The following is a 72089-nucleotide window of genomic DNA, read 5'->3' on the forward strand; positions in this document are numbered from 1 at the left end:
AAAAAATAAAAATTCGTGAACTTTGACCCCATAACGAACTTTTTTGTTTGACCTTTGACCCAATTGCTGTAATTGAATAAAAGTTAGTCTTTTATACGATCTACATAAAACATCAAAAATATTTGCTGTATCTTAAACGGTTCTTGAGTTATGGATGTTTTAAACTTTTTAGGTATGACGTCATGGCGGCCATCTTGGATTTTTGACCTACTTAAAAATGTTGCGGTCACCCCTTCAACTCATGCCATACAATATAACAATAAGGCCATTGACATACCTCTTACCATTTTGAAGATCTTTTGGACACAAAAAAAAAGTGTAGAATAATAATTATTAACTTACATTATATATAATAATAATAATAATAATATTGTAAGAGATATTTTCATAATTCCAATTGTTCTGAAATCAGAACGACTTTTTAAGTGTTCCAGCAAAATTAATGTAGTGTAACTTGGAGAAAATCGACTTTTTGTGTCCATATTTCCCTGATACAAATATTCACTGTTGTCATACTTGAAAGGTCTTTATCACTTCTGTGTTTATTCCCGTTGAAATCAAGCGTTCTGACACCCTTCGCGGGTTAAAATCATTTCACGAACTTAAAGTCAACAAAACAAGCGGAACAATATCCAGAAACAATGTATTTTCAGCACTAATATCGACATAAGTCGGGCACAGAACTCGATACCGGATAATAAGAAATTCCTGTAATAGTTGTTATATGAAAATATTACGATATCAGTAAATAAATGTTTGATTTCTTTCGTTTGATTCAATATCTAAATTTGATGACTTGATCTCGAACATTCCAGTGACGTCACTTTTAGTAGGAGTGAATGAAACGGCGATCAGTCCCGCCAAACAATGACGTCACAATCATCGGAATGACGTCGCTTACATATTTGCCATGGTAGTAAAAAGGAGTACACACTCATTCCGTTGAGTGAATGCATCTTTTCTTGATCGTCAAAGAAGCATTTCGCTTTGAGCGATATTGTGTAAACACCATCTTCTGTATGTATAATGAAAATGTTGCAGGATAAACGGTATACACGGTCACTATCTTACAATACAAGTTTTATTTTGGTGTCGACAGGGAAAACCGAGACGACTCGGCAAAACCTCCTCATCTCACCTCATATTAATTATAGCAAAATAAAAAGGTCCAACGTTGGAAATATTGCAAGTACATTCATTATTTACATAAACCAGTAATAAGAATAATCATTTATTTCATCTAGACTAAACAATTTGCAAATCCCATACACCGCCTGCAAGGAGACGTCTTTGGCTTATCGCTACACACGATGCTCTCGATCGTGGTCTTATATGATGTAACTTTTCATGGGATATTAAATCTAGATATATCTGTTTTCGACAGTTAAATTTCTATGAACATGTGTAAAACACGCAGTCTCAACTGCTATTCCGAGACCGTAAAATGCAATTTTGGTCAACTCAGCCAAAACACAGGGGCACGCAAATTACATGTATGACAGAAACGTTTACTAGTAAAATGATACGTATGTCATTTAAAAGTATTGGAGACCTTTTGATATGCACGTGTATATCATGACGTTTCAAGTGGCTGCCACTTTTTTGTGAAAAATGAATGGTGAAAAGCCCTAAAAATCATTTAAACGCAGAAAAACTGCAAGTCCCACCATATTATCTTATCAGCATTAGATTGGGTCAGATTCACCATGCGAGATTCAGGGGTTAGAGTGCAGTTTACTTAAGGATCATCTGCTCTGTAGGCTACGGTTACATGTAGGTTGATGAAAATAACGAACATTTGTTTCTTCGTTATCGTTGCATTGGTGTCCTAAATATCCTATTACGACAGAACTTTTACTCTTTGGCATCAATAACTTAACTTTTGACGAAAATTCTTTGATTTTTACATATGTCCAACAGTTTATTATCAGCTCCGCGGGATTCGATTGATTCCATGATTCAATTCTGTATGTATCAGTTCACAGTTGTTTCATAAGGAAAATCTGCGATTTTCTATAAAACTTATATTTAATTAAAAATCAAATTATATTCATTTAAAACTTTGTTTTTGAAATAAAACACAAAATGTTATTTAGCAAATCAATGTTACAAATTAGAATTCTATTTTTCTCTGTAATTTGCTAACGATTACATCGTATTAGTGTCAGCTTAAGTATATAGAGTAACCTTTTTCTTAATGTATCTTTTGTACGCGTCACTTTGTGGCTTTTAACCATGACAAACAAGTTATTGTTTACGGCCGTTGAGAACGGACTGTCCACGCTACGTATTATGTAATAAGCCAGTACGCTGGTCAATTAAGCTAAAGGTGTTAAACCCACGCGGTCTTATGATAACTGACCAATCAGATTCTCACCTGACGAAGATAGCAAGTTTGTATATACGGGTCCCTGGCCGAAATACTTCACTTCTTACCAGGACGCCAAATAAATTACATCAAACTTAAGAAGCTGTCTTGCTGTATTTTCAGGTGAGCATTTTATATTTTTTATATGTACATTCCTTATGATTTAAACTTTGGTACAATTTTCTATGTAATCTCTTTTATTATTATTTGATTGTTCTAGTTGTGTGTTACAGATACTGTATTTAATGTACTGTATATAAATCTTTCTTTATTTTTCTTGTCGAATAATTAATTTTACTATACTTGATTGTAAATCATAGCATTTGATATTGTTAAACAATTTCTCAGTTAGAAATTGTTCAAGATATAAATAATAGGCTTAGCATTAGTTTAAATTGATATTCAGTATTATTCAAAAATACATATTCCAAATTATTAATGTGCTTCAGTGAATTACTGTCGCGCGCCCTCAGAGTTATCTATTAGTACTAGTGGAATTGTCTCCCTTGCATTTCCGACTCGAAATTGAAACTGATCAACAATGTTGTATTGTGACCAAAAATCACCAATCAAACAATTTACAATGCATGTCACCTTCATCGACATGTTAATTATTATACAGGTAATGATTAATTTATTCCAAATTTGATCCTTATGCGCAAAGCTGTTCTGATTGCTATAAAATGTTATAAATTAACCTTTCGCACCTTGATTCGCATCAAGCATGTTTTTCATAATACAGATTTACTCTAGACCATTTTGATATTATAGTCTATAGGAAATAGTGCATTTCTATATTCCAAAGAGTAAGCATTTATTCTGATTCCTGTAAATACTTTTATTGTATTGAATGATAAATTTTTCATATCTTTTTATTATGATTTTATATGACGTTTCAACTCACTTTCCATTTATACTGTGACCGGAAGTGGTCCTTATTATGTCAACATTTGATCATGAGTGACCGGAAGTCTGTCTCTAATGTAAACAAACATGGCTGCCCCCATGACAAACATGGTTGGCCCATGCAATATTATTTTGTTATTGTTGTGTATTTGTATTTCTATATGTGTCATTATTTGTCTGTTGTTTCCATATAATTTAATAGTCTAGTATTACCTTTCACATGCCAAGTACAGTTCTACCATTTAACTCTGTATCACTTAATTCTATGTGATAAAGCTAATTTTCCCCCCTGAGAATTTATTTGTATATTTACATATCTTAAAGTTCTGTCTTATAATGATTCAGCTAATTATTCCCCATTCTAATGTACATTTCTTTAATTGTGTAACCTCAATTCTTAACTTTAATTGTAAAGTTTCATACATTCTCTTTGTACATCATTGATCTCTATTGTAGTTCATTTCTCTGTAAATGGTACTCATTGTATTAGTAGGATATCTGCTATCCCAATACACTAATATGTTAGAGATCTTGTGTAAATGTGTATTGTGTCATTTATATTGTACTTGTGAATGTTGTGACTTCTTACCAGGACGCCAAATAAATTACATCAAACTTAAGAAGCTGTCTTGCTGTATTTTCAGATCAAAAAGCAACATAATAACTTGGTGGAGTTTCCAAAAGATCCTGGAGACCATATATGGACAACAGACCCATAAACTATGACATCACAGATCGTCCAGTAACAAGGAGTCAGGGACTTCATGACCTTTCGTCCCTACAAGACGAACAACAACCGGATGCCATCATAGAAGTACAGCAAGTGGAAGATACAGCACCCATAAATACAGGCATGGCATCAGCAAACATACCTTTAAAGAAATACAATGGCGAGGAGTCTCCACATTTATGGCTTTCAAGTATGGACGCTTGGCAAAAAATGCATGGGTATGATAACATGAAAATGCATGGAGCCTTACCGTTACTACTAGAAGGACCCGCCGCATTGTGGTTAGAGACAGTGTCAGATATAACATCTCTGACAGACTTTAAGTCTGCTTTCATAGAACGATTTGGCAGAAAACCTACCGATATGTCGTTTATGCAGTTGAAACAGGACATATCAGAGAGTCCTTTACTGTTCATTCAACGTGCTGAAAAAAATGGACTTGGAACACGTGTCGACGAAGTGATTAAGGTTCAAGCTGCACTTCAGGGACTACTACCCCAAATCCAATCATCATGTATAGGCAGAGAACCTAAAACATTCGCTGAACTCCGAAAGGCTGTGGAACTTGCTATGGCACAGCAATCTTGTCAACAGAAACAAACTGACACTGCTAGTGTCCATGTGATCCAGGACATGTGTGAAGCCTTTAAGCATATGGCCAGTGAATTTAAAAACACAATAAACCAACAGTCACTGCAATTATGTTCAATTATGGACAGACAGCAACAAGAAGCATCATCCTTCCCACAAGGACGCTGGAACAAACTGCAAAACCGGCCTCGTCACCATCAGCAACAGCAGTTTCCACGACAACACCACCACCAAAGGAGCGACCACACAAACTACCAAAAACCTCATTACCAGGATGATCAACAGCAGCAGACATACCGATGCAACGGATGTGGTAAGTCATGTCTAAATCGTAAACAATGTCCTGCACAAAATAAACGTTGTACACACTGTGGTATTTGGAACCACAATGCAGATGCTTGCTATAGGAAATTAAATAACCAACCTCCAACTTATTATAACAACCTTCCCTCTACTAACAGTCACTAGGGATACGCGCCTATCCCTAACAAGGATAGGCACCATAGCAAAGTTGCTGACAAACAAGATAGTAAGTCCTATACTAAACCTACTACTTCTAGTGCTAATTCTAGTGATACCACCACACAACCAAAAGTAGTCAATCTTGTAGCCCCTATAGAAGGAAACACTGTCAGTGTAGATATCTTAGGTACTCCAGTAAGAGCCCTTATAGATACAGGTGCCTCTATCTGCTGTATAGCACAACCACTACTTGATAGGCTAAAAGTTGATTTGTCACTGCTCCAAAAATGTGATATTGTTAGTGTATTTGTAGCCGGAGGAGAAAATCACTGCAGCTTAGGATCTATATCCCTCCCTATCTCATTTGGTGACCATGTTATTTCACATAACTTTCATATCTTTGAAAAATTTCACCAGCCTCTAATTCTAGGCATAGATTTTCTACAGGCCAATTCAGCCATCATCGATGCAGCATCTCAAACTCTGCAATTAAAAGATAAGGCAACAGAAACAATATTTTCTGTCAATACCAACATTGGCATTGCTAGATCTACATCTCGCTTGACTGTTCCTCCTCTTTCTGTCTGTAACATTCAGGTTGAAGTTTCGAGTCTTCCTATAGGTTCCAATATTTTACTCGAACCCCTCCCAGACCTACCAAAGATTGGCTTAGCAGGTGCTAAATGTGTATCCGTAGTTCAAAAAGGCAAGAAATGTGTATTACAAGTCATGAATCCTTCAGACAAGGATATTGAAATTTTCAATAACAGAGCCTTAGCATCAGCATCTGTCATTGACAATGAATTTGTCAAACCTTTGGACTCTTCTTCAGAATCACCTGATAAGAAAAAAAGTTTTCAAAATGAAAACAAAGCAACGGACAACAAAACAGCTGACATTTCTTTTGATTTTAGTGCTTCAGAACTTTCAGAAAACCAAAAGCAAATTCTACTCAAATTTCTTAACCAAAACAGATCTATTTTTGCTTCAGATATTTCTGAGTTAGGTCAAACAGATGTCATGTATCATTCTATTGACACAGGTGATTCTGCTCCTCTACGTCAGAGATTCTACCGTCAATCACCTGCAGTTAGAGCTGAAACAGAAAGACAAATACAGGAAATGTTAGAAAATGATATCATTACAGAATCCACTTCCATGTGGCAAGCCCCTGTTGTAATGGTAAAGAAACGCAATGGTCAGCTACGTTTTGCTGTTGACTATCGCAAGCTCAATGCTGTTACAAAACAATTCACATTTCCTCTCCCTCGTCTTGAGGATGTCTTTGACTCCATTGGTGAAGCCAAGGCTCAGTATTTTTCAACCTTGGATTTAGCCTCAGGGTTTTGGCAGATACCAATGGACCCACAAACAGCACATAAAACTGCTTTTGTGACTCCAACTGGTGTATATCAGTGGCGACGTATGCCATTTGGCTTAGTTAATGCACCAGCCAGTTTTCAAACTCTCATGACAAAAGTTCTCAAGGATCTAAACTGGAAAACATGCCTCATATATGTTGATGATGTTTTGGTATTTTCTCGTACTTTTGATTCTCATCTCAAACACTTACAGGAAGTATTTGATAGACTACGAGAAGCCAACCTCACCCTCAAAGCTAGTAAATGTACGTTTGCCCAGTCTCGTGTCTATTATCTAGGACATGTTTTGTCAAAAGATGGTGTTGAGGTTGACACTTCCAAAACTGATGCAGTGCAGTTCTTTCCAGTTCCCAAGAGTCAAAAAGAACTCAGATCTTTCCTGGGACTCTGCAATTATTACAGGAAGTTTGTCAAAGGGTATAGCAAGCTAGCCTCCCCTCTCACTAGTCTCACAGGAAAAGACAGAAAGTTTGAATGGACGGCTCAGTGTCAACAAGCTTTCGAAGCTCTCAAAATAGCCTTAACCTCTTCTCCTGTTCTTGCCTATCCTGACCATTCTAAAACTTTTCTTCTTACAACTGATGCATCTGGTGAAGCAATCAGTTATGTGCTTGGTCAACGTGATCATCACAACAGAGAACAAGTCATTGCTTATGGAGGACGTTCACTAAATCAACATGAACGTAAGTATACCGTCTCAGAACGAGAAGGCTTAGCTATTGTAGAAGGTATTAGGCATTACCATGTTTACTTAGCTGGTAAACATTTCAAAATCTATACTGACCATGTTGCTTTAAAATGGCTCAAAGATGTCAAACAAGAGTCAACAGGTAGACTAGCTCCTTGGTCTATACTTTTACAAGGATATGACTATGAAATCCTTTACAAGAAAGGTAAGCACAATGAAGTTGCAGATGCTCTGTCACGTCGTACCTATTCCAACTCTGACTCTGTTCCTATAGAAGATTCTATTCCTAGTGCTAATGTATTTTCTGTAGAAGAAAGGAACACCAACTCATCAGTAGAGCACAGTGAGTCCACACCTATCTTTCAGGTAACCTTTGAGTATTCTCCTGACTCATCTTCTAGAGAAGTTCCCCCAGCCACTGTCACAGAGATTACAGATCCTGTACCTTTGAATGATTTACCAAACCTGCAATCTCAATGTCCTGATTTTTTCTTTATCTATCAATATCTCCTATCAGGCATTCTTCCATCTGACAAAGTCAGTGCTGATAAGGTACTCTATCATTCTAATCAGTATGTCTTGCTTGACAATACTCTGTACCATCTCTACTATCCTCGCTCTACACATCGTAATCAACCTCCTATACGACAAGTAGCAATACCTCGTGTATTGAGAGATGACGTCTTAAAGTCATATCATGATAGTCTAGCAGGCGGAGCTCATCTTGGCCTTGATCGCACATACCATGCGATACAGCTGAAATATTTTTGGCCGCGAATGTACCAAAATGTCGCAGACTATATCAGAACATGCGACACATGTCAACGCATTAAGAAACCAACAAACCTGAAGCATGCTCCCTTAACACCTATGCCAACAGTGGATACATTTTCTCGCCTACACATGGATATCTTAGGTCCAATCACCACCAGTAAAGAAGGATACAAATACATTCTGTTAGTAGTAGATTCTTTCAGCAAATGGCCAGAAGCATTTCCACTAAAGACTCAAGATTCCAAGGAAATTGCCCGAGTGTTGTTCACAGAGATTTTCTGTAGATACGGAAGTCCCCGAGTGATTGTAAGTGATAGAGGACAAAATTTCCTCAGTAAGCTAGTCACAGCTGTCTGTGAACTCTTTCAGGTAACTAGACACTACACTAGTTCATACCACCCACAGACAAACTCTACTTGTGAGAGAATGAATAGTACTCTTGCACAATGTCTAAGAGCTTATGTTGATAAAAATCAACAAAACTGGCCCGAAATCTTGCCAAGCATAATGATGGCATTTCGCATGAGTCCATCTACTCAATCATCTGAACATTCTCCATATCAACTCTTGTATGGTAAGGAAATGAACATACCTTTCGATACATCTCTAATTCCTAAGGATGGTCTTAACAAAGATGCAAAGACACACGTTGATAATCTCATGTCTCATCTGAAATATGTAAAAGACATAGCCAAGGAGAACATCGCACAGGCCAAAGCAAAACAAAAGCAACGTCATGATCAAAAGTCAGCTGAACCCCAGTTTGCTCTCAATGACCTTGTCATGCTGCATTCGACAAAGGTACCACAAGGTTTATCTCCCAAACTGCATGATCCTTGGGATGGTCCATTCTACATTACTGACAAAGGACCAAATCATACTTTCAAGTTACGACGGTGTTCAACACATAAAGAACTGAAATCACTTATTCATGCCAATCGCTTAAAGATCTATGTGAATCCAAATTCTAGACAGGATTTAAATCCAGCACCCCCACCAAACCAGTTGCCCCCTCCAAATCCAGCACCCCCACCAAACCAGGTGCCCCCTCCAAATCCAGCACCCCCATTAAATCAGGTGCCCCCTGCAAATCCAGCACCCCTACCAAATCAGGTGCCCCCTCCAAATCCAGCACCCCCACCAAACCAGGTGCCCCCTCCAAATCCAGCACCCCCACCAAATCAGGTGCCATCTCAGAGTCAAGCACTTCCTTTACATCCAAATCAATCTAATGTTCCTCAGCAACAGGACAAATCTCCTGCTTTTTCTCAATCATCTCAAGGAAGACAACAATTACAGGCTACTCCTGATACACAATCATCTACACAGGATGACAGAACCTATCCCATCGAAAAACTCATATGCTATAGAGTTCGCAATGGTATTAAAGAATTTCGTGTCAAATGGGTAGGTTATCCTAACAAAACATGGGAGCCTGTACATTATCTTCCTGATTGGCTCGTTCGGGAATTTCACATTGCTAAAACACAAAGTGGGAAAGCTCGTAAACGGAAACAGTCCAATTTGACTTGTTTTACATAGCTATAAAATACAACAGTATTAGGATATTACCATTTTCAACCATACTTAACTTTATACTCTTCTTCTACCTTTAGTGTATGGTGTGCTAAGACTTTAATAGTTTTCTAAACTGTTACTGTAGTGCTTCGAGGATTGATCACCCTCCACCAGCATACAATATGCTTATGCTCTTTTACTCTCCTCTTCCATAGGTCTGAATGGTACTAACCTGATCTGGTATTTTGCTGTGATGATGCTGTTCTTCTCCTGTGTGCAATGTGAAACCCAAACACCAATTCAGCGACTTAATTATGGCATTCTATTTGAACCTACAGCAAAGGTTTATTTGGGACAAGAGTACTGGGCCCATACCTTCAAGATGCCAATGCCCAAAAGGATGTATTTACCAGAGATCCCTCCATGTCGACGACAAACGTGCAAAATGGCCGACACTGTCATCAAATCTTTGAACAATTTACGCATGCAATGCATGTCGAGTATCAACGCAACAGTGATGCAAATTCATCATCTCGTTCCTCATTCATACTTCCAAAACACACTTGCATTAAGTTCTAGAAGATCCAAACGTGGTCTTTTCGACTTTATTGGACAAATTTCCAAGTCTTTGTTTGGTACTGCAACATCAAATGATGTTGAGAACCTTAAACGTCACATGCAAGTATTAAACAACAACAACGTCAAACTTGCCAAGGCAATGGCTCAAGAAGCTCATCAACTTACATCTTTCATGTCTACAGTGAATGATCGCCTGGATAATGTTGTGAAAGCTGTACAAATCAATCATGATCAGACAATTACTCTGTCAAATCAGTTTGCAGCTTCTCTTGATGGTATTGAACATGAATTTGTTTTATTAGAGAATATGATGCTTAGCCAAATTAATGTCACTACGGTACTAAACAAGCATTTAGAACATGCTCAATTAGCTATTCATGATCTTGTTAAAGGAAAGTTATCTCCCTTTCTCTTTTCTCCACATGACCTTAAGTCAGCCCTAAAACAAGTTCAAAGTATTATGACAAGAAAACTTCCAGGATTTCGTATTATTCACAATGATCCCATACACTATTACTCTTATGGTAACTTTGTATTTTCCAGACATGATTCATTTTTGTATGTCATGCTTAAGATACCAATTTCATCATTCACTCATCCACTACCTTTGTATAAAGTGTACTCAGTGCCTGTATCCATCAATTCTACATCAACACATGCTACTCAACTTTTGGATACACCAGACTATTTCTTACACACAAGTGATAATCAGCATTTTGCATATATGTCAGCTGATCAATTACAAAATTGTTTTGGTAGTGATATTATTTATTGTCCCTTCCACATTGCACTATCTTCAGTAGCAAAACACACATGTTTGTCATCAATTTTCTACAATCAAAAAGAAATTGTCAAGGATACTTGCGATTTCAGATTTATTCAGAACACATTATCTCCATCTATCAGAGAGTTAGCTCCTTCCACCTTACTCATGTATAAAATTTCTATGCTAGCTCTTGATTGCCCAACTGGTCAGAAAATTATCAAAGGTTGTGATTTTTGTGTGGTAAATGTACCTTGTAGATGTACTGTTACTTCAGATTTTTTATTTGTACCAACAAGAATAGGACTATGTAAAAATTATAGTAATGATATTTCTGTCATACATCCAGTAAACCTTGCTTTGTTGCAAGAATTTTTTCCAACATCAGAATATTCGTCTATTTTTGGAGATACTGCTTATCCAGATTTTGTTAAAGTCAAAGTGCCAGATTTCAAAATTTATAATAATTCATTTTCTGAAACATTAGCGAAAGATCAACAACATCACCTAAGTCTTAAGAAAATGGTTAAGAAAGCTCGTAAAGGTGAAACAATTTTTACATCTTTATCGGAATCAATGTTAGAAGGTCAAATACCCTACACAACAGGAACCTGGCCTGACACAAGTGGTGTTATTGCATTAATTGGGACTGTTACATCAATTATAGCTATTATTTTAGTTGTGGTACTATATTCTAAATTAAGGAAACTGTCAGCTGCTTTGCTATTGATGCAAAAACTATCCTCAACTCGTGCACTCACACTTCCCCCTAACGTTCCCAGCTTTCACTTCCAACAGCTTGTTGAATCTCCCACCTCTCCCTCTCTTACTGACCATGTGTATAACTCACTAATGACTCCATGGCCCTATGTTACACTCTCATTCTTAACTACTGTTTTTATTCTTTTTGCTATATACTTCCTCTGGAGAAAGTTCCGCTCCGATAACAAAACTACTGTATGTCTTGAAATAACAACAGCTTCGGACTGCGAGTTAGTTCGGGTCACTTCTCTTCCCCTCTGTCCACAAAACTGGACCATACTACCACCTACTGACATCAGTAACATCCAAGTGCATGGTAACCTGTTACCTGTACTAACAGTATCCTGGGATAATTTCTCTATCACCAATAACTACACTCAATCCTGTATGTACATACCTAACACAATGCGTATTTCCCTTTTGCAAGCACGTGCCGTTAGGAAACTACTTAAGCAGCCATATGCTGCTTATCTTGTTTTGACTCATCATGGATATTTCCAACTATTGCAATAGTTATCAAATGCAAGGACATTGTAATACGTACATTCTGACATGACTTCTTATAAACAATGATGTAATTTTTCTGTACAAAGCATTGTATTTCTGTGTTTTTCAAGTGTCACTTGATGTAAACAAGCCTTGTATAGGCAGTGTTATACCACATGTACATGTAATATTTTGAAACTTCGTCTGATATGCTTATCAGAATGTGGTATTGCCTTATTTTTTTTTATTGTACAGTACAACAGTTATCTCCCTTTCATGAGATGATTATTTTTTTTTGCAACTGTTGCTTACCATTTCTTGTTTCCTTAACATGTTCAATCTTTGGGGACAAAGATTTTTTTCAACCAATAGGGATATTTCATAAGGAAAATCTGCGATTTTCTATAAAACTTATATTTAATTAAAAATCAAATTATATTCATTTAAAACTTTGTTTTTGAAATAAAACACAAAATGTTATTTAGCAAATCAATGTTACAAATTAGAATTCTATTTTTCTCTGTAATTTGCTAACGATTACATCGTATTAGTGTCAGCATTAGTGAAATTTCCATTTAGCTAAGTTAAGTATCTATAAGATAGAATTTTAGTACCTGAGAACACCAAATAGGATTTGTCAGCTGGCTAAGTATATAGAGTAACCTTTTTCTTAATGTATCTTTTGTACGCGTCACTTTGTGGCTTTTAACCATGACAAACAAGTTATTGTTTACGGCCGTTGAGAACGGACTGTCCACGCTACGTATTATGTAATAAGCCAGTACGCTGGTCAATTAAGCTAAAGGTGTTAAACCCACGCGGTCTTATGATAACTGACCAATCAGATTCTCACCTGACGAAGATAGCAAGTTTGTATATACGGGTCCCTGGCCGAAATACTTCACTTCTTACCAGGACGCCAAATAAATTACATCAAACTTAAGAAGCTGTCTTGCTGTATTTTCAGGTGAGCATTTTATATTTTTTATATGTACATTCCTTATGATTTAAACTTTGGTACAATTTTCTATGTAATCTCTTTTATTATTATTTGATTGTTCTAGTTGTGTGTTACAGATACTGTATTTAATGTACTGTATATAAATCTTTCTTTATTTTTCTTGTCGAATAATTAATTTTACTATACTTGATTGTAAATCATAGCATTTGATATTGTTAAACAATTTCTCAGTTAGAAATTGTTCAAGATATAAATAATAGGCTTAGCATTAGTTTAAATTGATATTCAGTATTATTCAAAAATACATATTCCAAATTATTAATGTGCTTCAGTGAATTACTGTCGCGCGCCCTCAGAGTTATCTATTAGTACTAGTGGAATTGTCTCCCTTGCATTTCCGACTCGAAATTGAAACTGATCAACAATGTTGTATTGTGACCAAAAATCACCAATCAAACAATTTACAATGCATGTCATCTTCATCGACATGTTAATTATTATACAGGTAATGATTAATTTATTCCAAATTTGATCCTTATGCGCAAAGCTGTTCTGATTGCTATAAAATGTTATAAATTAACCTTTCGCACCTTGATTCGCATCAAGCATGTTTTTCATAATACAGATTTACTCTAGACCATTTTGATATTATAGTCTATAGGAAATAGTGCATTTCTATATTCCAAAGAGTAAGCATTTATTCTGATTCCTGTAAATACTTTTATTGTATTGAATGATAAATTTTTCATATCTTTTTATTATGATTTTATATGACGTTTCAACTCACTTTCCATTTATACTGTGACCGGAAGTGGTCCTTATTATGTCAACATTTGATCATGAGTGACCGGAAGTCTGTCTCTAATGTAAACAAACATGGCTGCCCCCATGACAAACATGGTTGGCCCATGCAATATTATTTTGTTATTGTTGTGTATTTGTATTTCTATATGTGTCATTATTTGTCTGTTGTTTCCCATATAATTTAATAGTCTAGTATTACCTTTCACATGCCAAGTACAGTTCTACCATTTAACTCTGTATCACTTAATTCTATGTGATAAAGCTAATTTTCCCCCCTGAGAATTTATTTGTATATTTACATATCTTAAAGTTCTGTCTTATAATGATTCAGCTAATTATTCCCCATTCTAATGTACATTTCTTTAATTGTGTAACCTCAATTCTTAACTTTAATTGTAAAGTTTCATACATTCTCTTTGTACATCATTGATCTCTATTGTAGTTCATTTCTCTGTAAATGGTACTCATTGTATTAGTAGGATATCTGCTATCCCAATACACTAATATGTTAGAGATCTTGTGTAAATGTGTATTGTGTCATTTATATTGTACTTGTGAATGTTGTGACTTCTTACCAGGACGCCAAATAAATTACATCAAACTTAAGAAGCTGTCTTGCTGTATTTTCAGATCAAAAAGCAACATAATAACTGTATCAACATACAGTTCTTCTCTAGTTTTTGAAGTGTACAATGGTATTGGTAATTTCCCTTCTTCTCTTCCCGTTTTCATCTCATCATTTCCTAATACCTGTTATTTTCCAATTTAGACTGATTTTTATAATGAATTTCTTATTCATTCTCCCACTTTAATACCGTGCAAAAGTTATGAGCCTAAAATGGAGACGGATTATCAAAAGTTTAAACATCTGTTACCTAATCCAATTCATGTTATACTGATTTGATTGTGTAATATGAATGAAATAAAGTTTACATTAAAGGTCCACTACCCTTCCGAAACGGCTTTAAATTTTTTTAATGGGAATGTAAAACAAGATCGATAATTTTGTAGAGTCGCAAAAATTATTAACTTTCCGTTAATACAACATTTATTATCACCTTCTGAACGATTTGATTAAAATAAATAATATGTTTATTTTCATAACGCGGGTCGTATTATGTTTCCCGCCGTCGTCCTAAATACCGGGCGGTAGTTGACTATCACTGCGCCAGACGGCAATACAGCGAATTGACTCTCCACTGTTTTCATATATTCGCAGGAAATCTTGCATATGTTTGGTGTCGTAACCTTATTCTAGGTCATCGGTACGCATTTTCTGATGTTATTAATGTTTTTTTAAGAAACCTTTATATTTTGCTCCGGAAAGGTAATGGGCCTTTAACTAAAGTTCATTTTTTAACAATAATTAAAGGGAAACAACTCTAAAAGGATCTTGACGACCATGCAAGTTAACGGCATATAAGGCAAAGAGGCCGTTATACAGAGTATCATTACATCAAGGACGCTCATATTAATAAAATAAAATGTTTGACCTTTTCCAAATGAATGTGAAACTATTTATAACAGAGGGACCTAGCACGTTGTATTTTAAGCAATGGTATACATATATATATCTTACTTGAATATATATATATATGGATACTGTTGGCTAAAAAATTTTGTGCCAGGTCCCTGTGATTTAATACACGTGTCATATGTACTACTACTCAAGTTACAGCTCCAGGCTTCAATGGTTATAATACCGAATAAATCACAGAATGCTTACTACAAAACACTTCTTTGATATACATGTATGACAGCATACCACATATTTTTTTTAAAGTTAATTATACAGTTATTATCACCTTCTGAACAATTGAATGCTAATTTTCATAACGCGGGTCGTATTCTGTTTCCCGCCCTCGTCCAAATTACTGTGCATTACTTGGAAATTGACGAGATCGCTAATAAAAAGGCATAATTACGTGCGATTAACTATTAATATCCTGGAACGGTCCCCATGGGGCCAACTCAATGAAAATGAAAAACAGAAATATCTCGATTTTTAAAATAATTTTTCAAATCCCGTGTTTTTCGAAAAAAAAATCGCATGACTGTCATATATGCTCATAAGTCCATCCACCAAATACAAAAAAAAATGTATGACAACATCCATTTCCACTGAGTTGGCCGCCTGTGGAACAGTCGATAAACAGTCCGGAGAGGGTTGTCTCCCCTTGTGATACACCTGCCGGGAATGTTTGACACTAGTGGCGCGCTGTCCAGGTATGACCTCATTTAGCCTGTATCACTACGCGTTAGGGCCCAGACAACATTGTGGTAATAAACTACAAATCTTTGGTATTACATTTTTATGAAATATTTTCTTTGTCGTATCTTATATTAGCACAATTAACTGAAAACACGAACATTCAATATTTTGACATCATACTCTGATTTGACGAGGGACTACATTTTGTCTACCTGTATTCAAACCCACAGGTGAGATGACTAACTAGCGGAAGTGAAGTAATATAATGGCGACCTAGTTGTTGTTGTCCCAGACCAAGATGAAAGCTGTATTTTGGTCGCTAGTTTTGCTGGCATCGCCTGTTTTGGTTGTGTCGGCCAATGTCTGTAAGTATTATTTAAAGGTTACACGACACGTGCGCTAATCAATCTAACTTTCAAGGTAAAAAGAGGACAGGTAAACAGATTACCCCCCTCCTCACTTCCTCAAATTCGAAAAGCCTCACCCTTGTGCCCGTGCGATTGTCTACACAATCATCTATACGGATTTATGTCTGTTTATTACTTTAATTAGTGAGTGTGATATAATTACTGCAGTTTAATCGTGATTATTAATTAATGGTATAAAGCCCCGTACCACACCTTGATAATGGTTGCCTATATGTAGTTCATTACTGTTATCTGTTTGTTGTTAGATGATATATACAATTATATATATATAATGGTTTGTTTTGTTATTTTATGCAGCAGGGAGAGGTGAGCCAGTAAATCGATCATTCTTGTTTGGTGTGAACTAACTTATGTTGTTATTTGAATTTAATGATTCGCCATTGCAGGTTAAATAATGATAAAATGTGACTGTCTTATATTGGTGTTGTAAAAGGAGCGGGTCAATGTGATTTGTACACTACTCTCGCCCGTCACAATATCATTGACAAATTGACTATAAACTAGAGATAAATGAAACCTGACTTTTTGTCTAATATTCAGGGTGTGAAGCACAACCTTGCATACATGTACTGTACCATATGATTAAGATTCATAGTGATGTGAAATAGACAGTTCCTAAAAGACTTATTAATAGATCACTAATTTAGGATTATTCTTAAGACCAATATCTAAGAGAGAATCTTTATTTTATGTTGAATATAATTACATACAACCTACATTCAACATGAAATAAAGATTCCGTCATATTTAGCATTATACATACAGAGTAATCAATGATAGAGTCATTGTTGTGTTCTTGTAACATTATTTTAACATTTTTGCTCTGCATGTGTCTGTTGTTTTGGTACATTGGTACATCTACACAAATGTTTTGTAAGTTTTAGTAACAGGCTGTAATGTTTATAATGATATCAAACTATACACCAGATGAGATCTACTTCTTCTAAATTGTTTCTGGCTTAAAAGTCTTGAAGTCATTTAAAAACACAGACAACCATTCCTCCAAAATATACAAGGACAAACTGACATGCTGGGTACTTCTTTAACAATGAGAATGCTCCTAGGAGTTTACTGATGAATGTGGCATTAAAATCTTAGTTGACCTGAGACAAGCCTTGCGATTGAATCAGAAATGATAGTCCTCAGTAATAACACAAACTTTTACTGGACATGTACCAATTTAATAAATTAAGTCTGTGTTACAGACTACTACATACCTATCCTACGCAGGGATCATTCTAGCTCTGATTTATTACAGTTTATGGGTAAATTTCCCCTCAAGGAATGAATTCCTCTCTGGCTTAAAATTCCCCATTTGAAGCTAAAAAATTACCGTTTTTGAAACACAATTTCCCCTGTGACTTTTTTTTCATTTATTGTTTTAGACTTTTGTTTGCAAATTTCTTCATATTTATCATACAGCTACTGCATATTTTATCATAAACTAAAAATTTTCATTATTGAGCTTAAAATCTTGCTTTACTAAATTTAAAAATAAAATAAGTTGTTTTACAATACTTTTTCGTCAAAATGAATATAAATTTGGACCAAAATAAGTAGATTCAAATTCTCCTATATTTCGCCAAACTTTTCCCCTATTTAAAAAAAGGGTAGTTTCCCCCAAAACCTAGATTGATCCCTGCTACGCACAACCCGTGTTATTTTCTCACATTTATTCTGAGTTTTTGTTGGTTGTCACATTCTAATGTTGATTTAAGAGAAGTTGAGCATCAATTTAGATTTCTGAAACTGGTGTGTCTGTAAATGTCTGAATTTCATTGCAGTGTACAGGTACTTTAATTACAGGACCTATTCTATAGTGTAGTTTGGGGCCGATATAGAGTCCTTTATACTATATTGGCCCCATTCCCAATTTAAAACAACAAGAAAATGATATTTGTAATTTCTCCCCAATTGGTGGCTAAATTTCTAAATTGAAATGATCCCTGGTCCCATTTTTCAAACAAGAGAATTAGTCCTGTGTTATAGTACATTGAATAAAGTTGTAAAGAATCTTGGTTTTATAGATATAATTCATTTGGAGAATGCTAAAGTAATATCATGCTAATTAAAATGAAGGGAAGGTTTTTTTAATAATTTTCATTTTAGTGCTGTTGCATAAAAAAATATGTGTATGTATTTCTGGATAAAAATATTATTTACAATAAAACAATAATTACAAATCCAATCAGATTATTACCCCTGTTGCTATCAGACTAAGTAAATGCCGGTGCTTCTGTTGACAGTTTTACGATGGTGTACAACAAATCGAGCAGAGGAAACAAAATGTAAAGCTTTTGAGAACGCTGTAGCCACCCTGAAAATTCAAGGATTATACTTGGGAAATGTGATTCCATCCTGTGTACTGGGATCTGATAGGTGAGAAATGGAATTAAGACTTTTTCCCATCAGCGGGTACCCACGGTTGATTGCAGTAAAAGCCAATATATATAACTACACATATCATAACATACAATGTACTATAGTGCCATCAATCTCGACAATGGACAGGCATTGTTTGAAACAGGTTTTTATTGATTGTATGAAAAACTGATATGTACATTTCTTTACTGTTGCATGTATTTTAATTGTCCTGAAAACTGTAAAAAAATTTAAATCTCCTCTCCCCAACTTCATATTTTATTTTTGCACAGAAAAAATGAACCATTTGACTCTTTCCTTTCACCATTCTGTGAATATTAACAGAACTCAAACCTTAGCTACTGTACCACTATCCTAATTTGGTTTTTGTTGACAGCTATGACTGTATGCAGAAGATCCAAAATGGTGATGCTGATGTAATGGCCCTGGACACCGGTCAAGGCTACTTTGCTGGACATCAACACAACATGATGCCATTCCTGGCCGAGTCCTACAGGGATCAGTCACTACATTACTATTCTGTAGCTGTGGTTCGATCCAATGATTTGTCCCTCACAATCAATAATCTCAAGGGCAAAAGAGTCTGCTTCCCAGGTAAATTTACCATCCTCCTTCCCAGGTAAATTAACCATCCTCCTTCCCAGGTAAATTAACCATCCTCCTTCCCAGGTAAATTTACCAGCCTCCTTCCCAGGTAAGTTTACCATCCTCCTTCCCAGGTAAATTAACCATCCTCCTTCCCAGGTAAATTTACCAGCCTCCTTCCCAGGTAAGTTTACCATCCTCCTTCCCAGGTAAATTAACCATCCTCCTTCCCAGGTAAATTAACCATCCTCCTTCCCAGGTAAATTAACCGTCCTCCTTCCCAGGTAAATTTACCATCCTCCTTCCCAGGTAAATTAACCATCCTCCTTCCCAGGTAAATTAACCATCCTCCTTCCCAGGTAAATTAACCATCCTCCTTCCCAGGTAAATTAACCGTCCTCCTTCCCAGGTAAATTTACCATCCTCCTTCCCAGGTAAATTTACCATCCTCCTTCCCAGGTAATTTACCTCCTCCTTCCCAGGTAAATTTACCAGCCTCCTTCCCAGGTAAGTTTACCATCCTCCTTCCCAGGTAAATTAACCATCCTCCTTCCCAGGTAAATTAACCGTCCTCCTTCCCAGGTAAATTAACCGTCCTCCTTCCCAGGTAAATTTACCAGCATCCTTCCACGGTAAGTTTATCAGCCTCTATTCCAGGTTAGTTTACCATCCCCAATCCCAGGTTAGTTTACCAGCCTCCCTAGCAGTTTTGTTTACTGCGCCTTTCTTCAAAGTAAGTCATCTTGAAAATGTAGTTACAATCAGCTTTTCTATTGTTTTCAACCTACATATCTCTAAAAAGATTATGTTGTTACTAGAGCCATGTGGTAAAAGCTGAATGTAGACAACATAATAATGTTACTACAACGTGTCAACTAAAGTATAAAGATTTTATCATTCTGACCTGATCATGGTATATTGTTGTATACAGGTATCGGTATGGGAGCTGGCTGGGTGTACCCGATGGGGCTGATGTTGGAGGCCAATATGATCCCGATCGAGGAGTGTAATGCTGTAGTCAAGTCTGTGACAGATTTCTTTGGAGACATGTGTCTGCCTGGGGCACTATCATCATTCTACAACCCATTTGGTGAGTATAAAATACCACCAAACTCACATCAAGATCTTATTGGTATTTATAGAAATAGCTGTGTAACAAAATTATAATATGAATTCAGAGATAACAGTTCATGCTAAATAGATCTTAAAGAATAAAGAAAATAAGTTCTCACTACACTTATTACTTCGATTTGAGTTTGATAAGTAACATTTTGATCTTTGTAGTAAAAGTATCTGTATACATATCTCTACATGTTACTGTCTCTCTGATATTGGTGATAATCTCTCCTTTGTCTGTAAGTGTCATGTGACCTGTTGCTAGGTAACAACCCGACCTCTATCTGTAAACTTTGTACTGGTGTACTGGAGGAGAGATGTTCGACCTCTGACCCCTATGCTGGGTATGATGGTGCCTTCAACTGTCTGAGGTCAGGCCAAGGAGACATAGCTTTCCTCCGACACGATACAGTGGAGATGATGCTTGTTAACAACACAGAGCAGCTAACGGTAGGTCAAGGTCATAATTGATCTGTAAATTAAGTAGGTCAAAGGTAGGTCAAGGTTATAAGTGATCGGCATAATATGAATGTTAAAGCTAGGTGAAGGTCATTAATCGATATACAGTATAGTGTGATAACTAATAAAGGTCAGACATTAGTATTTGATGGAAGTGTTTTGGAGGAGTGTATTTCTGACTTTGCGTGCTTTTTGCTGTAGGACTACTCCCTGCTGTGTCAGGATGGCAGCCGTAGGAGTCTTGAGCAGTATGACCAGTGTAACTTTGGTCGTATTATATCTAACATGGTGATGACGTCAAGTCTCAAACAGGATGCCGAGGTGGCAGCGTACAAAAGCTTCCTCCTACAGGCCTCTAATTGGTTTGGTCCTAACGGCCAGTACAAAAACCTATTCACCATGTTTGATTCTCTCGAGTGGAAATATTTCGGTCGAAGGGATCTCATGTTTTCTGACGTGACACAGGGGTTGGTAGATGTTGGACAAAATAACACTTACTACAAATGGGTCGGTAAGTAGTATAACAGTTACCATATAAGGATCTGATAGTCAGAGCTGTATATATTGTATATCATAAACTTTTTGTTGTGTATAGATGTAACTGAATTGTTTTCATGGTTGCTAAGGAATTAGGAATAGACAAAAACAAATGGTTAAATCTTATTTTAATCATTATATAAGCGTCTACTCAGGAAAATATCTACCAACAAATTGTTTTGAAGGCTTTAAACAATGAAATAAAATATCCACAAATGTAGTAGGATAGCAATATACTAGCCTTATTTTCTACAAAAGTCTTTGTAAATTAACAGTGGTGTTTTACATAAACAAAGAGCTATCAAGATTTTTAGTCAGTACAGATTGGAGAAAACACTTTATCCAACTTAAGACTCATAGGAAACTATGGAAACTCTAATAAGAATCCAAAATTTTAGACAGGTTTAGACCAAGGATTTGTTGTATAATATATTTGCCATTTCTGTTTATCAGACCCTGAGTTTTACAGAAAGGTCAGCAGCCTGAACTACTGCCCCCTGAACTCTGCCCGCTGGTGTGTCATCTCCAAGGATGAAAAGTCCAAATGTCAGATCATGTTGATGGCATTTGAGGCGAAGGACCTCCGACCTCGACTTGACTGTATCCTTGGCTCTAGCACTGATAACTGTATGTCAATGATTGCCAACGGTGACGCTGACCTTATGAACCTTGACCCCGGTGATGTTTACATGGCTGGCAGGTAAATTGCTCTACAAGGCACCTTATTCTTTTTTAGATATCTCATAAAAATTCTAACATTATATATATTCATCAAAATCAATTTGAACTTGTTATATTGTTATGTTTGAGTTGACGGGTCATCACAGAAAAAAAGTGAAATCAATGTCATAAAAGTGATAGAAATGGTTATGTTATAAATATTTGTCATAATTTATTTTGAAAGAACAATTAGATATCCTATTGATTGTGTCTTAACTCCTTAGATGGAAATGAAGTCATTAAAGCTGATATACAAATGTTAGGCATATGTATTTTGAAAAATTACAGTCATTTAGTATGTTTGATAATTTTTGCAGAAAATATGGATTGAAGCCCATAGCCTCAGAGGATTATGGAAACATGAACTCTTCGTTTTATGTGGTTGCCGTGGCAAGGAAGAGGGACCACTACATGACACTGTTTAACCTGAAAAGTAAGTAACTCTTTTAGATCCACTCATTCTAATCGAGACCTGAGGTTATACAATGGAACCCGACTGTCCGGAGGCTGAAAGTCCAGAAAACTTGATATAGGTTTATTTAGATATTTTAATGTATTGTATAATCTAAGCCAGAGGTGAAGTTCAATATTCAGTGGTAAAAATGATAAATATTTAAAATGATTTTCTTTCATTGACTAAATGTGGAGTCAGTATATAGAGTGATGTTTCTGAAATTACATAAAGATAAAAGTGAAAATTTTTCTTGTTTTTCGTGGATGTGGCGTAGTGACTGGACAAATCTTGCCAGCTTTGTTGTATTGTTAGATGAATACCTAGAGACTGACACTGTGTATGTTCCATTGTATTGTTGACACCTGTGTTTGTTACAGAGAAGCGAGCCTGTCTACCCGGTATCGGGAGAGGAGACGGATGGATTGTACCCGTTAATATCTTTATTGAAACAGAACAGTTCCTCCCACAGCATTGTACAATCTTTGAAAATCTAGGTAAGACGTCTTTCTCCTACAGCACTTTACAATCATTGAAAATCTGGGTTAGACATCTTTCTCCCAGAGCACTGTACAATCTTTGAAAATATTGGTAAGACATCTTTCTCCCAGAGCACTTTACAATCATTGAAAATCTGGGTTAGACATCTTTCTCCAACAGCACTTTACGCCACCATATTATATCACATAACATATAGTTGTAGTGTTAGTAGCATTATTGTATAATAGTGGCGGTGTGTGACCTTAGTTAATTTAGTACAAGTAGAGTTATCGCCCTTGGCGGAAGTCTCGCTCTCGTTGTATATTAACCATGTGCTTTTGGATAAAGTTGTTTACCGAAGATTGTCTGGCGTATGTCATCTTTTATACTGGCGTGGTGGCAGCGGTGGGATCACGCCAGTATAAAAGATGACATACGCCAGACAATCTTCAGTAAACAACTTTATCCAAAAGCACATGGTTAATATACAACGAGAGCGAGACTTCCCCCAAGGGCGATAACTCTACTTGTACTAAATTAACTAAGGTCACACACCGCCACTATTATACAATAATGCTACTAACACTACAACTATATGTTATGTGATATAATATGGTGGCGTTACAATCATTGAAAATCTGGGTTAGACATCTTTCTCCCAGAGCACTGTACAATCTTTGAAAATCTGGGTAAGACATCTTTCTCCCAGAGCAAAGTACAATCTTTGAAAATCTGGGTAAGATATCTTTCTCCCAGAGCACTGTACAATCTTTGAAAATCTGGGTAAGACATCTTTCTCACAAAGACATTTTTAGATTACCTAAATGGTAATGCATCATTACAAACCAGGTGAGGGATACATGTTTTCTGGGCCTCTTGTTAAACAGTTTAATTCCTGGTAGCATGGAGTTTAGTCATCACTCATCAATCAGTGAATCACTCAATTTGTTCATAAGTGAAAAAAGAGACCGTGGCCAACATGCCTTGGTTAGGTAACCTAGATGTGTGTGGTTTAACACTCTGCTTTGGGCAAATTTGTTTCATTAAGAAATGACCTTGAAATTCAGTCTGTGCTGTTGTGAGTGACATGCTGTTGGTCTCTGGTATTTCATTCAGTGATAAGTCATCAGCTTGATCTTGTCTGCTGATCAGATGAGATGATGACTACAATAACCATCCAAGGAGGAAATTTAAATTAGTTTTAAGAGGGGAGATAACTACTTAGTTAAATTCTTTGTGATTAATCATGTTTTACTTTAGAAAGTAATAATCTAGTTATAATACCTTTATATCACAGGCCAGCTGTTTGTGAGGAGCTGTATCCCTGGAGCTGTTGATAAGTTGTATAACCCAACACAGACTCCTGTCAGTCTGGTGGAGGCCTGTGCCTCAGGAGGGGCCAAGAAGGGGCGACGAAACAGCGACGACTATTACTACGGAGCAACAGGTGCATTCAGATGTCTGGTCGAAAGTAAGTGTCTTATTCTGTGTTTAATGAGATTTACATTTATATCTTATAAGTTCATTTGAAACAGGCAGCATTGTATGTTGAAAAGAAAAACTTGTGGAACTATAAAACTTAAATAAAATAAAGTCAATGGTCTATTGTATACTTGTCAAAGCACAGGGCCCAGGGGGTTCATCTATGCTACAGTTCATGTGTCTACAGTTCATTAAACTGTTCTAAAATTGTGAAAATATTTGGTGTTGCCTTGTGTTTTGTAGTGGTTGTTGTGCAAACAGACGCCCACATGTCAGAATCTTCAATTAATAAATTTTGTTATAAAGGATAGAAAAATATTCCTTAAACACAAGTACATGCTGTTATGTGAAACCTTTATTTTATTTTTATATTGTTGCCTTTCTAATTTTTTTCTTACAAATTCAGTCTAAATGAGGTAAAATCAGTTACAGCTCTAGATTCTAATCCACTGAATGTGATGTATCTTACAGAGGCCGGAGACATCGCCTTCGTGCGACATTTGACCGTGAGAGATAATACAGACAGCAGAAACCGGGCTATCTGGGCGAGGAATCGTCGTGCTGACGATTACGAGCTTATGTGTAAAGATGGAAGTCGAACACAGATTGACAACTGGAGAAATTGTCACCTGGGCAAAGTACCAGCCAATGCTGTCGTGACAGCTAGTAAGTGTTGTAGGGAGATCATAGCTGTGATGGTGTGATCTGTCACGGAAACATGCTGCATTGAAATTCTGTTTACCTCCCGTTGATTATGTGTATTTTTAAGTCTCTTTTCTGCTAGTTCATTTATTCAGTTAACCAGAATATTTGATGAATGTTTAGGCTATGTCAATGTCTAGTATGTAGTTGGTATCTGACGAATGGTATATTGGAGGAAATTCTATTGATGGTGTTATTAAAAATATTGAACTTTGCGAAATCTATTTCAGTCACATTTTACACTGAAAATCATTAGAAGAATTTTTGGGATTCATTGATTCTGTAATTGTATGGTTATTACTTTGATTTTAGAATACAAGTCCGAGGAAGAGAAACTGATTTATTGGCAGCTGATCAATTACGGACAACAGTTCTTCTCATCAGACATGTAAGTTACTCAAACACTCCAGGCGATTAGGTTGTTTTCATGTAAGATAAGTTTTTCAAAGAACAGCTGTATTTATTAAATGCGTAGTTCAGCTTTTTTCCACTTCCTAAAAGCTTGATTGTCTTTGAATGATCCTGGCTGTTTATAGGAAAACAAAACATAAAGTAGAAAGATAATAACGATTTTAAACGAGTGCAAAATTAAAGGGTGGGGAAAATTTATAAAATAATATGAATAATTGGTATTTCTGATGAAAGTCCAAAATAGAGCACCTGTTTTAACTGTTAAATATCATTGATCGGAAGCTGGTATATAATTGGGTAGGGATTGACTTTGAGGCTTTATTTGATTGTTTTTTTATTATAAAAAAGAACTTGTATCTCATATATTAGGATGTTTTGTTTTACAGCATCGGTGACTTCAATATGTTTGATTCTGGGAAGTGGTCGTCTAAGTCGTGGTCCAGTGACCTGATATTTACGGACGACGCTGTAAGACTGATGAAGGTGCCACCAGAGAAACAGGACTACAAGGCATACCTAGGACGATCCTTTATAAACCAGATAGAAAATCTACACAAATACACCTGTGTTCCTATCAAAGAGGTCAGCTCTGCCATGACCTGGTCAGCGTCAACGGTCATCGTAACACTGGCCGTTATACTACAATTTGTGCTGTAAAGATTATTCTTGTGTTTTTATGTAAATCATAACTTTTAAATTCAGAAACCTCACCAATTAGGCAATGGAACGGCATTCTACAAAGAAATAGAATTTAATTTTGTTGACTTTGTTTTGTTACATGAGTAGCTACGAAGTACATGTATTGTTAAGTTGTAAACACTCCTTTTTAGGCCTAGAATGACAAACACCTGTAAACAATGTCTAACATATACACATTTTTTGATAAATGAAAAATGTTTCCCTTCTCAAATTAGGTTTGTCTTCCATGTATTTTAAACATTTATTTTTATTTGTTGTCTTTTAAAAAAAAATCAGCTGAGGTGATAACAAAATGTTATTTTATCAAATATATTAAACTAAACAAAGAATCTTGTCTTAATTGCTATTTTTTTTTTTTTCATGGCAGACATGACCATGTCAATTACATATCAGTGATCAAATACAAGCTCATCAAATTATTTTTGTAGAAATATCTGTATATTTTGTCTGTAAATAATCTTTTATCTGTAAATATGTACAAATTTCCAACAAGTGTATACACTTATTAACTAATAACCATGTGCCATCCTCTCAGACCATTACTGCAAATCTGGATTACCTCCCCTTACATATATAACTAGATAACAGTTCTGAAATATTAGAGACATTACTTCAAATGCATCTCATTTAAACTACATTGAAGGTATAACTGAAGTTTTTTTTATTCATTTTCGTAAACTTTCATTCCTATAGAAAAAAAACTATTAGAAAGTTTTTGGCAGATTTTTGTACCTGTACAGTAATTGATACATTTGAAAATTCTTTACAATTTAAATAAAGTTGTAAATACTATATTCAGCAACCAGTAGTCCCCTCTCAGTTACATGTAAAATCATTCTCATTCTGTATATTTCACATAACAGAGAATTCAACTTTTTCATATTCCATTATGTACATATTCACCTTGATAAGTGTATGAATAATGATAGAAAGAAAGATCATATTTATGTAATATTTACCATGGAAGAAAGAAACGTTTTACTCATTTATTAGAACCCATTTACACAGATCCAGGAACAAGTTCTAAGAATTCATATATAGTGATCCCAGACTATTTCTCATGATTTGTTTGCAGCACAAAGAGTATAAATTTTATAATTTATAAGGAATCAGACAATATACACATCTGTATTATGTGGAATATTTAACAGAGTTTCTTCCCCTTGCCTTGAATCTACATTGGTCTTTTTTGTACTTCCATGTAAAGCAAATAGAAGTTTGTAAAATTGTTAATTGGTTTAATTAGTTATGAACATTCCTCATTTTTTTTTTCAAACCAACTCTTACCTGGTCTGTTACCATGTTAGTACTAATAGTTCATCAGCTTTTGATTAAGTATGAATGGTGACTAAAAGGTGCATTCTAATTTGCATGCCTGAATAAAACTGATAAAATCTTTTTAAATTAAGGTTTTAATATTTTTAAACTTTGTCGTGAGCAGTAATAAAAACCAGTAAGTGCTTATGTAACATGTCGTGTGATTGTAAAGATGATCATCAATCTGTGTTAGAATCAGTTGTGTGTATATACCTGTAACAATGAATTTGTACCATTAAAGATTTTTAATAAAATATTTTGATATATATATAAAATGCCTTACTATAATGATTTTCTGTGAGACAAAAGTTCGGTCAGCCTGGGTGATCTGTAACTTTTTGAAACACTGCAGTGTGGTGATGTTCCGAGATAAATATAAACTTTATTTATTTTACAATAATTAATTTTCTCTTTGTTTCTGGCTTTCTGATTGGCCTATTCATTTATTTTTTTCATTCCATGATGGAAAAAAAATCTGAGAATGGCGCAGAAACCCGATGTTATCATGACGTCACAATAGAAACATTGACATTGCGTATTGATTTGGAATAAATAATCCCTTGGAAAAAATCAATGGAATCGTACATGTAAAAGTATTTCATTTTAAAAAGTAGCCTGGAAAATTAATTATAAGCATTGAAGTCACTATTTTTTCATTTCATCAGGTTATGGAATAAATTTTGTTTGCAAACTTTTGTGTGAATCCACTACGCAGTGACCCCTGATATTTTCACGCCTGTGCCGGAGATTAAACCCTGGCCAGGGCTAGCTGAAAGGTTAGTGGCTTAACCACTTCACCATCTGACATATTACCACTGAACCTCAAACTCTTGGTTTAAAATTTGAATTAGCATAGGACAGCTACCAGGTTCTGTCTCCAGGTTTTCTGGCTTTCCTAAATTTCTTGAAACTTGACATGTTTTACATTATCCTGACAGCTAATATAAGCTAAAACAAAGGCAACCACATATAAAAAAAAAGACATTTGAACATAATATTATGATTCCGTAGAAAATAGTGCCACCTATTATATGGATAGTCAAATTAATTAATCTCTATACATAATCCTGTATCTGGCGATGTACCAGGTATTATGTGCGGGATGTTTGGATAAATCCTGTTAATCTAGATAAACCGGTCTGCCATCAGACATAGGGTGACAGCGGTGGGATAAGCAGAGCCAGAAATACCTGTTCACAGTCCAATGTGATGACGCAGGCTTCTAACCAGACAAGAATTTCCTCTGTCAGGTGAGGGAAGGGAGATAACTCTTTACAAATCTTGGTTGATGGATAAGATCTTGCATTGTAATGAACACACAGACTCTTTATGATAAAGCATTGATATACATACCAAAGTACTGCCTCCCAGAAATTGTTTTTGTTTCATATAGCTTCTCCAATGATTATGCTTATAATGATGTAAAGTGTATTTTACCTATTCTCCGGTATATTTATATTATACATGTACATGGTGTGGTGCATCTACATTAGAACATGTTGATTATGAACACGCTTACAACAAATTCCCTTGTTAGTCCCTAGACCTTTGTTGTAAGTGTTTTACTGTAATCTTTAGTAAATGTACCTAAGTTACTGTTAGTGGACTCCAATATTGTTACATGGAGAAACCTATTTTGAGCAGCTGTCAGGTACTAATTGTAGTTTGGAGGTTTTTCTTTAAGTACTACAGCTTTCCTTCACCTTAAAGATCTGACTCCTCCTTCAATGGCCCTGAATGTAAAACTAAATAAACTAAACCCGACAAATTTAAGTTTGAGGACAATGCTATGTAATTTCGGAAATCAGCACTTGGTTTTTACCACTGTTTCCATAAAAAGAACATAGATTCTAAAGAAGAAACATATATCATGAATAAAGGTATTTTAAATCTCTTCCAATAAAATCATCAACCTTGACATATTAAATAGAGGTCATGAAGGTCATATGTTTTCAAGTTTTCCATTCTCTTTACACTGGTTGCATAAAATCAATTGACTAATGGAATTTCAAAATGAATGATTGAGTATAGCTCAAATATAGGCTCAATGTTGAATAAGTTCAAATACTGCAACAAATAAATAGAAACATTTAAACTATCTGACCATCCAGATAAAAAGAAAATATAAATCATTTTCAGGCTAAAGTGTTTACTGTGTAGCATCCTCTTGTTCATCTTACTGAAACTTACACATCAAACACTTCTTACATATGTTTAACTTTTGATTTCTCACAAACATAATACTATGATGGCTTCAATGTGTTGTGTTGTTTTAGTTCATGCAGATCTCCACACATATACCCTGATAGATATAGTTACATATGGTGCACAGATAGAACAATGGGTTTAGGGTGATGGAGGAGCTCCAAATTACCAGGTTTAAGTATCTCTGTAAAACCTTGTGTAAAAACCATATGTACCAGATGTGATCAGAGATGTACATAATGTTATCTGTTTATCAAATAATCATCATACCACAGTTAATGGGGCATTACAATAAAATCATTCACACTAAAGGTGAAACTTGTCTTTTTTTGGAGTGAGGGGATGTTAAAGCACAGTGGCTAAGTGGTTCAGGTGTCCAAACATATTACAACTAGTCCTCCACCTCTGGATAGCAAGTTTGAATCAAATGTCGGACAGTTGACATAATTCTGATTGTTAGATAACGTTAGTTGTTTTTCTCTGGATATTTGGCTTTCCTCCATCTCTTTAACCTTGAATGTCCTTAAATGTCCCTGGCTGTTAGTTTAATTAAGATGTTAAACTCTAAACGGTGTTACATGATAAATAAAGATAAAATTATATGTATGTTTACTTAAAACCTTTTAAAAGGAGATTGTTGGTAACTATGTATACCGCCTTTGTATATTACAGAATTATCTCCCTTGAAGGTACCATAGCTATCAATGGTGACATCTTTACTTTGTATGTCAAAATTTTGTCATTTTCCCTGAAAAATATGATACTCTGATGAAAACATGACGTAATAGTCAGTATACCTATCCGCACACAAGGGCAGATAACTCTGTAATGTGCAAACATACAGAATACCTTCATTATTTCTAATTATTTTCCTCAATTTGACAGTTTGATGACAAATTATAACACAATGCTGAAGTACATTAGGCCTGAATTATTCCGCTTCCTGTGGTAGGTCTACATTACATATCGCACGTGTTACTCTGATGTTAATTCAAGTTGACCAACTAAAAAATAACTATGTAACAAATATCTATTAAAATGAGCCATGTCTACGATTACTAGATAATATATATTTGACCTGAGAGATTAAAGTTCAATAAACTGGTATCTGGTGTCTCAACTTTAAAAAAAAATAATGAAGAAAAAAAAAATACAATATTTTTTAGATTTACTGTGTACCAGACGTTGCATTCCTTTACAATAGATATTGTATAAATGTGATAGGAACATTGTATTGAGAGGTATAACGTTTGTTAGTATTATGTAAGGCCCTAATCAAGCCTTCTCAATTAAACAGGCCTATCATGATTAACATCAGATCAGATAATCCTGATAATCCTGTATCCATTATTACTGCACCAGCTCGTAACACACAAAATCTGGACACGTGCCGAGGTCCCGTCAAAAGGGTGAGAAAAAATATATCCCGCTCAATTAGTGATTTACACCATTTTATGTGTGAGGACAATTGCTTCCAATAAAAAAAGGCAGTTAATATCAACTTTGTACAACCTTTTTAGAAATTATACCCCATTGTCAATAGGGATACCACCTACACAATTAGTTAGCTTTATCTATACCTCTCAGGTAAGAATTTTCATCTTTTAACAAATTCAAATACTATCATATATTACATGTAGCATATTATCAATATATTATATATAACTGTATTATATACAGAAAACATGATGAATAATCTTCATCTTTATTCACACACAGGCCAAGACACAAAGGATATTGCCAATACATACTTATTTATAAATTTTGAAAACCAAAACAATGTCACCTAAAGGTCCGAGTAGAAGTGGTCTTTATAGTGGGATGGTCTTAACGGGATTGACCAAAATTCAGTTATGATGACCAATGAAGAACAGTCTGACAGTAGAGCATATGTGTTTATTCTGAAACAACATTCATTTTTCACTGAATTTAATAATTGGATATGATATTCATTCATTGTTTTCTGTGAAACAGTAAACTCATAGATCCCATCCTTTTTACATTTTAAAAGTTTAATATCAAATTTGTTTTATGTGCGTAAAATTTCAACCTAACAGGGCTTTTCTTACCTGTAGACCAGGAAAAACAATAGAACTCGGTATGCAGATAATTAACATAGGTACAAACAGATTAATTGCTCGTTAAGACACACCTGAACCATGCTAATTGGGTGTCAGGTAAAACAACAGGCTGGTAACAATGATTACAGTATATAGAGGGTTAGGTTGCCAATCGGGGCAAAGGGTCATAAAATGTACTCAACAAAATTGCAACATCACTGTTTAAAATTGCTGACCAAATTATCATAATTTTTCAAAAAAGTAATTATCTTCTAATTAGAGATCAAATTGATATAATGATTTATTTGCATACTTTTATCACATCAATTAGTTATTACAATTTTCAAAAATATTTGTTGACCAAGTCTATAGCTTTTTATGTGTTTATGAAACTTATAACTATTATTTCCAAGGAATTAATAAATGGCTAAAGATATATCTGCTTTAGTTATACATTTTATATATTGTTTAACTAAACCCATACCTTTTTACATGTACAGTATTTTGTTATGGATAAAAAGGAGGTAATTAAAATTATTGTCTTTATCCATGATGTTTTATCTTTCAGCACATTCAGCTGTAGTTGTTCTATTTCCTACAATTATCATAAATGAATTGTCACAAGTTTATCAAGGTGAGACAGCTGTGACACATGTAGAAATTAGGTCACTGTAACTTGCATAGTGAACTTTGGTTAAATACTGTACCATACCAAAAGGTTTTGTTTTTTATTCTTAAATACAGTTCAGGGGAAATAAACTGACCAAATATAGGCCTACAAAGACTTCATTTGAAGCTAACAGAGATTAATGCCCAACGCCCAACTTCAAAACCATATACACTTTATTGTTATTTGATGTAAAACAAAGGACCAAACTTCCTGTCTCATCTGTTATTAGACACCGAGCCTTCAGTTTTGCTATAACATAGTCCAGGGATGGATATTACAACACTGATAGCAACCCCTGGAAAATTGAGGATGTCTTGAAAAACTTACTTCATATGAATTCCATGGGGGAAATTTATAAAATGTAGCACAAAATATTTCTTTAAATTAGCTACCGAATATTTTATCTTATGTTTTTATAAAACTTGTCAAAAGAGCTGAAATACTCAGGATTGTTAAAAGTTTGATTCTGCAAATTTTCATGTAGATGATCAGATACTGACAGTTTATTTCATTTTTTTTTTTTTTTTTTTTTTGCATTTTAAGCTTTTGTAGCAGAACTGGACTGGGTTCATAACTGGTAACCAAGTACATGTAGCTTAATCGGTAGAGGATCTGGCTACTCTTCGGCGCAGGTTCGAATCCCAGTATAGCCGCTACATTATCTCCTGTTACACTTTTATTTTCATTTGATTACTTGGTATGGTTTCTTTAGTTGTCCTTTGACAGCCAGGGCCAACTTAAAATGTAAGTCAAAACTTAAGTTTTTATTCTTATGTAACTTATATGAAAACAAAATTAAGTCTGTTTATATTTGTTTACTGCGCTTGTTTCGAGAAATCAGGGCCAGGATAGTTTTAGGATGTGCCAGGTTGAGATGGTGAAGTCAAGGAAAGTTGGAGTATCCAGAGAAAAACCACCGACCAGTGGTCTGTACCTGGCGACATGTGATTCAAACTTGTGATCCAGAGATGGAGGTCTTGTGGTAATATGTCAGGACATCTTAGGCAATCGCTACCATAGCCAGCTGGCTTTATTGCTTAACTAGTCTACTCTTAATAGATATCAAATACACTGCCCAAGTTAACTGCCCTAGAACTTTATTAAAAACAATACTATCAAATTTCAGAAAATATCTCTGTTTTCATTCACAATATTTGAATAAAATATCTGTTGATTTTTAAGACTTATCTTTGAAACTGGACACTGGAAACTTCTCAGCTATGTAATTTACAAGTCAGACCTTTTATAATTATGAAATCTTTGGCACCATGTATAATGATGACAAGTTATTTTTTGCGTACAATAAGAACATAATAAGTATTGAATTCTCTAACACAATTCGTGATGTGATACGATCAGTTATAGGCATTAGACTGAGCCACTTCCTCTAAAAATCACCGAAATTGTTTTGTTCGGGCCTATGGTGATGTAACAAAGGAATCTATTGGCTGGATTGACAGGTCATCTAATTCCGATAGACGGCATAACTCAATAAACAGATCATAAACTTTTGGCCGTAGATTGTAATTAAACTGTTCGTGTCCGATTGTGATATGATTAATATAATAAATCAATAAAAAATATCAATTCTTTATTATTTCTTTATCTTATCGATCGCCTGATCGCGTCTGTCTGCTCAACATATCATGATCAAGGAAGATAACTCATGGAAAAAGGTAGCGACTCCATTTTAATCGAGCTCTCTGTTTTGTGGAATTGACTGTCTGCTGTATAAGCGTGACATCAAAAGACAGACAATTGCTATCTGTATAGTTCACGCCTCTTTAACTTTATCATGTCACGTCCATAATACCCAGTTACAATAACGCCTCTGGTCACGGGCCAAAATCGCCGTAAAGAAATACCACAATTGTATTGTACAAAATGACATGGGAAAAACTCTGTTTAATGTTGAGTTCACAAAACCCTTAAAAAACTTCAAAAAGTCTTTAAATCTTTTTTAAGGTAAAATTTTTATTTTTGTCAATCAAGCTGGTTCCAATGTGTCTGTGAGATTTATTTTGGAGCTACAGATGATCATATCACCATTATCTGTACACCTGTATTGTTATATAAAGGTGTAGGAAAGTTCGTTAAGGACGGTCTAGGTGTATCAAGTACAGACAACTCAGTCAAATATCATACCCTCCATTGAGGGGAGGGGAGAGTCTGTCAAAACTGACTGTTCAACTTTCTGGTGTCTGCTGATACAGCTGTTAACATTACATTTAATGTCTACAGGTGCGAGGATTCAGAGTTGGAATACATTCTCAAACTGTATCTAAGGTTTGGTTATGAATGATGGTTGCTTGAACTTCCCTGTAAATAGACAATTTTCTGATCTGTCTACCTAACATTCTGGAAAGATTGGTTTTCCCTACAATGCAAATGTTTTTAAAACTTCCTCTTCTACACATAGTAGTCCTCTTCTACATAGTAGTCATCTTTTCTTCGATCTTCAGCCAAGCCAGACCAGTTGCTCGATGTCCTAGTAAATCATCAAAAGCATCTGTAAGCCAGTCAGATATATTCCACATCATACAAAGTACAAAGACAAAGAGTAGTAAGTCTCCTACAACTTCTCTGTGGAAAGGTCAATAGGTTAATGTCAGTTAGATCATATGGAATCTGGTGAACTCTTGAAAAAAAGTCAAGGTCATTCAGATATATTCTGATCAACTCTTGAAAGGAACAAGAGCTGTTGGAGAACAGCAAAGCTCGCCTATTCAGAAGAAGTTGATGTTCAAGTATTTACTATTTAAACATGGAAATATGACAAATTAACAGACTCAAAAAACCCCTAAAGGACCCCAAATTGGTTGTATTATCACGTTCAGCATCCATACACATTAGGAAGATAAAATCATAAGCATTTATGATGACTTATGCTTAAACAATTGACAAAATAGAAACTTGCTCAAAAATTTAACATGGAAATATCACAAATTAACAGACTCAAAAAAAACCTAAAGGACCCCAAATTGGTTGTATTATCACGTTCAGCATCCATACACATTAGGAAGATAAAATCATAAATATTTATGATGACTTAAGCTTAAACAATAGACAAAATAGAAACTTGCTCAAAAACTTTAACATGGAAATATGACAAATTAACAGACTCAAAAAAAACCTAAAGGGCCCCAAATTGGTTGTATTATCACGTTCAGCATCCATACACATTAGGAAAATAAAATCATAAACATTTATGATGACTTAAGCTTAAACAATTAACGAAACAGAAACTTGCTCAAAAACTTACACATGAAATGGGACGCCAACGCTGACGCCGACGCCGGGGTGACAACATTAGCTCCCCCTATTCTTCGAATAGGGGAGCTAAAAAAGGTCAAGGTCAGCCAAATGCAGAAATCCCATGTTAAATAGGCCAAGGTCAGCCAGTGAGTGAACTTTGGAGCCTTTGATGAATGTTGTTTCAAATGATTAATTTGAACATAATTTGACCTGTGTAAAAAGTCAACTTGGTTATGAAAATAATTCTTTTCTTGGTCTCTTGGGTGGTCTTTATAGACTGGTTTGACTGGTGTATAATTTGGGTGGTCATTATAGACAGGTTTGACTGTTGTATATCTTGGGTGGTCATTATAGACAGGTTTGACTGTTGTATATCTTGGGTGGCCTTTATAGACAGGTTTGACTGTTGTATATCTTGGGTGGCCTTTATAGACAGGTTTGACTATTGTGTATTTTGGGTGGCCTTTATAGACAAGTTTGACTGTTGTATATCTTGGGTGGCCTTTATAGACAGGTTTAACTGTTGTATATCTTGGATGGCCTTTATAGACTGGTTTGACTGGTGTATAATTTGGGTGGTCATTATAGACAGGTTTGACTGTTGTATATCTTGGGTGGCCTTTATAGACAGGTTTGACTATTGTGTATTTTGGGTGGCCTTTGTAGACAGGTTTGACTGTTGTATATCTTGGATGGCCTTTATAGACAGGTTTGACTGTTGTATATCTTGGATTGCCTTTTATAGACTTGTTTGACTGGTGTATAATTTGGGTGGTCATTATAGACAGGTTTGACTATTGTATATCTTGGGTGGCCTTTATAGACAGGTTTGACTGTTGTATATCTTGGGTGGCCTTTATAGACAGGTTTGACTATTGTGTATTTTGGGTGGCCTTTATAGACAGGTTTGACTGTTGTATATCTTGGGTGGCCTTTATAGACAGGTTTGACTGTTGTATATCTTGGGTGGCCTTTATAGACAGTTTTGACTGTTGTATATCTTGGGTGGCCTTTATAGACAGGTTTGACTGTTGTATATCTTGGGTGGCCTTTATAGACAGGTTTGACTGTTGTATATCTTGGGTGGTTTTTATAGATTGGTTTGACTGTCGCTTGGGTGGTCTCTATAGACAGGTTTGACTGGTGTATATATCAAACAATTTGTATTGCTTTTTATATATTGTTCATTAAGAAACAATGAAACAAGAAACATTGCTTCATAATGAGCATCTCATTCAATACAGTGAGAATTCACGGCTTATACAACATCTCGGCGTTATTAAAATAGGACTGTATAACACACTAAACCTAGGAATTCTGCAACAGTCGTCATTCCGTAAAAATCAGAAGTGTAAACAATTCTCTGTGTTATTAAAATAGGACTGTATAACACACTAAACCTAGGAATTCTGCAACAGTCGTCATTCCGTAAAAATCAGAAGTGTAATCAAATAACCCAGGAAATAGACAACACGAACAGCTTCATCAGTTTTACACATTTTCTTTATTATTTTTTCATATCACTGGCATATTTGCTTCATTTGCACTTTGTAATTTGACATGTCATCATTTGTAACAGATTCATACAACGATGACATGGTGATACCACTGGTATCGTTATAACAAGGTTGTTATTGATGATAACAGATGACACAACATTGTTATCACTGATAACAATTATTGTTGTGATAGATGAGGAGTGTGATAACATGTGAATAACAGATGACATTTACAAAAATAACAACAAAGAAGGAAACTTAACATATGACATGTCACTCAACAATGTCATGCTTTTTCAACAAAAAAAACAATATCTACAATGCATACCCTTCAGTGTGACTATCCCTATAACCCTTACACTACACAATATCTAAAAATATCTTGTACTCCAAGACAACAAAAATTAGCAAATCTGTTTGCCACATGAATATGTAAAAGGTCATCTATGAAAGGAGCCGAAATGTTGTCATTTATTTTCTTTTTGATTAACTTTCTAAGATACGTTCATCTACCCTTTTCATCGTCTGGTGAATCAAGGGATGAATCTGTTATCAGAGTTCATAAACTGTCTACAATATAAAGTGTGACCATGGTTACCAGGTAATGTGTTTCTATGGTTACCACATAAAATGTGTGAAATGCAGTGATTTTACTGGCAGTTTTAAGTCTACATTAGACAGGGAGTACCACCGAGTACACCAAGCCCCACCCATATCTTCACTCATGCATACAATAAAAAATAGAAAAAAAACCTTTGTATATCACATGAGGTAGATTAAGATCGATGTATCTATCTGAACTGAAACAAACAATAATGATGTGTGTATTGTTTAATTGTTTATCTCTCCTATATAATTCCTTCATAGCCCAGATCCCCTGTCTGTTAGATGAACACTAAAAAGTTTACTTGATATTTTCTGTACACTACAAATGAGATTCAATCTATTGTAGATTTAAATGATTGTCTGTCTAGTATTAGTTACTTAAAATAGATAATTGAAAAAATATATACAACAAATTCTTGAAAACATGAAATAATATTTTTTCATACTTTACAGTTAAAACTTCAAAATATACAATCAATTTGAAATGCAAAATGTAACTTTCATAATTAATGAGTGACAATTTTAGATAAGTAAATGATTGTATTTCCTGTAGTATCTCGTTGCTTATATATCATGTGTTGTTTATATTGCAGTAACAGTTGTTTTTAATTTTCAGATGCATTGCCATTTTGTTCCTATTAGATGTAATCAGAATTACTGGGATATTATCAACTAAAAAATAGCATGTAGAGTCTACTATATTCATTTCAAATTTTACCAGATTCTCAGTTTGAAGAAGAAATTTTATTTTCTTAAGATAAAACAATATAGTTTTTACTAACAATGAATTCTAAATGGTTTGATGTAGAGAGAACTCTCTCTAGATTTTCGATATTGTACTATAGATTTCTATCTAACACTTCCATACATGTAATTATTATAATCTATCTCCTGCTCGCCCAGATTTCCTGATGATTTAGACCAAACGTTTTCTCACCAAGTTATATACACATTTTCTATCCATAATACGCAACCTTTCTTATATGACAATTTAATCATTGATTTTTATGGGGTTACAATTCTGGAGGTTTCCTCAAAATATACCCGATTCCTGAAGGCTATTTTACACCTGTGGATAAAGAAATCATTCTCATAATGCATTTATGATATTTTTTCTATTATTTCAGTCTGTGGACAAAACATTGATTTACATTGATATAAGAGATGACAATGAGACCTCCACAAAAATTAATGATTTCCTGTCATACTCCCTCACACATTTGTTCCCATACAGTTTTACCAATGTCATTCTTAACCATCCATATAAGCAGCACAATAACACAACCCTATCAAAACCTTACAACCATTTACTTTCACAACTTTGTAGACTCTATTTTTTCCTGTACATTAGATTCAAAATAAAACTAATTTAATGGTCAGATACAAGATAAATGGTGAAGTTAAGAAAGCTCATTCTCTCTGGACTGACAAGAGTTATGGGACTTGTTTGTGTATAAATAAAAGATTATTTACAAGCTTTGTACAGAATGATAACACTGCTATATTTACACACAGCCCTTCATGTATAAATGTCTTTAAATATCTCTAATGAACACGTTGTAAGGAAGGTACCGTCACAGGGGACCATTAAGTCTGTACTGTCAGTAACAGTACGGTACAGCTCCTTCTGACCCTGTATAGAGGCCAACACCTCTAAAACACAAGAAAACAACACGGAATTATAACCACATTAAATGTTCCCACCAATAGTCGCCATGGCTGACTTGGCTTTCCAACACTGATTATGGTCTGTGCAGGTTAACGTTGTGCACATGCACTTTTCCTGCCATTTTGTCTCCATGTGTCATGGCTTGCTGCTTCCTGAAGTTTTTGTTTGGATTTCAATGATAAACAGAGATCCGACTTGTCACCAGTAAAGGCAACAAGTCTCCTTCACATTCAACAGACATCTTTTCTATTGTTCACACTCTTCAAAAAAGTAAGTGTTTTAAGGTCACAGACCTCCATTAAGAATGTTTAAAGATCACGGATCTCCATTAAGAATGTTTAAAGATCACGGATCTCCATTAAGGATTTGTCACACTTTTTTGAGATTCCAGCTACATCTCTCCACTGAGTTCAGAGCAGATCTCCAACATGTTTACTTGTGTAATGATCTACAGCACAACACAAAGATATAACCTCCATATAGTTTTATGTTCTAGTGGTCACATCTCTCATGATTCAGACTGTCCATTTTAGAGATTCGTTTTCTTACTGCGACCTACGACGACCCACAAAGTAGCAGGATTTACGAGTCTGAACAGGTAATCCTGATGATGGGTTGTGTCCCTTGGCAGCAGTTTGAGCGAATTATCACAAAAGGTAAAATAACATCCGACATCCTCACCGCTCTGTTCGGTTAAGATGTGATAACTTCAAACTTTCCAATACTGAAATGAAAATCAAGCAAACTGCTCAACAAGAGTTATCTTTCTTGGTGCAATTTATAGCTAATTTTTTCAACGGTAGTTTTATTTTTGTTTTTAAATTACTGTTGAATTTGAATTAAAATTGGAAAAAATATATTCTGAAGGTCTAAAATTTTCAATGAGATAAAGAAATCAGTTTCAGTTTATTTCTGTTTTAGCTGTTATCTTATTATATATACAATTACTTGGTAGATAATAATCATTTTATGATAAACTTACAGTGTTCACATGACTTTCCATAATGTGTTGGTCCACATTTACACTTTCCTTTACGACAGCGACCACCGTTTAGACACTTTGTTTTACAGATGTGTTTAAGTTTCCGTCGACAACCCTTCCCAGTGAAGCCTGGCAAACATTGACATGTCTCTGGTTTGATACACACTGCTCGCGCTCCACAACTCTTGGTACACACCGCTGTAAAACACACAGAATCTAATTACTCTGACTTGTTAAAGTGCAGCAGGACAAGACTGCTTTGACATTGTTTAACAGGAGATTTGCCAGTTTGAATGACCTTATCGTTGGACAGTTTTGGACTAGAAATCAACATTTTTTCTCTTCTTAAAATGTAGGTATTTTAAACAAAACATATAGAAAAATACCAGGCTTTCTGAAATGAATTAATTCATTATGACTTACATAAATCAGTTTAACTTGAGAAATAACCTAAGTGTATAAGCTGAGTACTTACGATTTTGACACATGGCGCCTTTGTACCCCTCTGGACAGCGACATGTATTGTGTCCGACACATTTCCCACCATTAATACAAGGTGGCGTACAGGTCGCCTCCGACTGAGGTGGTTTCGCTGTACAAAGATTAAATATCGTAGAGTGACAAGCTGATGCGTAGGAGGCACTTATAGCTGTATAACAAAGGTTATTTAGAATATAGACTTTGTTTAGTTATCAACAATCCTTATCTTTTATAGTATATCAATTAATCATTTGTGAGACTTACGTGTTGTAGGCTTACTGGTCAACTTTTTACAGCAGAGTACCCCAGAAGTGACTCCCTCACGATAAGAACATCCCTTGGTCTTGTCTTTCACCTTGAACACATCTATACGACCTTGAGATAAGCAGGATTGTTTTGAATATCGTAATTTTCCACAATTCCTTCCAAATCCTGCCATGTTTCCTTTTTTACATCTGAAAGGTGATGAAATAACAATTAGAAATTTCCTGACCTTATTAAAAATTAAAGTCAATTGACATTGAATTTTTTAACATTAAATTCAAACATACTGTATGATCAATCATCCTAAATGTATCAACACCTCATGATCATATGTATTCATTTTTACATCAAGTGCCTTTAAATCAACTTCTCTCATTAACAAACTTGAAAGCTACAAAGTTTGTTTACATCATAAAACGTCTGTTACCTGCGACAGGTGCCCTGACGACTAGCTGCGTTGTAAGCGTAACATCCGTTAACATCAAACACATCCATCCAGGACAAGTCCTGGAGAGTTTCCGAATCTGTGGGACTGCAAACCTTCCAGCCCTTCCTACATAGACTCCGCCCTTTCCTGACATGCCCCGCCCATTTACCGGCACAGGCGTGAACATTCTCATGGTTTTGTAATCCTTCTGTTGAGCCGTCGCGACAGCCGGATTTATGGTCTGAAATCAGACAGAATAATCAAGTGTCATCAAGCATTACAGTGTAAATAGCAATGTTGTATATCATTGATATAAAAATAATATAGAAGTTTTCTAACAACATCATCTGTCGATCATGTGTACTATCTTGCTGAAACATGACACTCAATACACAAAGTAGGATATCCGTTCCAGCGTTCATTATAGTTCTACCCCACCGAATCATACTGCCAAAATCACCCTACATGGTAAAATGTATTTATGCTAAAAAGTACTGTAAATCTCCCCATAAGATTTTTCCATTCCTGATCATCTCAGTTAGATACCTACCTCGGATGACCACGAAGGAGCTGGCCATATCAATACCCATGCTGTTGATCACTTCACAGCTGTACAGGCCCGAGTCCGACTTCCTCGCCATGGTTACCAGAAGGTCACCTAAATAGGTCAAAGGTCAACATTAGTACAAGGTATACCTGTGTGTTATTATTACACCAGTAAACTTTTATTTCATCTTTATGAAATGAAATTTCTTTACTAAAGATGTTAGCTATTATTAATTCAGCAACGCCAGTGCTATATTGTTTTGTTACAGTTTAAAGTGTCTTAATCTAATTTTATCATAAACGATTAGCGTGAAGCCTGTGTATTGAAGACAATATCAGATTACCATTATTAGACTGATACCCTACACAATGTACCGTTTTCTATAATCACTACAGGTGCTTGACAGAGTATAAGGTACAAGATTAACATTGCTACATTAAATCACTGTAAAGAAACAGTCCTATTATATTCTGTAGAGATGCCAACAAGTTCCCCTTATTTTTTATATCACAATGGTTATTAAACAAATTCTCTTCACACAAAACTCTTACATAACACAGCGAGGCTAATTGTCAGAAGTGTGAACAACACATTTTCTCAGATGTACGAATTATCGAAATAATTGCTTCAAATAACATCTTCACTTTTTGAAAGACATTTCCAAAGTGGAGCATAAAGGGAAGATAGAGATGTATCATCACATGAGAGGAGGGGGAGGGTGTTTATCAGATCTAAGTGCTGGAGAGGGGGGATGGTGTTTATTAGATGTAAGTGCCAGACTTCTGTACAGCAGTCTTCTGTATGATATACATGAAACATCAAATATCTGATGTGATGTTTAAGTGGAGATCATAGAGAATATTAAACTACCAGGTTTAACCCCTGGTCTCTCAGAAAACACACATTACAAAAAACAATGAACATGGATTTAAAAAAAAAAAACTTGATCAACAAAATATTCCAATTAGGTTATTTGAGCTGATGTAGTGGAAATAAGATGAGTGCCAGATTGAACATCTAATAGCCGTGTGGGACATGTAAAGTATGTGCAAATGTAGCTCTTGTTAAGTGCTTCCTGCTCGTTAATCACCAAACAGACACCACATATCCTCTAATAGTATAATGGTAGACAGCACACGTCCCTATAACATCCATATAACGCTATAATCTGCTGCCCTGGTGTCTATCCCCCCATCCCCCCTTACAGGTTGATCCTCGGAGATGACCCCACTACATATTTAAGGCCCCCACACTCCCACTAAAGACCTGCACTTCAAACACTCATTTATCTTCTCACAATTTATGGAATGTGCACCAAACTTTCACATCTTCTGTTATATATAGTATTTTGTAACCAAAATTTCTGACTTTTGACCTGAACGCACTAAAAGTTTATCGATTGATAATCCAGATACTTCTGATTTAACTACAGGTATTGGCTGTAATAGTTTTGAAAGTTCTTTATTGACATAAACTTGAAATATCTTTTAAAACAAAGTGCTTCATTGGTAATGTAACTTGACTCAGAATGAGAAACTGGACAAATACAAAACTACATCCCCTAAGGTATTGCTGAATCTTGATCATGATTCTCTTTTGGATGTTTTGTAAAATTAGGGATTACATGGCCAAACCTATAGGATTAGATGCTAGCTCCATTAAGGGGACTATAGCTCCATTAAGGGATCTATAGCTCCATTAAGGGGTCTATAGCTCCATTAAGGGGTCTACAGCTCCATTAAGGGGTCTATAGCTCCATTAAGGGGTCTATAGCTCCATTAAGGGGTCTATAGCTCCATTAAGGGGTCTATAGCTCCATTAAGGGGTCTATAGCTCCATTAAGGGGTCTATAGCTCCATTAAGGAGTCTATAGCTCCATTAAGGGGTCTATAGCTCCATTAAGGGGTCTATAGCTCCATTAAGGGGTCTATAGCTCCATTAAGGGGTCTACAGCTCCATTAAGGGGTCTATAGCTCCATTAAGGGGTCTATAGCTCCATTAAGGGGTCTATAGCTCCATTAAGGGGTCTATAGCTCCATTAAGGGGTCTATAGCTCCATTAAGGGGTCTATAGCTCCATTAAGGGGTCTATAGCTCCATTAAGGGGTCTATAGCTCCATTAAGGGGTCTATAGCTCCATTAAGGAGTCTATAGCTCCATTAAGGGGTCTACAGTTCCATTAAGGGGTCTATAGCTCCATTAAGGGGTCTATAGCTCCATTAAGGGGTCTATAGCTCCATTAAGGGGTCTATAGCTCCATTAAGGGGTCTATAGCTCCATTAAGGGGTCTATAGCTCCATTAAGGGGTCTATAGCTCCATTAAGGGGTCTATAGCTCCATTAAGGGGTCTATAGCTCCATTAAGGGATCTATAGCTCCATTAAGGGGTCTATAGCTCCATTAAGGGGTCTATAGCTCCATTAAGGAGTCTATAGCTCCATTAAGGGGTCTACAGCTCCATTAAGGGGTCTATAGCTCCATTAAGGGATCTATAGCTCCATTAAGGGGTCTATAGCTCAATTAAGGGGTCTATAGCTCCATTAAGGGATCTATAGCTCCATTAAGGGATCTATAGCTCCATTAAGGGGTCTATAGCTCCATTAAGGGGTCTATAGCTCCATTAAGGGGTCTACAGCTCCATTAAGGGGTCTATAGCTCCATTCCTAATATGGAATAAGTATCTGTATAATCTCTAAGGTTTTTTTCTGTCTAACTTGGGAATAAGTAGACACATCATACTTTGCTTACTTTGGAAAAAAAGAAAAAAAGAACAACTGTAAACTGGGAACCAATTTCCAAGTGCAAACTTTCTTTTTTTCTCCTTTTTTTTTTGGTTGTAATTTAGCAAACTTGAAGCAACCTCCATTTGAGAATGGCCATTATTGAAAGAGTGTTTACCTGAGGATAGGAGTTGGATACGTTTGGTACTAGTAGTGATCTGTTCTCCGTGTCTGTACCAATGGATACGAGGGGTTGGAGTGCCTCGCGCCTGACACGTCAGGAGGAAGATTTCACCCGTCGTCACCTGCATCATCGGCCGTGGTCGCACCAGGATATGAGGTTTTTCTACTGAAAAACAAATTTATGAGAAATGAGCTATTATACAATTTAAAAACATTAACATTATAAGAATTAATATTTTAAGGATTGTATGCAGTTTTTTCTTCCTTTCTTTTAATCGGAATCTTGGCATTATAACTATACAGCTAAATTTATGATGGTTATTTTAATTTCTTTTATTTTCCTTTTATGATTTGTATATTCTGATAATATGTTTTGGTGTCCTTTACCAGTTTTAATGTATCTGAGAAGGAAAGGAAACATGCCCACTACATCCGGCGTAACCTAAACACATGTGCAGCTATAACGGTAAGAAATTATAACTTTGTATTGTTATAATAATTTTACAGCTTTAGGATGTGGGTAGGCCGTGCTGAACAACCATCAACATCCTCAACAAGGCTCTAATGTTTTTATGAACTAATCCAAAAACGTGCCAGAAAATATAACTGACCTTACGTATGTAAGTAAAGCGACAAGTCATTAATTTTAGATAAACAGTATTTTACTCTTTTTTTTTTCCTCTTAACTTTTGAATTATTCATTAAAGAAAATTAATCGTGTAAATTCTCTGGAAAAATTCTTCCATGTGACTGTTACATTAAGCCCCGTATCATATAGTCATAAGCTGCTGGCATTTTCTAATATGTATGTTACAGTGCTTTTTTAAACGTTAGAATAAGATGTAAAGAAAAAAAGTTTCGTGCATAAAAAAATTTCTTTAAGAATGCCAACATATAGACCGTAATTTTTCGACATTCAGCACAGGGTCAGTATCATAAATACAGAAAACAGTAGTATATACCTGCTACAGGCTCATTCTCCTTGCGACAACACAGTACTCCCGACATCGTCGGCTGATAGTGACATGCCTTATTGAAGTGAGCATCGACACAACAACTGGCATCAATACGCCCGCCGGAGATACAGGAAGTGTGGCCGAAGTTCTGGTGAGGGCAGCCTACTCCGATTCCTGCTAAATCGTCCTGTAAAGACAGTGATAAACTTTAAAGTCAAGTGACTAATAAACCTATTGTCTTAAGATCTGTTCTTAATGTAAAGGTCATATAATGATGGTCGTTCCTGTACGCAAAATGTTTTCCCCCTCTATATTCAAAACTGTATTGTGTGCGTGGCGACTCAGGAGTCACTCCCACTTCTTGATACGTATTTGCGAGGTTTGTAGTCCATGAAAAAGTAATCAGAAAGTTAATTACAGTATAAAAAGTGAAGAATCTGAAAAGATGAACCCATATAGTGTACTCTTAGCAAATCATTCTTGTGATTATTCTAAAATGTTATCAGAAAAACAAAACAAAAATGCCAGGATTTAGACATTACATTAGTAAATAAATGTTTCAGTAAGATAAATGATTGGGAAAACTGTTAATTCCTCGACAAAGTCTCTCTCTCTGAGTGCAATAGTCCCCAGGAAAAAATTGCAATCTTTAAACGCCAAACTGTACCATAAAAAGGTTATGGGAGCATTAAAATCCTGAACCATTTAAGATTTCTTCTACAGGTCGTGGAATTAAGTCAGATCAACTACAAACTGATCAATTTCAGACAGTCCCAAATAATTAATGTCAAATTAAAACGATTTTCAACCAGGTTTGATACTCGTAAAGACAGTGTTTTACGATTTGTCAGGCTGTGAACAAGTGACAGTCACAGATTCCGAGACAATGCAATGATCTTTAACATAAACTTTTATTGAATTCTCAAGAAAATTATCTCTATTCTAATAAGCCGTTAAAGTACAATAGATTTGAAATAAGTGCTCCGTTACATGTCCCAGCCATGTTTAAAATCCAATAAAACACCAGCTGAAAAATTTGTACAATTACACGTCACTGAAATTTCTCCAAGATAAGTTTATTATAAGTTAAAAATAACTTAATTGACTACCCCTATAATTCCTCCATGATCAATTCCCGATTTTTGTATTAGAGGAGTTCATATGCCTTTTCAGGGGCCAATAAGATGAAATTATCAAATGAATTAAGTCATTATAAATTAATTAAAACATATGACAAAAATGAATTACTGGTATGCAAATGTACAAAATTTAATTAGCTTTACAATTAAAACCTGAAATATGATTGACAATCTTTACTTTCTTAATACATTTATTGAACATGTAATCTTTTTAATGTTTAAAGTTTATCAAAAAACAAAAAGTAGTTGAATCCTCGTTTTTTTAGTGTATGATCCTTTCTTTAGGTAAAAATTTCAGGTTTTCTATATATGTCAACCCAGAGTATCTGTTATAGTAACACAGTAGATATGTTTTTTTTGTCAGCGTCCATTAATCTCTATGTGATTAAGCTGTTTATTTGTCTCTGTTTGTAGTTTACCATGAGTATTGCCCTGCCAACAGAAGCTGTTTTACAACCCAGACCCCCTTGTGGGCAGGGCTATACCTTTTACATTGTTAATCTAATCCAGTAGGACAAATGCAGTTTAACTCCGTTTTGTTAGACAATTTCGTCTCGGGAGTGCAAACAGATACTCGTAAAACTCCTAGTTAATAGTTAGAGTACGGATGTTTTAAGTAGACACACATGTGGACGAACCAGGAACAATGTTATATATCCTACAAGGTGTCATATATGTTGTTGGCCGTGTATCGAGTGTGCGTTCGTACGCCAACGTAGCGTAGCTGTGAGGCCGGCGATCAGGTGGTTTACAGGTGTAGAGACTTAACGAGTACGTACATTAGTGTCCATTAGTCTGACATAACTCAGCTATTGTTATAGTATTACAAAACAATTACATAGCGGATTTATTAAACGCACAATGGACACCATCAAACCAGGCAAAAATACAGTCAGGATTGATAGGTGAGGACACCATCAAACCAGGCAAAAATACAGTCAGGATTGATAGGTAATGGACACCATCAAACCAGGCAAAAATACAGTCAAGATTGATAGGTAATGGACACCATCAAACCAGGCAAAAATACAGTCAGGATTGATAGGTAATGGCCACCATCAAACCAGGCAAAAATACAGTCAGGATTGATAGGTGAGGACACCATTAAACCAGGCAAAAATACAGTCAGGATTGATAGGTGAGGACACCATCAAACCAGGCAAAAAATACAGTCAGGATTGATAGGTAATGGACACCATCAAACCAGGCAAAAATACAGTCAGGATTGATAGGTGAGGACACCATCAAACCAGGCAAAAATACAGTCAGGATTGATAGGTGAGGACACCATCAAACCAGGCAAAAATACAGTCAGGATTGATAGGTAATGGACACCATCAAACCAGGCAAAAATACAGTCAAGATTGATAGGTAATGGACACCATCAAACCAGGCAAAAATACAGTCAGGATTGATAGGTAATGGCCACCATCAAACCAGGCAAAAATACAGTCAGGATTGATAGGTGAGGACACCATCAAACCAGGCAAAAATACAGTCAGGATTGATAGGTGAGGACACCATCAAACCAGGCAAAAATACAGTCAGGATTGATAGGTGAGGACACCATCAAACCAGGCAAAAATACAGTCAGGATTGATAGGTGAGGACACCATCAAACCAGGCAAAAATACAGTCAGGATTGATAGGTAATGGACACCATCAAACCAGGCAAAAATACAGTCAGGATTGATAGGTAATGGACACCATCAAACCAGGCAAAAATACAGTCAGGATTGATAGGTGAGGACACCATCAAACCAGGCAAAAATACAGTCAGGATTGATAGGTAATGGACACCATCAAACCAGGCAAAAATGCAGTCAGGATTGATAGGTGAGGACACCATCAAACCAGGCAAAAATACAGTCAGGATTGATAGGTAATGGACACCATCAAACCAGGCAAAAATACAGTCAGGATTGATAGGTAATGGACACCATCAAACCAGGCAAAAATACAGTCAGGATTGATAGGTGAGGACACCATCAAACCAGGCAAAAATACAGTCAGGATTGATAGGTGAGGACACCATCAAACCAGGCAAAAATACAGTCAAGATTGATAGGTAATGGACACCATCAAACCAGGCAAAAATACAGTCAGGATTGATAGGTAATGGACACCATCAAACCAGGCAAAAATACAGTCAGGATTGATAGGTGAGGACACCATCAAACCAGGCAAAAATACAGTCAGGATTGATAGGTAATGGACACCATCAAACCAGGCAAAAATACAGTCAGGATTGATAGGTAATGGACACCATCAAACCAGGCAAAAATACAGTCAGGATTGATAGGTAATGGACACCATCAAACCAGGCAAAAATACAGTCAGGATTGATAGGTAATGGACACCATCAAACCAGGCAAAAATACAGTCAAGATTGATAGGTAATGGACACCATCAAACCAGGCAAAAATACAGTCAGGATTGATAGGTGAGGCCACCATCAAACCAGGCAAAAATACAGTCAGGATTGATAGGTGAGGACACCATCAAACCAGGCAAAAATACAGTCAGGATTGATAGGTGAGGACACCATTAAACCAGGCAAAAATACAGTCAGGATTGATAGGTGAGGACACCATCAAACCAGACAAAAATACAGTCAAGATTGATAGGTAACGGACACCATCAAACCAGGCAAAAATACAGTCAGGATTGATAGGTAATGGACACCATCAAACCAGGCAAAAATACAGTCAGGATTGATAGGTAAAGGACACCATCAAACCAGGCAAAAATACAGTCAGGATTGATAGGTAATGGACACCATCAAACCAGGCAAAAATACTGTCAGGATTGATAGGTAACGGACACCATCAAACCAGGCAAAAATACAGTCAGGATTGATAGGCAACGAACAATATGAAAACATTGGTAGATACCAACTGAATAAAATAGCCAGGTGAAAATGCAATAAGGATCTATAGATGACTGGTTAAATGTATTAAGGATTATATTATTAATTAGGTCAATAACTTAACTCGAAGACTCATCCCAGTAGAGGTATTTCTAGCTTCTCTTACCTTATAATTATGATGTAGTAGGTATTTACAATAGAATATATTTATAATGTAGTAGGTATTTACAATAGAATATATTTATAATGTAGTAGGTATTTACAGTAGAATATATTTATAATGTAGTAGGTATTTACGGTAGAATATATTTATAATGTAGTAGGTATTTACAGTAGAATATGTTTATAATGTAGTAGGTATTTACAGTAGAATATATTTATAATGTAGTAGGTATTTACAGTAGAATATATTTATAATGTAGTAGGTATTTACAGTAGAATATATCTATAATGTAGTAGGTATTTACAGTAGAATATATTTATAATGTAGTAGGTATTTACAGTCGAATATATTTATAATGTAGTAGGTATTTACAGTAGAATATATTTATAATGTAGTAGGTATTTACAGTAGAATATATCTATAATGTAGTAGGTATTTATGGTAGAATATGTTTATAATGTAGTAGATATTTACAGTAGAATATATTTATAATGTAGTAGGTATTTACAATAGAATATATTTATAATGTAGTAGGTATTTACAGTAGAATATATTTATAATGTAGTAGGTATTTACAGTAGAATATATCTATAATGTAGTAGGTATTTACAGTAGAATATATCTATAATGTAGTAGGTATTTACAGTAGAATATGTTTATAATGTAGTAGGTATTTACAGTAGAATATGTTTATAATGTAGTAGGTATTTACAGTAGAATATATTTATAATGTAGTAGGTATTTACAGTAGAATATATTTATAATGTAGTAGGTATTTACACTAGAATATAAAGGCTCCGGTTTAGATATCTATCATTCACTAAACATGTGGTGCACCATAATACATTACCATCAACTAAAGAGCTAAGAATTATAAAATCACAAATCATTTTATTGTAATCCATCTCTCTGCTAATACTCCATCCTAGCTGATGTTTACAGATTAAGTCTATATATCTATGGTGGGGAGAGCAACTGGTAGGCATGCCAAAATCTACGACAAAACATGTACTGTTGGCAAACAGCTCGATGTTCCCTTTAGACAAATGTGAAGAACTACCAGACGATAACTGATGAAATTATTCTAGTTAGCTTTCAACGATACATTATAGTGTAATTCACTATGGGAAAAAAAATATACAGAATTTGTTTTGTGAAATCAACGATTTTAATTTACCAAACAAACTGTAATTATTTTTCTACTTTCATGAAAACATGGCAGTGTTTGATTACAATCTGTTGTTTTTACCTTGTTCCTTAAGTAAGAAGAAGATACGATGATGAAATACACAGTAAACTGTTAAATACAGAGAACAGCCTCCATCTGATTTGGACAGAATACATGACGCGTAACTTTGCCCTCGTGTGGCCGAGTCACTGGGTATGAAATTAAGGAATCCCTTTCACAAGACGACGCCTTTATAACCAAGATAATTATGGTAGATTCCTTAAACTTAATGTGCTATCAAAGTGTCTGGTGTCTCAACGACAGGAAAATGTCATATGTGAAATGGAAAATGTTTTACTCTTATATGGAATCGAGACCACTCAGTTAAAACCAATTTTTTTTTAATAAAATATATTTTTATTTAACAGAGGAATAGATGAAAAGATGAGACAAAGTCATGTTAGAATTACTAGTACATGTTTGCATGTATCATAGAAATTATTGATATCAACAAATGAGGATAACAAATTATCTTAAAATCTGATCTATGACTTGAAGTGATTGGATATGTATTGATAATGTGATAGATTTGTGATACAGTATTGTTGTCACTATTGTAAGCCATCATTCCCTCCGCGGCGATGACAGCACTAGTTAGTCTAAACAATACTAACACGTATAATGATTTACGTAACACATTAGAACCGCGACCTTAGGTCAACTTTAACATATCATTAGTCGACCCGCTATTGTCTTTATTTCTTTGAAGGTTTTTATCCATTGTATCGACCAATGTCCCCTGCCGTAGGTGTTGGCTAACGGTATTGTTTATGTACCATGGAGCTGAATACAAAATTCTGCCTCGTAATCCCTATACAGCATATTACATTTTAATTGTGTATATTAATTATCACTCCGTCAACACAATTTTAAAACACCTATTTATATCCACGCTGATTAAGATAAAATATTTCAACACATAATGAGATTTGAAGATATTCTGAGGAATATAACAGAAACCGTGGCGGCGTTAAGTTTGAAACTCCTCCAATCTTCTATCTATGGGGTAAATAAACAGGAGATAGATAAGCCTTTAAATAGTGGTATTTGTTATGGTTTCTATTCAGTGACAGATAAATAATATACAGGTGTTAACAGACAGTGTAGAGAGCATCAATACAACTTAACACATCTACCACACGGTCTCTCAATACACTTCTCAAAATCTTTAAAAGTTTTGTTAATTTTTCTATGTGTACAGGATACAAATTAAAATGACACAACTTTACTACGGACAACATAGGTGTGAATAAGTCAATTTAGCGGACAAATATTTTGCGGTAGGGGGTAGTAGAGGAGAGTTGAGGGAGGTATATAGACAAGGAATATGATGAGGTAATATCCATGTTGATAAACTCCCTAACATGACATTTCAGCAATGTTCTGTGTAACTTTTGTCCACGATTCTAAAGCTTTGAAATGATCAGGATGCCATGGGGTGCGTAGCACATTATCAGCGTGTCAGAGTTTTGTTGACTTAAAAACTTAATATCATAAACCATAGTATATTACACAAGGCCGACACTTCTCTGCAGGGGTTGTACTAATCACCCAGAGTCAATAATCAATAATTAATCTCACCTCGTAGTTCACCACAAAAACCCAAGTAAAATACGGACACTTTATAACAATCCGTGATATTGACATTTAACTTTGTTGTTTAACAAAATACATTGAACACACAGTTTTTGTTTAACTTTGCAGAATACATTAAACACAAGGTTTCTATCTTTCTTGATACATTTTTAATTTAGATATTTTCTTATTTTCATTTTCTAGTTTGAAATCTACAATTATCTTACGGATATATGAAATACCTTCCATGAAATCAGACTTTGTGATTTAGGGTTCAACAACAATAAATTCCAGGTGATAAAAGATACTGGTATTTATTTATTTATGTGTTTATTCATTTGTTTATTTATCTATTTGTTCATTTAAACTACTTAAATATACCATCATACATCAAAGAGTAAAATTCTTCCAATCCGAGAAAAGGGGAATAATTCCAGACCAAAATGGTTCTTTGTCAATTCTAGCAGTAATATATCTTTAATTCAATTAAGTTTCTAATAGATTTATTGGATTATTCACAGGGTATACTATTTTTTGTAAGTATTGAGTTCATTTTCAGTAATCTATATCCACATCCGGTGGTTCTTTAACAAAGGTGTAGTTATATAGACATCAAAAGGTCTGTAATTACAGGAACTAAAACGTTAGTGAGAGAGAAAGTCTACACACGACGGGCCAGAGTCGTTAGCCGCGACCTACAGGTATGCAGTAGGTGATATAGACCTGGCCACCAGGTAGTGAGGTATACAAGATCTATCAGAGTAAGTCATTACCCCGATAAAACTGGTACTGGAAATTCTCTGTCTTCATCAATGAAACAGTATTAAAAAACAAAAATCTGGCCAAAATCTGGTCAGAAGTTTAACAAAGACTTCTGTATCTAAGCGTAAGAACAAACACGATGATTTTCCTTTATTCTCAACGAAAAATATTACCCTCATATCAATCGGCTTTGAAGTTGTAAAAGTTCGGTCCAATGTGTTACACAGTAATTATGATGTAAAGGTACAAATGTTTGATGTTTGGTCGGACAATTATTACTATCATAGGTTGTAATGAGTCCATGGTTTTATTTTGTTAATACAAAAACTTAATATCATAAATTAATGAGTTTTTTTATCATGCACTGTTTATAATATAGCATCCTAGTTGGTTTGTACCCATACTTACACTTTCCATGTCGTTGCCACATTCGCGACACCTCCCGCCATCGTTGGCAGCATTGTAAGCGAAACAGCCATGTACAGATACAGCTTCTTCCCATCGAACTCCTCGTAAACGTCCTGAATCCTGCCATGAACACACATCCCAGCCAGGGGCACATAACTCACTACTGTTCCTAATATGACCTTTCCATTGACCCCGACATGTTGCCATGTCGTCATGTCCATAAATATATCCTAATGAACCATCCGCACATCCAGGATCTGCAAAAAAATAAAGGACATTTTTGGTTAAATTTTTTCACTACATTATTAGAAACCATGGTGAAATTATATTGAATGCAAATATCTTGGTTTAAGAATTTTAATTTCCATGTAATTTTGTGGTAAGAAATTTTGATTTCTAAGTGACCTTGGTAAAAATTTTGATTTCCGAGTATATTTAACCTTCGTGACAGATTTTGATTTCCGAGTATATTTAACCTTGGTGACAGATTTTGATTTCTGGGTGATCTTGATGATATATTTTGATTTCTGGGTAACCTTTGTAAGATATTTTGATTTCTAAGTAGCCTTGGTAAGATATTTTGATTTCTAAGTAGCCTTGGTAAGACATTTTGATTTCTAAGTAGCCTTGGTAAGAGATTTTGATTTCTAAGTAACCTTGGTTAGAGATTTTGACTAGAAAGTCACCAGAGGTGATAAGCCTGATCTCAGTGTATTGTGTTGTAAATAAAGAATACAGTGATAACACTGTGACAATGATCTTCTAAACCTACAAATAACTCAAATATCTGTATCATAACAATATACGGCAAACACACAAGGCACTAAACCCGAGAACAAGATTTTATATAAATTGATCTACACAACAGTGCTCACATTACAGGGGCCACGGGTACAGAGTTTTGTTAGAGTACAGATACTCACATACCGGGTAGGCAGAGCGTTTCTAGTCGCTATAAATCTTATCCCGTCACACTGATCTGTTGGTGTTTTAATGTGTAACCACACCCGGCAGCTGGTTACAGGGTAGTACCCCCTATCCCATCATTTATATATTGATAAAGATGGAAGTGTCCCTACACTGCAGGAGAAACTGACAAAAATATCTACTGATGAGGTTTTTATATGGGCCAAAGTCATCTAACGAAACAGGAGAAACCCAAGGGTGGAACTACCTCTGTTAGCACAGAGGTTTCTGATTTACAGGAAACTGGAGATACCTGAGGATGGGGCACCTCTGTTAGCAAAGGGGTAAATAATAAAAAGGACATATTGAGACATGTACCCAAGTCTTTGTAGGTATCCATAGACCACTGCCTCCATCCTGAGTATTCAAAGCCTTAACCCTTATAGTGGGGATGGAAGATGCTGACAAAGATACTGTACAAATACCACAGGAGACAGAGAGAGACATAAATAGCTAGAGTGCTGGATAATATTTGTGTAAATTATTTTACTATCTGTCCACTCTGAAGAGAGACCATGGCCACTTGAGGGACCTAATAAAGAGCTAATGTATTGTATATCCCTGACTATATCATTCGTATTGATAAGTTTGACATTCTTCCTGTCATAAGCATGGAAATGTTTGATTGTCTAAGACAGATAAAATCCTATTGGAAAAATATTCATTTAATTTATCATCATTCAATGAAATATTTTTGACAACATTTATTTCTTGTCCTATTCACTCTCTCCCTCGTTACCTGACCTGTGTATGTCCAGGTGAGTGGATTTTTACCTGTACAATAAGTCGTTACAGGTGGCAGTACAGGTAAGAAGCTGATGCCCCGTTGAGGGTATCGACTGTCCCTAAGTTAGCATGTCGCTTGTCTTTACACAATATTATACCAACAAAAACACCTGTATGTGGTTTTGTTCCTGTCCGAATACCTACAACACTTGTTCTCAGGTATCCTACGCTCCCCACTATAACGCCCTATATAAGGCCCGTCTAAATTCAGCCACCTAAATCGGGATATTTGTAGTATAAAAACACTTCCTCAGTTTCTATTTTCTACACGGTAGCGTAATATTCTAATAAATCCCTTAAGAAATGAAACATTTGCATGCTACTTAGGTGTCAATTTATGTTGTTTTTACTCCAGTGCTATATGACTACACCTGTATGAATGTGTGGGACAAATGTACAAGAATAACCGCAAAATTGTAAGCTAATGAAATCATCTAATTATCACACACCTTTACCTGTGTAATTACACATGAAGGTCTCTCACTTAATTACATCGACCTTATACTTCTGGATTACATAATAATTATGATTTTTTGTAGAAAAGTCAGAAAGCCAACTTTGATCATACTAGTAGTCTCTGATTTACAGAATTATTATAAATGTGCGTTTTTCATTTAAATATGACACTCTTTTATCTATGTAAGATCCAAACATATTTTCAAAGACTTCAAACCTATTCAATTTATAATTCATCAAAAGCTGAATGGTATAGGTATGCTAGACTCATGCAAAGTCACTCAAATATGGTCATTTCTGTTGACGCCTGTGTAAATTAAGAAAAAAAAATATTGAGTGCGATAAAAACAGACACCCCCAAGTCATATAAAAGTACATTTCTATTCCTTTGTTAAAATCTGATTATGAAACATCTCATTAAAACTGGGTTGTTTGACTGTAAACCATATGTTGTGTCTGTGTGAGCTGTAGGATGTAGGTATGATGAAGGTTTGGACTATTGACAAAACTCATTTCCTCCCATCAGAACTTAAACGTGTGCCTATTGTTGGGTCTCATTAACAAACCAGAACTTACTACTGTGGTTTAACAGTTACAATGGTGAGATTTCTTATCATCTGGTAATATAAGTGAGGTTTTTGAGCATATGGAAGTTTACGTTACTTTCCTGTTTAGGTGTTATAGCACAGAAGTATATTCTGTATTGTGTCACCGATCCAACCCCCACCTCCACTCACCCAAGTAATTCTGGTTTTTTTCCAATTTCATCATCCATCTTTGGGTATTTTTTAATTCCTGAAGTCTTAGTAATAATAAGCAAACGATAGAAGTATTATTGGGGCATGGGACCTTTTTCACAATGACTGTAAATGTCCGTTTTGTATCATCATACTGTACCTCGCCTCCATGACTGCAGTGGCTGGACGGTGACTACCAGACTAAGGAATACCACTGACCAGGCCAGGACAGAACACTGACCACAGCACCCCAAACATCTCGTTCGATCCTCTGCCATTTTTGATAAATATCACACCTGAAACACAAGAATTATTCATGTAAATTCGCTGGATTATTAATTAGAGAAATATTTTTCGATTCACGTACGGTACTTTTTGTTTTGAGGGCATTGCGCTATTCCACTCTCCTACTTAGAATGATGTAAGAAACCCACCAATATAAATTATAGGCTTCAATTTAATTACCTACCTCCTTTTGGTATTTTAGTCTCTAACATCATATGACTATTTATTGAAGATTGTGGGGGAAATATTCTGTATTAAAGGAACTTTCTTTTAAGCAATAATTATTATTCAACCTGTATCAGGTTTGGATAATTTCTGCACATCTGATCACTGACTACAGAGAACAAAAGGTCAAGTCTACTAATGCTCATGATTTATTACAATGTACTCGTAATTCTGTGTTATTATACCCTGATTAACCTGGCCAATCGGTAAAGAACAGAAACATATTAATTAAGCATAAATTCCTATAGTATTGATGTGTAGTGATCGTATTACCTGTCGGATACCTGTCGACCTAATTAGATCTGATGAATATACACCTGTTAATTGGTAGCTAGTACACCTGTGTAATATAAGACCTTCAGCACCACTTTATATGGTCACTGATAAAGATCTCAGCCAGCTGATCTAATCAGGGCCGATCAAACTTAAAACTCTAGTACTCCAGGTACCAACACCAAATAAGCTTTCCTAACAGGAATAATCGAGACATGGAGAAGTAAGGAAACTGTACATTGTGGACCAGATGATGGACACGAGCTCTCATATAATTGGCCAAAGATGTAAAATACCACTCACTATTTTGGTGATCGATATAACATACCTGATTGTGTTGTAGACAATACAACTTCAGTATCTTAACAGCTACTTTGTCAGGAAGAACTTCATTTAAGTTTATAAGGTTCACTGCCTTCAATTTTGAGGTTTTCCTGACTATAGTTCCTGCCCCTTCGTCCCAGGATTAGGTCAGTTCCTGCCCCCTCCCAGGGTGGTAAAAATCCCTGCCCCGTCCCTCCCCGGGTAGTGATAAATCCCTACCCTGTGGTGTTAATTCTGTTACTTGTCTAAGTGAAATGACAGGTACACTGGTATATAAGTGTTATATCTCTTTGTCAGAGCATTGTTCAGGGTTTAAAAGTGACACAAATTTCATAGTTTTAAGCCTGAAGTACGTGCTAATGGCGGGTTATATTGATGTATATATTGTCTCTGTGTGGCCCCCCTGGATAATATTGCTAAATCTTTCGCACCTATCCGGGGAACAATCTTTGTCATCCACTCTCAACTCTCTGGGAGGGAGGTTGGCGGGTCCATTGTCTTCAGTTCCAAGGTTGCTTAATGCCGTTAATTGTTTCTTTCACTTTTTATATCACTAGAAAGCATTAAGTATTAATGCTCTCAACACTCCTGTATCCAAGACTTAGCGATTTTCTAATGCCTAAATGATAAAGCAGAGACCCGTTTACATTGATACGACCATCTACAATGTCTTTTCGAAACATGGTTACCTTGAATAGCAATTAATTATATTTCCTAACAATACTACAAATTGCTGACAAAAAGAGGCCCATAGCCAAGTCAGATAGATTAGGTTTTCTCCCATTCTATTAGTTGTAAATCTCTAGCGGTTTTATCTGTTAGTTTAGGTGAGGTAAACTTTGACAATAGTGGGGAATTATCTGCAAAAGACCACCTTAATACAGGGATTAGGACACAAATGTAAATAATGGTCACATCAACCACCCAAGAATTTGGAAATCGTGACAAATGTCAAATTCTTAAGTAAGGCAGTGACCCTTCCTACGGGGAGATCATTAAAACTAAGTCCAGGGAAAACTGAATTTATCAGTTAAGTCATTAAAACTAAGTTATGGTGGATTGTACCTTGGAAAAGTGGGATTCATTTAAACAATAGGTTAATGCGAAATAATGGGAGTTTGTGTCTAAGCCATCATTAATTAAACTTATCAATATAAATTAATGGTATCAGAGTGAAAAATTCATGAATTTGAAATTAAATCGTATCTACTGCTAAGTATAAAAAAAAGTCAAATTTAAAAGATCTAAAATTCATCATATGAAAATCAACAGTGTGATGTGAAAATTCCTTAAATAATTATTATCATCATCATGAATTTATTTTAGCTGTGTGATAGCATTTGTTGTAAGTCACAAAATAACTAATTAAGCTCTCACAATATTCTATTGACTTATTAGCCTTCAGTAAATATCTCACTAATGGTAATACCTACCATAAGACATTTCTCCAGTGCATTATATACGGTAAGAATTGAGGTTTAATATTATGAAATACTTCATGTCAAATCATGCTTAATTTAAAACGTTTTCCAGTTTACAAAACAGGAAGCACTTGGCTAGTTTAACAAAACATTAATAATTTCCCTGACCTTCTCGTGTTTGAACAGCTCACTACTTATATTCTAAGTATATTATAGACCAATCCCATTGATTTGTTAACAAAATGGATTTTAAACGAAAGTTCAATTTAATTTTTTTCAGATGAAAAGATTGCAGTTTTAAAATTCCAACTATTGCAATTACAACATCAAACAAAAATCTCAACTATTCAATACTTCTCATTTTTTTGTTTTTACATCAATAAGTATGAAACTGTAAAGCTATTTAATAAGCCTAAGTTGAGAACAGACAGAGGTATATAGATATTGAACCCACAGAAACTAGAGTATACAAAGATGTGTTTATCCTAATATGTTAATCCCACAGAAACTAGAGTATACAAAGATGTGTTTATCCTAATATGTTGATCCCACAGAAACCACAGGCCAGAGAGACCAGTCATACCACTGATAGAGATTTATCTCTTAATTAGGGGAATATACACACAAACAAGGCTCATCAATCTGATCTCTATTGCATTATTGTTACTTTGATACCTACAGAATTAAAAACATACCCAGGTTATATTTTTTTGAAAATAAGACATTTTTACTGAAGAACTTTTGCTGTTTTAAATTTTGATTTATTTTTGATTTTATCTTTTTGTCTGAAATTTAAATAAATGCTATAAACAATAATGAATGTAAAAGGAAAATTCTGCTAAGTAAATGTAGAGCTCAATGAGAGATAATTTGAATGCATTTCTAGTTATTCAACATTTCTCTGGATTCTTCTCAATGATTACATTATGAGATATGTGACATTCGGACACCAATGCTTTATGGAAAAAAAACATCAAGATGACAATTAAGTGCTTAAAGGTTTAAAACAGACCTACAAGTTCACCAGTGCTTAAAGGTTTAAAACAGACCTACAAGTTCACCAGTGCTTAAAGGTTTAAAACAGACCTACAAGTTCACCAGTGCTTAAAGGTTTAAAACAGACCTACAAGTTCACCAGTGCTTAAAGGTTTAAAACAGACCTACAAGTTCACCAGTGCTTAAAGGTTTAAAACAGACCTACAAGTTCACCAGTGCTTAAAGGTTTAAAACAGACCTACAAGTTCACCAGTGCTTAAAGGTTTAAAACAGACCTACAAGTTCACCAGACCAACTGTTTTTCAGTATTATGATTTAGTGTAATGGTAAGCACAGCCCCTACCCTTGTGGACATCAGAAACCATTATAATGGATCGTAGACAAGATGTTGGTTCAGAAAGATTAGCCATGACCTTGTGATATTCTTAATTCCACATGAAAGAGAAAATTCTGATGAATTTGAAATTGAGTTTACAGCTTGATGAAAGGCTGATTTATCTGATAGTTTGTTACAGACTCCGGGGAAACACTTCTGACTTTAGTCAATACCTAACATTAGATAGACACCCACAACATCAATGATTCACAATTCCAGTCACAGATTTTAACAAAATACCATGCTGAAAGTTATACAACACCTTCATGAAAACCATGTAGAAAATATTTAATAAGTAAAGTCAGCGATGCCTATCAGTGACTCAATGGATTATGTAACATAACCCACCCTCACCCTGTGTTCACTTCAACATCTCCAACATTCCAACATTATACAGCGGTTCCTCTCCTAATTCTATAAAACATTCTCAATTAAAACTTATCATTCAATTATGATCAACAAATCAGCTATTTAATTCTGACATAAAACTAAAATTTTAAATCAAATCATATGATTTTAGATAGTGCGAGTCGTATAGTACCACTTATATATGATAGTTTTGTAGTCCCACACATATTTTTATGCACATCTGTTTTTTCCTATCTCTTGTTTTCTTAAACTTTTTCAAAACATATAATGAAGTTAAAAACCATTTCAAACAAGTCATTTTTTTATCATTATTTAGCAGAATTTTAAAATTTCTATATATTGCCAGTCAACTAGTAAATTCACATAAAAAAAAAAAAAAGATATTACAAATGCACGGCTATCATCATCATTACAACAAAAACTGCATCACGACTTCAATGATTAGACGGGACAGCTGTTTAGAAATTAAAGTGGGGTCGCGTAGATAAACAGAGATATTCTGTCGTGTAAAAAGTCGCCACCCCACACACTCTGATCTTACCTTTTATTATAAAACTGTTGGTAGTGGTGGAGATAAATTGCACGGTTTCTGTAGAAAACTGTTAAGATTACGGCACTCTGTTCACAGGTGTACGACAGACAGGCACAGTAACTTTCTTACATCCCAAAACACAATCCATCATAAAGCACTAAAATCCACTGATAAACCTAATATCTCTCCGAAACACAAATGCTGGAAAAAACGTTGTGACACTAAATCTTTGAAAGTTATGTGGAAAGTAAAAAACATTCACACCATCACGATATCCTGGTAATTATACAGGGATAAAATGATTTTAGTATGTTTTAAAATAATAGAAAATATCCTAAGAATAAATCCCTTTTTCAATATCTCCATGTGCTGGTGTAAGAGTGTGTGTATTATTATGCTATAGTTTGCTGTAAGTGCACACACTTGTTGCCTGTCCCACAGCCCTGATAGCTATATAGTAAAGCTGTGAGCCCCTAGTGGCTATACTATGTGTATGACAGACAGGCGGTATGAATGAGTTGCTCTGTGGTAATACTGCCCAGCACCACTATCATTGGCCTAGAGTGTGGTAATACACACTCAGGCCTTACACCACTACTCAGGTGGGTTTTGGAGACAGGTATTCAGAGCTATGTCACAGAGCCTACATACGGCGAGGATAGATAAAGATCTCGGAGTCCAGTTATCTGTCCCTGTCCTGTCCCAATAATGGAACAACAATCAGTGATCGCACGCCTAATTAACCATTTACCATTCAGAACTCTTGTTAATAGGAGATAGATATGTACCATCGAGCATACAACAAACCTCAAAACTGACTCGATAGTCTTACCGTACCTTTAATGAAGTATGTAGAGACGGTGCGACAATCAGCGCCCGATCGGCGCGGAGCCACTGCCACAATCACATGACACCTTGTATTCAGGTGTTTACGTTTTGTCAAATTTACGATGCTATCATTCAGAAAACAACACGTTTAACAAGTACACTTAATTGTTGTCTTTTAAAAAATAATTAAAGTAATTATTTGCTGCGTCATTATGAAGCATATCTTGAAGGTCTTGGCGCAAGACGGGCAGGGGAAAAGCTTAGAATTCCTCAAGATCAGAAAATCTTTTAAGGTGTACCTGCGGTATCTACCTGTGATCATGTGAAATCATTGTTAAAACAAATCGTTAAGAAAAAGTGTAAATTCTTGCTACGCATCCAATCAGTCTAGCCAGCTGATCAATCCCGACAGGACGACCACTGTGGGACAATAGTGAATGATGAGTTCCACAGGTTGATTTCAACAAACTAATTATTTCATGAATGAGCAAAGAAATTAATTACAATTATTATTCATTTTGGAATTTTTGTTTAATAAGAAATTACATTTGTGTCAGAAATTATTGTAATATAAGGTCAAATACTCTCAACAATTGGCAGTCTAATATCCAACGAATAAAATATTTTGCTTCAGGAATCATTCACTTGGCAGATTCGTTCAATCAGAAATAATATATATCCCAAACACAGCAAAATATGTTAACAAACAATAAAGTTTTAAAGGTTTTTGAAGATACATAATTGCTTTCAGTTCTTAATTACTGATAATATATTAATATCAATGAATTTCTGAATATTTCCCTTGTGCTAAGAAATCCTGGATTTCAGTGAAAATTTGAATATAGCAACAATAAAGCATCCATGAAAGTTAATAGCTATCCAGTATATATCTTATGGACAATAGCTATCTAGTATATATCTTATGGACAATAGCTATCTAGTATATGTCTTATGGACAATAGCTATCTAGTATATGTCTTATGGACAATAGCTATCTAGTATATGTCTTATGGACAATAGCTATCTAGTATATGTCTTATGGACAATAGCTATCTAGTATATGTCTTATGGACAATAGCTATCTAGTATATGTCTTATGGACAATAGCTATCCAGTATATGTCTTATGGACAATAGCTATCCAGTATATGTCTTATGGACAATAGCTTATCAGTATATGTCTTATGGACAATAGCTATCTAGTATGTCTTATGGACAATAGCTATCTAGTATATGTCTTATGGACAATAGCTATCAGTATATGTCTTATGGACAATAGCTATCAGTATATGTCTTATGGACAATAGCTATCTAGTATATGTCTTATGGACAATAGCTATCAGTATATGTCTATGCATAGCTATCAGTATATGTCTTATGGACAATAGCTATCTAGTATATGTCTTATGGACAATAGCTATCTAGTATATGTCTTATGGACAATAGCTATCCAGTATATGTCTTATGGACAATAGCTATCCAGTATATGTCTTATGGACAATAGCTATCTAGTATATGTCTTATGGACAATAGCTATCTAGTATATGTCTTATGGACAATAGCTATCCAGTATATGTCTTATGGACAATAGCTATCTAGTATATGTCTTATGGACAATAGCTATCTAGTATATGTCTTATGGACAATAGCTATCTAGTATATGTCTTATGGACAATAGCTATCCAGTATATGTCTTATGGACAATAGCTATCTAGTATATGTCTTATGGACAATAGCTATCTAGTATATGTCTTATGGACAATAGCTATCTAGTATATGTCTTATGGACAATAGCTATCCAGTATATGTCTTATGGACAATAGCTATCTAGTATATGTCTTATGGACAATAGCTATCTAGTATATGTCTTATATGGACAATAGCTATCTAGTATATGTCTTATGGACAATAGCTATCCAGTATATGTCTTATGGACAATAGCTATCTAGTATATGTCTTATGGACAATAGCTATCTAGTATATGTCTTATGGACAATAGCTATCTAGTATATGTCTTATGGACAATAGCTATCATATATGTCTTATGGACAATAGCTATCTAGTATATGTCTTATGGACAATAGCTATCTAGTATATGTCTTATGGACAATAGCTATCTAGTATATGTCTTATGGACAATAGCTATCTAGTATATGTCTTATGGACAATAGCTATCTAGTATATGTCTTATGGACAATAGCTATCTTAGTATATGTCTTATGGACAATAGCTATCCAGTATATGTCTTATGGACAATAGCTATCTAGTATATGTCTTATGGACAATAGCTATCTAGTATATGTCTTATGGACAATAGCTATCTAGTATATGTCTTATGGACAATAGCTATCTAGTATATGTCTTATGGACAATAGCTATCCAGTATATGTCTTATGGACAATAGCTATCTAGTATATGTCTTATGGACAATAGCTATCTAGTATATGTCTTATGGACAATAGCTATCTAGTATATGTCTTATGGACAATAGCTATCTAGTATATGTCTTATGGACAATAGCTATCTAGTATATGTCTTATGGACAATAGCTATCTAGTATATGTCTTATGGACAATAGCTATCTAGTATATGTCTTATGGACAATAGCTATCTAGTATATGTCTTATGGACAATAGCTATCTAGTATATGTCTTATGGACAATAGCTATCTAGTATATGTCTTATGGACAATAGCTATCTAGTATATGTCTTATGGACAATAGCTATCTAGTATATGTCTTATGGACAATAGCTATCTAGTATATGTCTTATGGACAATAGCTATCAGTATATGTCTTATGGACAATAGCTATCTAGTATATGTCTTATGGACAATAGCTATCTAGTATATGTCTTATGGACAATAGCTATCTAGTATATGTCTTATGGACAATAGCTATCCAGTATATGTCTTATGGACAATAGCTATCTAGTATATGTCTTATGGACAATAGCTATCTAGTATATGTCTTATGGACAATAGCTATCTAGTATATGTCTTATGGACAATAGCTATCTAGTATATGTCTTATGGACAATAGCTATCTAGTATATGTCTTATGGACAATAGCTATCTAGTATATGTCTTATGGACAATAGCTATCTAGTATATGTCTTATGGACAATAGCTATCTAGTATATGTCTTATGGACAATAGCTATCTAGTATATGTCTTATGGGACAATAGCTATCTAGTATATGTCTTATGGACAATAGCTATCCAGTATATGTCTTATGGACAATAGCTATCTAGTATATGTCTTATGGACAATAGCTATCTAGTATATGTCTTATGGACAATAGCTATCTAGTATATGTCTTATGGACAATAGCTATCCAGTATATGTCTTATGGACAATAGCTATCTAGTATATGTCTTATGGACAATAGCTATCTAGTATATGTCTTATGGACAATAGCTATCTAGTATATGTCTTATGGACAATAGCTATCCAGTATATGTCTTATGGACAATAGCTATCTAGTATATGTCTTATGGACAATAGCTATCTAGTATATGTCTTATGGACAATAGCTATCTAGTATATGTCTTATGGACAATAGCTATCTAGTATATGTCTTATGGACAATAGCTATCTAGTATATGTCTTATGGACAATAGCTATCTAGTATATGTCTTATGGACAATAGCTATCTAGTATATGTCTTATGGACAATAGCTATCCAGTATTGTCTATGGACAATAGTCATATATGTCTTATGGACAATAGCTATCTAGTATATGTCTTATGGACAATAGCTATCTAGTATATGTCTTATGGACAATAGCTATCTAGTATATGTCTTATGGACAATAGCTATCTAGTATATGTCTTATGGACAATAGCTATCTAGTATATGTCTTATGGACAATAGCTATCTAGTATATGTCTTATGGACAATAGCTATCAGTATATGTCTTATGGACAATAGCTATCTAGTATATGTCTTATGGACAATAGCTATCTAGTATATGTCTTATGGACAATAGCTATCTAGTATATGTCTTATGGACAATAGCTATCTAGTATATGTCTTATGGACAATAGCTATCTAGTATATGTCTTATGGACAATAGCTATCTAGTATATGTCTTATGGACAATAGCTATCTAGTATATGTCTTATGGACAATAGCTATCTAGTATATGTCTTATGGACAATAGCTATCAGTATATGTCTTATGGACAATAGCTATCCAGTATATGTCTTATGGACAATAGCTATCTAGTATATGTCTTATGGACAATAGCTATCTAGTATATGTCTTATGGACAATAGCTATCCAGTATATGTCTTATGGACAATAGCTATCCAGTATATGTCTTATGGACAATAGCTATCTAGTATATGTCTTATGGACAATAGCTATCTAGTATATGTCTTATGGACAATAGCTATCTAGTATATGTCTTATGGACAATAGCTATCCAGTATATGTCTTATGGACAATAGCTATCTAGTATATGTCTTATGGACAATAGCTATCTAGTATATGTCTTATGGACAATAGCTATCTAGTATATGTCTTATGGACAATAGCTATCAGTATATGTCTTATGGACAATAGCTAGTATATGTCTTATGGACAATAGCTATCCAGTATATGTCTTATGGCAATACTACCAGTTATTCTTATGGACAATAGCTATCAGTATATGTCTTATGGACAATAGCTATCCAGTATATGTCTTATGGACAATAGCTATCTAGTATATGTCTTATGGACAATAGCTATCTAGTATATGTCTTATGGACAATAGCTATCCAGTATATGTCTTATGGACAATAGCTATCAGTATAGTCTTATGGACAATGTCAGTAATGTCTTATGGACAATAGCTATCCAGTATATGTCTTATGGACAATAGCTATCCAGTATATGTCTTATGGACAATAGCTATCCAGTATATGTCTATATATGTCATTATGTTTTGGACAATAGCTATCCAGTATATGTCTTATGGACAATAGCTATCCAGTATATGTCTTATGGACAATAGCTATCCAGTATATGTCTTATGGACAATAGCTATCCAGTATATGTCTTATGGACAATAGCTATCCAGTATATGTCTTATGGACAATAGCTATCCAGTATATGTCTTATGGACAATAGCTATCAGTATATGTCTTATGGACAATAGCTATCCAGTATATGTCTTATGGACAATAGCTATCCAGTATATGTCTTATGGACAATAGCTATCCAGTATATGTCTTATGGACAATAGCTATCCAGTATATGTCTTATGGACAATAGCTATCCAGTATATGTCTTATGGACAATAGCTATCCAGTATATGTCTTATGGACAATAGCTATCCAGTATATGTCTTATGGACAATAGCTATCCAGTATATGTCTTATGGACAATAGCTATCCAGTATATGTCTTATGGACAATAGCTATCCAGTATATGTCTTATGGACAATAGCTATCCAGTATATGTCTTATGGACAATAGCTATCCAGTATATGTCTTATGGACAATAGCTATCCAGTATATGTCTTATGGACAATAGCTATCCAGTATATGTCTTATGGACAATAGCTATCCAGTATATGTCTTATGGACAATAGCTATCCAGTATATGTCTTATGGACAATAGCTATCCAGTATATGTCTTATGGACAATAGCTATCCAGTATATGTCTTATGGACAATAGCTATCAGTATATGTCTTATGGACAATAGCTATCCAGTATATGTCTTATGGACAATAGCTATCCAGTATATGTCTTATGGACAATAGCTATCCAGTATATGTCTTATGGACAATAGCTATCCAGTATATGTCTTATGGACAATAGCTATCCAGTATATGTCTTATGGACAATAGCTATCCAGTATATGTCTTATGGACAATAGCTATCTAGTATATGTCTTATGGACAATAGCTATCTAGTATATGTCTTATGGACAATAGCTATCCAGTATATGTCTTATGGACAATAGCTATCCAGTATATGTCTTATGGACAATAGCTATCCAGTATATGTCTTATGGACAATAGCTATCCAGTATATGTCTTATGGACAATAGCTATCCAGTATATGTCTTATGGACAATAGCTATCCAGTATATGGACAATGTGTTGGCTGTCTTATGGACAATAGCTATCCAGTATATGTCTTATGGACAATAGCTATCCAGTATATGTCTTATGGACAATAGCTATCCAGTATATGTCTTATGGACAATAGCTATCCAGTATATGTCTTATGGACAATAGCTATCTAGTATATGTCTTATGGACAATAGCTATCTAGTATATGTCTTATGGACAATAGCTATCCAGTATATGTCTTATGGACAATAGCTATCTAGTATATGTCTTATGGACAATAGCTATCCAGTATATGTCTTATGGACAATAGCTATCTAGTATATGTCTTATGGACAATAGCTATCTAGTATATGTCTTATGGACAATAGCTATCTAGTATATGTCTTATGGACAATAGCTATCCAGTATATGTCTTATGGACAATAGCTATCCAGTATATGTCTTATGGACAATAGCTATCTAGTATATGTCTTATGGACAATAGCTATCCAGTATATGTCTTATGGACAATAGCTATCCAGTATATGTCTTATGGACAATAGCTATCCAGTATATGTCTTATGGACAATAGCTATCTAGTATATGTCTTATGGACAATAGCTATCCAGTATATGTCTTATGGACAATAGCTATCCAGTATATGTCTTATGGACAATAGCTATCCAGTATATGTCTTATGGACAATAGCTATCCAGTATATGTCTTATGGACAATAGCTATCCAGTAAATGTCTTATGGACAATAGCTATCCAGTATATGTCTTATGGACAATAGCTATCCAGTATATGTCTTATGGACAATAGCTATCCAGTATATGTCTTATGGACAATAGCTATCCAGTATATGTCTTATGGACAATAGCTATCCAGTATATGTCTTATGGACAATAGCTATCCAGTATATGTCTTATGGACAATAGCTATCCAGTATATGTCTTATGGACAATAGCTATCCAGTATATGTCTTATGGACAATAGCTATCCAGTATATGTCTTATGGACAATAGCTATCCAGTATATGTCTTATGGACAATAGCTATCCAGTATATGTCTTATGGACAATAGCTATCCAGTATATGTCTTATGGACAATAGCTATCCAGTATATGTCTTATGGACAATAGCTATCCAGTATATGTCTTATGGACAATAGCTATCCAGTATATGTCTTATGGACAATAGCTATCCAGTATATGTCTTATGGACAATAGCTATCCAGTATATGTCTTATGGACAATAGCTATCCAGTATATGTCTTATGGACAATAGCTATCCAGTATATGTCTTATGGACAATAGCTATCCAGTATATGTCTTATGGACAATAGCTATCCAGTATATGTCTTATGGACAATAGCTATCCAGTAATGTCTTATGGACAATAGCTATCCAGTATATGTCTTATGGACAATAGCTATCCAGTATATGTCTTATGGACAATAGCTATCCAGTATATGTCTTATGGACAATAGCTATCCAGTATATGTCTTATGGACAATAGCTATCCAGTATATGTCTTATGGACAATAGCTATCCAGTATATGTCTTATGGACAATAGCTATCCAGTATATGTCTTATGGACAATAGCTATCCAGTATATGTCTTATGGACAATAGCTATCCAGTATATGTCTTATGGACAATAGCTATATGTCTTATGGACAATAGCTATCCAGTATATGTCTTATGGACAATAGCTATCCAGTATATGTCTTATGGACAATAGCTATCCAGTATATGTCTTATGGACAATAGCTATCCAGTATATGTCTTATGGACAATAGCTATCCAGTATATGTCTTATGGACAATAGCTATCCAGTATATGTCTTATGGACAATAGCTATCCAGTATATGTCTTATGGACAATAGCTATCCAGTATATGTCTTATGGACAATAGCTATCCAGTATATGTCTTATGGACAATAGCTATCCAGTATATGTCTTATGGACAATAGCTATCCAGTATATGTCTTATGGACAATAGCTATCCAGTATATGTCTTATGGACAATAGCTACCATAATGTCTATGACAGCTATCCAGTAATGTCTTATGGACAATAGCTATCCAGTATATGTCTTATGGACAATAGCTATCCAGTATATGTCTTATGGACAATAGCTATCCAGTATATGTCTTATGGACAATAGCTATCCAGTATATGTCTTATGGACAATAGCTATCCAGTATATGTCTTATGGACAATAGCTATCCAGTATATGTCTTATGGACAATAGCTATCCAGTATATGTCTTATGGACAATAGCTATCCAGTAATATGTCTTATGGACAATAGCTATCCAGTATATGTCTTATGGACAATAGCTATCCAGTATATGTCTTATGGACAATAGCTATCCAGTATATGTCTTATGGACAATAGCTATCCAGTAATATGTCTTATGGACAATAGCTATCCAGTATATGTCTTATGGACAATAGCTATCCAGTATATGTCTTATGGACAATAGCTATCCAGTATATGTCTTATGGACAATAGCTATCCAGTATATGTCTTATGGACAATAGCTATCCAGTATATGTCTTATGGACAATAGCTATCCAGTATATGTCTTATGGACAATAGCTATCCAGTATATGTCTTATGGACAATAGCTATCCAGTATATGTCTTATGGACAATAGCTATCCAGTATATGTCTTATGGACAATAGCTATCCAGTATATGTCTTATGGACAATAGCTATCCAGTATATGTCTTATGGACAATAGCTATCCAGTATATGTATTATGGACAATAGCTATCCAGTATATGTCTTATGGACAATAGCTATTCAGTATATGGACAATGTGTTGGCTGTTTTTGGTTTTAGTTTTATAAACAGAATATTATTAAAAGAAAAAAATTAATTTGTCTCGTAAAATATTGTAGATACAGCTAAACATAGAAATTGTATGCACAAAATGGTAAATGAATACGTCAGAACCATCAGAAGAAAACCTGCAGTATCATATAGAAAGCTTATGGACCAATGATAGAGTCTGGGCGAGTTGTCGGGGGGAGGAGC

General features: G+C 35.0%; 3 protein-coding genes across 5 annotated transcripts; 2 read left to right on the plus strand and 1 right to left on the minus strand.

Moving 5' to 3' along the window:
- The first annotated feature begins 2012 nt into the window (after positions 1-2012).
- On the plus strand, positions 2013-12398 carry LOC138334740 (uncharacterized). The gene is made up of 3 exons (XM_069283436.1): positions 2013-2990; positions 3919-4908; positions 9635-12398. The coding sequence occupies exons 2-3, from the start codon at positions 3975-3977 to the stop codon at positions 12034-12036; spliced, it is 3336 nt and encodes a 1111-aa protein (XP_069139537.1). The 5' UTR covers positions 2013-2990; positions 3919-3974; the 3' UTR covers positions 12037-12398.
- A 3818-nt stretch (positions 12399-16216) lies between these two features.
- LOC138334741 (melanotransferrin-like) lies at positions 16217-28030 on the plus strand. The gene is made up of 13 exons (XM_069283437.1): positions 16217-16351; positions 18661-18793; positions 19173-19390; positions 20313-20471; positions 20763-20947; positions 21158-21467; positions 21947-22193; positions 22531-22646; positions 23045-23161; positions 24442-24615; positions 25098-25292; positions 25641-25716; positions 26126-28030. Exons 1-13 carry the CDS (start codon positions 16285-16287, stop codon positions 26394-26396), a joined length of 2268 nt encoding a protein of 755 aa, XP_069139538.1. The 5' UTR covers positions 16217-16284; the 3' UTR covers positions 26397-28030.
- A 9400-nt stretch (positions 28031-37430) lies between these two features.
- Positions 37431-62957, minus strand: LOC138334742 (uncharacterized). Of its 3 annotated transcripts, none has more exons than XM_069283440.1 (11): positions 62176-62957; positions 57526-57661; positions 54421-54677; positions 46283-46463; positions 45316-45483; positions 42423-42530; positions 41873-42113; positions 41446-41636; positions 41177-41293; positions 40702-40899; positions 37431-40443 (listed from the first exon to the last, which is right to left on the minus strand). In XM_069283440.1, exons 2-11 carry the CDS (start codon positions 57641-57643, stop codon positions 40397-40399), a joined length of 1626 nt encoding a protein of 541 aa, XP_069139541.1. In that variant the 5' UTR covers positions 57644-57661; positions 62176-62957; the 3' UTR covers positions 37431-40396. The 3 variants fall into 3 exon arrangements, with proteins under 3 accessions (XP_069139541.1, XP_069139539.1, XP_069139540.1); XM_069283438.1 differs by having other exon boundaries at positions 45316-45486; positions 62176-62953; XM_069283439.1 differs by lacking the exon at positions 62176-62957 and adding an exon at positions 58904-58924 and having other exon boundaries at positions 45316-45486.
- Between the last annotated feature and the right edge of the window lie 9132 nt (positions 62958-72089).

This window comes from Argopecten irradians, chromosome 11, assembly GCF_041381155.1.
Source record: "Argopecten irradians isolate NY chromosome 11, Ai_NY, whole genome shotgun sequence".
Classification (NCBI taxonomy): Eukaryota; Metazoa; Mollusca; class Bivalvia; order Pectinida; family Pectinidae; genus Argopecten; species Argopecten irradians.

Coding starts and splice junctions, on each gene's coding strand:
- LOC138334740 (XM_069283436.1), top strand. CDS start 3,975: ATGGACAACAGACCCATAAACTATGACATCACAGATCGTCCAGTAACA. Junction 4,909..9,634: donor ATACCGATGCAACGGATGTG/GTAAGTCATGTC, acceptor CCTCTTCCATAG/GTCTGAATGGTACTAACCTG.
- LOC138334742 (XM_069283438.1), bottom strand. CDS start 57,643: ATGGCAGAGGATCGAACGAGATGTTTGGGGTGCTGTGGTCAGTGTTCT. Junction 42,531..45,315: donor TATCCAACTCCTATCCTCAG/GTAAACACTCTT, acceptor TGACCTATTTAG/GTGACCTTCTGGTAACCATG. Junction 41,637..41,872: donor CGTCAGGGCACCTGTCGCAG/GTAACAGACGTT, acceptor ATCACCTTTCAG/ATGTAAAAAAGGAAACATGG.
- LOC138334741 (XM_069283437.1), top strand. CDS start 16,285: ATGAAAGCTGTATTTTGGTCGCTAGTTTTGCTGGCATCGCCTGTTTTG. Junction 20,472..20,762: donor ATCATTCTACAACCCATTTG/GTGAGTATAAAA, acceptor ACCTGTTGCTAG/GTAACAACCCGACCTCTATC. Junction 20,948..21,157: donor ACAACACAGAGCAGCTAACG/GTAGGTCAAGGT, acceptor TTTTTGCTGTAG/GACTACTCCCTGCTGTGTCA.